The sequence below is a fragment of the Triticum aestivum genome, chromosome 5A (genome assembly GCF_018294505.1).
Source record: "Triticum aestivum cultivar Chinese Spring chromosome 5A, IWGSC CS RefSeq v2.1, whole genome shotgun sequence".
Taxonomy (NCBI): Eukaryota; Viridiplantae; Streptophyta; class Magnoliopsida; order Poales; family Poaceae; genus Triticum; species Triticum aestivum.
Window position 1 is genome coordinate 511,098,767 of NC_057806.1, and position 72,089 is coordinate 511,170,855.

Sequence of the window (72,089 nt, forward strand, 5' to 3'; positions counted from 1 at the left end):
CACATCATCCGCTACACCACCTCCAACTTCCGCAAACCGTTCCAATATTCCAACCCACACCACCACTTACCGCTACCTACTCCGACGATTTTGGTCGCCTTTGGTTTTGAGAATTTGAGTTGCGGTACCGTATCCTTTTGTGTTTCGGCTATCTAGGTACGGTCCGACATTGACATCACCGCCGCTCATCTTTGCCACGGACGCGTCATCAACAACGACCACCTCGACTACGACTTGGTATTCGTGCCTCCATTTTGACACTATACCGGAAACAAGACCGGTAACCTCATCTTGGTATTGGACATATCACTCTTGCCATTACATTGATAGCCATCATCGCCTTATTCCTTTGCGTTGCTTACCCATCTAGACTAGCCATTGAGTATTGCCGGCAACGAGACTTGTGCACTTTAGTGATCATACTTCCCATAGCGTAAATACATACATCATTGTTGCCTATATTGGTATCATCTCTTGTGTCACAAAGTTGTCATCGCATACTCACTTGCTATCTTGGTTCGTCAAGCATTGCATGAGAAAAGAGCTCAAACATCAAAGAGCCAACCAACCTTTTAAGCAAAGAGGAAAGATAAGCAAAGAGCTTTTAAGCAAGAACCATAGCATCATACAACATTAAGATTGTCATACTCGATCATCTTGGATCATATCATAGCAACACCTTGCCTCAAACATATTTGGGATAGAAGTCGTTGCATTTTTGCTAAGTAGGTTGTGCACAAGTTCTTGTATCCGCCTATCGTGCAATCGTGCTAGCGTCTCTCTAGTGTTGTGCAACAAGAGCATTTTTGTGGATACCACATTTTGGCTCATCCTTGGTTGCACAACCCCACTTATCTTTTTGCGCGTGTGTTTCCGTGTACCGTATATGCTTGGTCTACTTGTTACATTGCATCTTGCGAATCTTCTCCAACTTTATTGAATCTTGCTTACATTCACATTAAAAATTGTGCCACCATCCTAACCAAGCTCCAGCATAAGCTTTTACTTGTGTAGGTGTGAGAAACCGACAAGAATTCGTACCAATTGGGCTATTTCCTTGTCCTACATTGGAGTGATCATCGATTCACATTCAACTCCGGTCATGGTACATTTGGTATTCGTTCTTCTCTTTCTACCACTCACACTTGTCTTGGAATGATGGATAGGCCAAGTACTTCTACCAACCCACTCTTCATGGAGCAAGATGACATGAACTCCTTCGTCACCAAGAGTCACCTCTTTGGTGCACAACGTGCTTTGCATCAAGAGCAACAAGCTATGAGTGAACGCATCGACAACCTTGCCGCCGACTTGCGACTTTCCGAGCAACGTACAAGGGACTACTTCGACCACAAGCTCGACGATCACAAGCAAGAGAATGACACAAGTATGGACGAGATTCGCGCTTTGTTGCTCAACCGATCTTCTTCCACTTCAAGAAGGAGCCATTCAAGTCGCCATTCCGACTCAAGTACACCGACATCGAACACTCTTCGTCGAGCCGCGCGCACCGACCATCAAGAAAACCTCAATCCGCTTCGGGATACCAACTCTCAAGAGCACCGACGACGTCAAGCCGAAGAAGCCTTTGCGCTAGCTCAGGAACGACAACAACAGCGCCAACATGAAGAGGAAGAACGTGTGCGTCTACACCAAAATGCACAAGATGCCGAGGCTCAGCGTCAAGAACAACAATTCCGTGACGCTCAAGCACTTGAGGCACAACAAGCTCTACGCGATGCGAGTCGAGCCGTTGCCAACCGAGGCCGACAAGCACGTGAACAAGAGGAAGCACTTCGCGAAGAACTTCATGAACGACGATTTCAAGCTCTCCTGCATCGTCTAGTTCCCCCTCGAGCTCGACGCGTTCCTCCACAAGCTCGCCAAGACCATCAAGTTCATCAAGAGCATGAAAACAATGGGAATCCTCCGCGGGAAGAGAAACACAAGGTTGACAACCCTCCGCGTCAAGAGCACCACGAGTTGGACAATCATCTACAACATGGGCGTCATCATCCCTGACCCCAACACAATGAAGAGAAACACTACGGCAAGCTCAAGTTCACCATGCCCAAGTTCAACAGAAGCAACGATCCCGAAGAATACCTTTCATGGGCATTGAAAGTTGACAAGATCTTCCGTTTGCACAATTATGAAGAAGAGAAGAAGATCGCGATGGCATCCCTTGAGTTCCAAGACTATGTCCTCATTTGGTGGGAACAAGTCATTGAGTGCCGCGAGGCAAGAGGTGATCCACCCATCACAACTTGGGCACAAATGAAGGATGTCATGAGAGCACGCTTCGTGCCTACCTACTACAACCGCGACCTCTTCAAGAAACTCCAACAACTCAAGCAAGGAACCAAGAGCGTTGAAGAATACTACAAGGAGATGGAGATTGCAATGATAAGAGCCAATGTCACGGAAGACGATGAACAAACAATGGCACTCTTCTTGAATGGCCTCAACCATCCGATCAAGAAGATCGCCGACTTCCAACCATACTCAAACCTCATCGAGCTAGTGCACCAAGCCACCAAAGCGGAACGACAAGTGCAAGATGATTTCAAGTATGCCAAGTTCTCGTCCAAGACCTACGGCTCCTCTTATCAAGCTCCCGCGACTTCGGCAACTCCTACCTCAACTAGAGAATCACCAAGTACCGGCGACAAGTCAAGTTCCAAGAAAGCTTCGTCAACTACAAGCCATCCTCCTATGAGAAACTTCAAGTCGAGAGCTTCATCATCATCTACCCCGACCGATGAGACCGTCAAGACGAGTTCCTTCGAGTGTTTCACTTGCGGATGCCGAGGCCACAAGTCCTACGAGTGCACCAACAAGAGAACCATGGTCTTCAACGACGATGGCACTTATGACTCCATGAGCGAAGGTGCAATGGAAGCCCTCGAGCAAGTCGCCACGCACCGCCAAGTGAACAATAAAGAAGAACAAGTCTTTTTTGATGAAGACTCAAGTCCCGCACTTGTTGTCTCCAAAGTCTTGACCCTCCAACATCACCAAGAAGAAGACCAAAGATGCAATATATTCCACACCAAGTCCGGCATCAATGGACGATCCGTCAAGGTCATCATTGATGGAGGAAGTTGTCATAATCTCGCAAGTGAAGAACTTTTCTCCAAGCTCCAAGCTCCAATTGCCAAAGACGAAGCATCCACATCCATACAAAGTGCAATGGCTTAGCGACTCCGGCACTATCCAAGTTGAGCACCGAGTACAAGTCTCCTTCAAGATCGGCGCCTACGAAGACACCTTGGAGTGCGACATCGTTCCAATGACCGTTTGTCATCTTCTCCTCGGACGGCCATGGCAATTCGATAGAGGAGTCGTACACAATGGCCTAACGAACCACTAAATCTTTAAAATGAAGGGCAAGGAGTATGTCCTCCGTCCAATGTCACCAAGTCAAGTGATCGCTGACAAGCACGCCACCCATCCTGGAGATCATAGTGAGAGAGCGAGCCACCAAAAAGAGAGTGAGCGCCACAAGCCAAAATCGAGTGCCTCCACGATGAGCGAAAACAAGAACCTAGTTCTATTAGCCACCAAACGTGAGATGAGAGAAGTGTGTGAGAACCCATCTAGTGTCCTACACTACGTCCTCGTGTGCAAGGACAATGCACCACAAACTAACACTTCTTACACTCTTCCTCTAGTGTTGTCTTCTCTTTTGCAGGAATTTCAAGATGTTTTCCCCGATGAGCTACCTCCGGTACTACCTCCACTACGAGGCATTGAGCACCGCATCGACCTCATTCCCGGAGCACCACTTCCGAAAAAAGCTCCCTACCGCGTCAACCCCGAAGAAACCAAAGAAATCCAAAGGGAAATATTGCGTCTCCATGGTGTGCCAAAGACAATTGTCTTGGACCGCGACGTCAAGTTCCTTAGCTACTTTTGGAAGACCCTATGCGCCAAGCTCAGAGTCAAGCTACTCTTCTCCATGGCGTACCATCCTCAAACCGACGGCCAAACGGAGGTGACAAACCACACACACTCTGCTCTACTTCGAGTACTCATCAAGAAGAACATCAAGGAGTGGGAGGAGTGCCTACCTATCACTGAGTTCGCCTACAACCGCGCAAGACACTCAACAACCGGCAAGTCGCCTTTCGAGGTCGTTTACGGATTCAACCCATTGTCACCATTGGACATTCTTCCTCTACCACTCCAAGAGTGCATCAATTTGTACGCAAGTGCGCGTGTGACACGTCTCAAGAAGATGCATGAAGATACAAGAAACACCATCGAGCGCCAAGTTCAACGCCTTGTGACCAAGCTCAACTTTCAACAAGCAACATGTGGTCTTCAACATTGGTGATCGAGTGTGGCTACACCTTCACAAGGACCGCTTCCCACAAGAACGCAAATCCAAGATTCGACCACGAGCGGATGGACCCTTCAAGGTGCTTGCACGCTACAACGACAACGCTTACAAGATCAACCTCCCGCGCGACAAGTACAACGTGAGCGACATCTTCAATGTCAAAGATCTCTCTCCCTTCCATGGTGATGAAGATTTTGATCCGAGGACGGATCTTCCCTAAGGGAGGGGAGATGATGCGGAGCATCCCAAGGTCATCCCCATGGACCTACCATCGTCTCATCAAGTGCCTACCGGACCCATGACTCGATCACGTGCAGGAGCCCTTGAAACCGAGGTGACAGCTCTCCTCTCACAATTCCACTTCGATGCACATGAAGCATGGCTACTACCTCATACGGATACTTTGTGCATACTTAGGTACAATGGAGAAGCTAAGGAGCAAGGACAAGAAGAAGAGGAAGAGCAAGATGGATGAGAAGACGGAGAAGAAGAAGGGCTGCTAGAAAAGTCCCAGCCACCGGACGACCAGCCAGGACCGGACATCCGGCGCCTGAAGCATCAGCCGAGTCCCAGCCAGCGGACGTCCGGTCCAGGCCGGACGACCGGTGCCCCGACACCCGAAGCAAACGAGCGGACGTCCGGTCCGGACCGGACGACCGGTGCACCTGCACCCGAACCAAAGTCAGCGGAAGACCGACGCCTCCGGACGTCCGGCACCCCCATCACAGAGCGGAACCAGCGGATGACCGGAGGACACCAAACGTCCGGCAGCTCCTGAGACAACGGACGACCGGTCCCCAGCGGACGTCCGGTACCTGTCTGCGCACAGTGTTCGGGCCCGAGGCCCATGTACCCCTTCACTTCGCCCCCATTTGCACTTAGACTATAAATAGACCCCCCCCATTCATCCTAGCTAGGGTTAGCGTTGGTTTAGCTCATACTCAGAGATAGAGCTTCGCTCATCCACATCGGATCTACACCTCGTGAGAGACCGCGGCCTCTTCGGAGAAGATCCACCTTGGATTCAAGACCCCTTTTCAAGGGAAGATCCCCTTGTGGATTCAAGACCTCCTCATGGAGAAGAACCGGTTACCGTGTATCGTCCCTAGTTGTCCGTGGATTCGTGTATCGTTCTATGTACTCGAGGATCTAGCCCATGTGTGACTTATTCGTGTCGGTTTAGTGATTTCCTCTTGTGTTTCCCTTCCGTTCATCCTCGTGTTCTTCGTGTTTTCCCCGGGATCCGCTCCTTTCGTGAAAGATCAGCCGATTAGGGTCTCTACCCTACATCACGTGAGTTCAATGCAGGTGATTATGTATTGCTATACAACTCTCGTTTAAGATTTTTTGCAGGAAAACTTCTCTCTAAATGGGAAGGTCCTTACGTTATCGAGGAGGTCTATCGTTCCGGTGCCATAAAAATCAACAACTTCAAAGGCACAAATCCAAAGGTGATGAACGGTCAAAGAATCAAACATTATATCTCAGGTAATACCATAAATGTTGAAACCAATATTATTGAAACCGTAACCCAGGAGGAATACATAAGGGACACTTTCCGGAACGTTTCAGACTCCAAAAAGGAATAGGTGCGTAGTATGGTAAGTAAACCGACTCCAAAACAGTTCTAATGACAATATTTCTTCGTTTTGGAATATTTAATAAAATAGGAAAATAAGAAGCAGACCGGAAATGTAACATCCCAAATTTTCAATTTGGAATGTTATACATTAGATCATCAATGCATATCATATTTCTTTTGCATTCTGGTTGATCCTACAAATTCTACGCAACTCAATGACCCACGGAGAGAGTTGGCGATTTCGATATTTTCATATTTGAGTTCTCTCAAATTTTGAGAATAGGATCATTTGATTTTATTTATTTTATCATCAATTATTTCTATTACAAAAATATGAGAGAGAGAATAAAATGACTTTCCCAAAATAAAGAAATATTGAGGATTTAATAATAAAATTAAATAAGTTTTTATTTCGGAGTTTTTCGGTGTTTTATTTGAATTTAGGAAAAAAGTGCATTTTTTAGAATTGCATTTAGGTCCCAAATAAATGTTCACCTTGTGAGGCTTGATTTTAGAAGCCCGTGAAAATTTATTTCAGAATTGTTGGAGTCCGTTTAGTATTTGTTTTTATTCTTTTCTTCCGAGCGGATTATAAAAAAACCCGCGCCCGACTGGGCCAAGGGCCCAGCCGAGCTAGGCCGGCCCAGCCGCCGCTGCCTCCCGCTCGAGTAGCCGCCGGACTCGGGAGGAGTCCGAGCCGGAGCCGCCTCGCCGCCGCCCGACCCCCTCCCCAAGTCAACCCCCCTCCCTCTCTTAAATAGCCGCCCCACCGCCGCCCTCTCCTCACCCCGCCGCCCCGCACCGCAGCCCGCCCCCGCCGCCTGCGCTGCTGCCGCTGCCGCCACGCGCCGCACGTCGCCTACCGCCACCGCCGCCGCTGCTGCGTCGCCCCGCCGCCCCGCATAGCCACCGCTGCCGCCCGGAGCCCCGCCGGAGTTTCACCGGAGCCCGAGCCGAGGTAGCCGCCCCGCCGCCGATTTTCTGAGAGAGACCGCTTCGGTTTTTTTAGAAAACTCTAGTTTTCGTTTTTTAGATCGTTTTTTCGGTTTTTTTATTTAGCGAGCGTTCGCTCGTTCGTTCGTTTTAACGAACGCGTTCATCATTTAGTTTCAGATAACGAACGTTTGTTCGTTAATCTGTTCTTCGTTTTTCTTTTTTCTCGGATCCGATTTTCGTTTTAGTTTAACTTTTCGCTTGTTTATCGGAATCAGGCGATTCAAGCGCCTAGGGATTCGTCTCGAAACCCTCTATCCGTTTAACCAACTTAAACAAGGTTTTGCTACTGTAAAATTTGCCCTAGATCCAGATTGCTAGAACGAAGTTGTTTTCTTTCACCGTTTGTCTTTCGTTGCTTCGTTTGATTTGATTCTTTTGCCAACCAGAGTTCTTAAGTTGAACCTTCTGGTTAGATCTCTTATTTGAGTTTTACCTGTGCATTAGATGAGTACTTATTGTATGCTAGTTTGTTTGTTTGCGATAGAGTATTCGGAGTGCGCCGCCTGTTACTTCGAATCGCTAGGTTTCCCGGATCATCAGCAAGGCAAGTAACACTTTGATCATACCTTCTCTACTACCCAGTTTTATTGCATTAGATCAATCCTCACACATTGCATGATTAGGATCTAATTAAATTGTGGGATGGGAAGTAGATGAGGTAGTACCTATTACTAGTTTATTTTCAAACCTTTGGGAGTTACTTCTACGTTTGCTTATTATGCCACGCTATGCTAGTAGACGTGGATTGGGTGAGTGAAATCCATGACAGATGTGAGATTGTTAATTAATAGTTTATCTAAGGTGGCAACTTAAACACACATCTGGGTGGATTGAGGCACCTGGGTATTCCAGGAGTTGCATGTTTTCTTTTGGACCGCCACCCAGACTCAAAGGGATCATAAGACTATTCATACTAGAAACTTCCGTGTGCAGCCACAAGCTATTATGGGCTCTAGCATAGTTGACTAAGTCGTGTGAACTCTTACAGTGGTAGACTAGCAGATGTAGGGGATGTAGGTGGTACGGTCTACCCGATCGTAAGGTGCTAGCGCTTCTGAAAGACTATGTCTCGGTCATCCGTCTTCTCAAACACCGTGTAGTGCGAGAAACCAAACGGAGGCGATCGAGTCTTGTGGGGAAAAGTGCGCAAACCTCTGCAGAGTGTAACAAACTAATCATGATTAGCTGTGTCCCTGGTTATGGACATCTTGAGTATCTAGTACCTGAATTTTCATGTGAATCTCAACATGTTACTCTAAATTAATTTTGTTGGGTTATGTTTAATGATGATGCTTAATTGGGATTGAGAATGCTGTCAACCATTCTCAATGTTTAACAACTACCATGATAGTTAAATAAATTTATTCCTTTGAAGTAGGGAAAAATTGGCTTTACGCAAAAACTGTAACCATAGAGCTTTCCACCAGCCAAATATGCATATAGTATAGCTGTTTCATTCCATTACTCTCTATGTGTTACATTGCCAGCATATTCCATGTGCTGACCCGTTTTCGGGCTGCAACGTTAATGTTGCAGACTTTTGAGACGACGATTAAGGAGTTTAGGTCGTGGTTCTATACTTAGTGATGCCGTTGGAGTTGATGGACTCACTTATCTTCCAAGCCGTCCACTGTTATCGTTATTAGATGGCCTTAAGCCATATTTATTGTAATAAGTTCTCTTTTGACACACTCGATGTAATAAGTGTGTGATTTCTACTCTGCTATAAATCCTCCGAGTACTATGTGGTGTCAGCATTACTGATCCAGGGATGACACCGGAGCACAGAGATCAGACTGTTTGAGGTCTGGTCGCTACAGAGATGGTATCAGAGCACACGCTGACTGTAGGACACGACCACTAAGCTAAAAGACCTAGATCACTATTCACTCTCTTCTCTTCTGACTTCTCATCTTTTCTACTCTTTAGGATGGCAGATGCAAGGAACAAGTTCACACAACCGGATGAAGATACACCCTTTGGATGACACTTGAAGGAAGTCACTAGATACCTGAACATAGGAGTACCAAGCTTCACGGGAACCTACAACGCCACTTTACCTGAAGAAGAGCGATGGATGATTCAAGTTCAAGTTCCAGGCAGGACGTTCATGCCAGTCACTAAGCCCATAGAGTTTTCATTTGATGCACCAACTTGGAGTCTAGGAAAGAGCATGGCAGCTCACATCGCCATGGGACGCATTGGAGAAGTCTACCGCAAGGATCTCAAGGATACTATCTACCAGATTTGTGGGCGCCGAGATGAACACTGGGAGATGATCAGCACCAGGAAGGATAGATCAATCGCAGCTTTTATCCAGGAATTAAACCAGCACATTTGACGACAGGAGAACCAGATGTGTGCCGACATGATAGATCTGAAGAAGGCTAAGACTAGAATCAAGGAACTGGAGGAAGAACTCAAGGCTACACGTGAAGATTATGAAGAAGAAATTGAAGTATTGGTGGAGAAGAATGAGGACCTGGTCAAGAAGATTGGATTATTTATGGGAGGCCCTACACCAGTAGATGAAGACGAAGAACCCCAGGAAATTAGCCCGGAAGACTACATCATCATCGACGGCACCGACTCGGAAGCAGATAGTAGCGATGATGACTATGTTGATGAAGCTGGAGCAGATATCATGGAATCTGCAACCGAAGAATATTTCTAGTAGACCACCTCATCAGTAGTAGTAGTCCACCATGTAAATATAGTAGTCTGAGCACTTTTGCGATAGTTAGATCGATTGTATGCCTTTGTTTGATTGATTGAAGTGAATTGTTTGTTTTGCCTCATGTGCATATGGGTAGTGTTTTCTCTTTAGACCCCCTCTATTCTTAGATCTCATCTTTTCTAAACCCACAGATGCCTCCGATACGTGACCCCGGATTTGCTTTCCCACCGGAGCTCACCCAGTTGATCCAGCAGCAGAACACATTGATGCAGTTGCTAGTCCAGAATCAGAATCAGGGGAACAACAACAACAACAACAACAACAACCCACCACCACCACCACCTGTTGACCACTTAGCCCGTTTTCTTAGGCTGAATCCACCGGTGTTTTCCAGTAGCACCGAGCCGATAGTAGGAGATGATTGGCTCCGCAAGATAGCTAGGGAGATGACCACAGCAGGATGCACATATGCGGAGAAGGTGAAGTTTGCCGCACATCAGCTAGAAGGACCAGCAGCATCATGGTGGGAGAATTTCACAGCCACTTTTCCTGTAGACACTGTCACATGGGACCAGTTTCAGCAGGCTTTCTGTATTGCCCATGTTTCAGCAGGAGCTATGGCCATGAAGAAGCGTGAGTTTCGTAACTTGCACCAAGGAGGACGGACAGTTGGCCAGTATGTGGAGGAATTTAGTAAGTTAGCACGTTATGCCCCAGATGACGTTGCTACGGATGCAGCTAAGCAAGAGAAGTTTCTGGAAGGACTGAATGATGAGTTGAGCATGCAGTTGATGGTAGCCACCTTCAACAACTACCAGGAGTTGGTAGATCGTGCTCTTATGATTGAAGGGAAGCAGCAGCAAATTGAAAATCGTAAGAGGACATATGGACAAGGAAAGTACAATTTAAGAGCTCAGCAGAAGCCACGTTTTACCCCTAGACCGGGAGGACACTTTCAGCATACCCATGGAGGAGGTAGCTCGCACAATCACAATGGCACCAAAAATGGTAATGGCAATGGAGGAAGCAACGGCCAGAACCGCACCAATCCCTCAACCCCAGCCAAGAAGGACCTAAGTCAAGTCACTTGTTTTAAGTGTTCGAAGACAGGACATTATGCCAATGAATGTCCTGAAGGCCAAAATGGCAATGGAAGTTCTGGGAAGAAGCCAAACCCTTTCAACAGGGGACAGGTGAACCACATTAGCGTGGAGGAGGTTGAAGCTCAGCCCGATGCAGTAATAGGTAAGTTTTTGGTTAAGTCATTTACTGCACTAGTTCTTTTTGATACTGGTGCATCGCATTCATACATCTCAAGGGGATTTGTGGATAAGTATAACCTACCAACCCAAGCCCTTAGGTCACCCATGTTAGTAACCTCGCCCGGAGCAGAGTATGTGGCTAGTCTATGGTGTGACCGGTTACCATTAAGGATTGGTAACTATGTTTTTCCCTCAGACCTAATAGTATTGGAATCTCAAGGATTGGATGTGATATTAGGCATGGATTGGTTATCAAAGTATGAAGGGAATATTGAATGTGCTAGTAAGTCAATTTTGCTTACTACCCCAGAAGGGAGAAGGATCAAGTATGTATCCCGGCATGTGCCAAAGAGGGCCCAAGTAAATTGCCTAACAGGAGTTGTGCAGGAGGAAGTACCAGTGGTAAGGGATTTCCCTGATGTATTTCCAGAAGAGTTGCCAGGCATGCCACCGGATAGAGATATTGAGTTCTTGATTGAGCTATTGCCAGGCATAGGGCCAATATCAAAGAGACCATATAGGATGCCAGCAAAGGATTTGGTGGAAATTAAGAAGCAAATTAAGGAGTTACTGGATAAGGGATATATTCGCCCAAGTTCTTCACCTTGGGGATCGCCGGTATTTCTAGTGGAGAAGAAGGATGGATCGTTAAGGATGGTTGTTGATTATCGAGGATTGAATGAAGTAACGATCAAGAACAAGTACCCATTACCAATGATCAACGATCTGTTTGATCGATTGCAAGGAGCTAAGGTATTTTCCAAGATCGATCTGCGATCAGGATACCACCAGTTGAAGATTCGAGAACAGGATATTCCGAAGACAGCTTTTACTACCGGATATGGGCTGTATGAGTATACCGTTATGTCATTTGGTCTGACTAATGCACCTGCCTATTTTATGAACATGATGAACAAAGTGTTTATGGAGTTTTTGGATAAGTTCGTCGTAGTGTTCATTGATGATATCCTGGTTTATTCGAAGAATGAAGAGGAACATAAGGAGCATTTGCGTTTGGTACTTGGAAAGCTCAGAGAACATCAATTATATGCCAAGTTCAGCAAATGTGAGTTTTGGTTGAAGGAAGTAGGATTCCTCGGACACGTTATATCTGGAGAAGGTATAGCAGTTGATCCCACTAAAGTTGATACCGTGACCACGTGGGAAGCCCCAACAACAGTTGGAGAGATCTGGAGTTTTCTTGGACTCGCAGGATACTACCGGAGATTTATTGGGAATTTCTCAAAGATTGCGAAGCCTATGACAGAGTTATTAAAGAAGGATACCAAGTTCATATGGACAGAGGAGTGTGAGGCTAGTTTCCATGAGTTGAAGAAACATTTGGTTACCTCACCAGTGTTGATTTTGCCAGACCAGACCAAAGATTATGAGGTGTACTGCGACGCTTCACGTCGAGGACTTGGAGCAGTGCTTATGCAGGAAGGGGGAGTTGTTTCATATGCCTCAAGACAACTGAAGCCTCATGAGTTGAATTATGCTACGCATGATTTGGAGTTAGCAGTCGTAGTGCATGCTTTGAAAACATGGAGACATTTTCTCATTGGAAATCATTGTGAGATGTACACGGATCATAAGAGTTTGAGGTACATTTTCACCCAGAAGGAGTTGAATCTCAGACAAAGGAGATGGTTGGAGCTTATCAAGGATTATGATATGAAATTGCATTATCACCCCGGAAAGGCTAATGTAGTAGCTGACGCATTAAGCCGTAAGAGCCATGTCAATACATTAATGACGGGAGAAATACCCAAGGAGTTAGCGGATAATCTTCGTGAACTATGTGTGGGAATAGTTCCGAGAGGCTATGTAGCAGCATTGGAGATTCAGTCAACTTTGATGGATAGAATCAGAGAAGCTCAGAAAACTGACAAAGAGATTGCCGCTATAAAGGAGAAACTGAGCAAAGGAAAAGCTAAAGGATTTCATGAGGATGAACACGACACCCTATGGTTTGAAGACCGCGTTTACGTGCCCAATGACCCGGAGATCAGGAAGTTGATTTTGCAAGAGGCACACGATTCACCATATTCAGTTCATCCAGGAAATACCAAGATGTATCTGGATTTGAAGGATATTTTTTGGTGGACCGGAATGAAGAAGGATATATCGGAGTATGTAGCCGTTTGTGATGTATGTCAGAGAGTAAAGGCAGAGCATCAGAAGCCAGCAGGATTGTTACAACCATTGCCGATACCCGAATGGAAGTGGGATAAGCTAGGCACGGATTTTATCACGGGATTGCCCAGGACTCATTCAGGCTATGACTCAATTTGGGTTGTAGTTGATCGATTGACGAAAGTAGCTCATTTCATCCCAGTAAAGACCACTTACACCAGTGCTAAGTTGGCAAAGATATACATGACCAGGATCGTATGTCTGCATGGAGTTCCAAGGAGTATCGTATCAGATAGAGGAACCCAGTTTACCTCAAAGTTCTGGAAGCAGTTGCACGAAACTTTGGGTACCAGGCTAGAGTTCAGTACAGCTTTTCATCCATAGACAGATGGACAGACCGAGAGAGTCAATCAGATTTTGGAGGATATGCTGAGAGCTTGTGCGCTAGATTATGGATCTAGTTGGGATGACAAATTTGCCATATGCAGAGTTCTCTTACAACAACAGTTACCAAACCAGTTTAAAGATGGCCCCTTTCGAAGCCTTATACGGAAGGAGGTGTAGGACACCGTTGTCATGGGATGAAGTTGGAGACTGTCAGTTGTTTGGTCCTGACTTGATTAAAGAGTCTGAACAGAAGGTGAAGTTGATTCGCGATAGGCTCAAGGTAGCCCAGTCTAGACAGAAAAGTTATGCAGATTCTAAACGCAAGGAGACAGTTTACGAAGTTGGAGATAGAGCTTATCTTCGAGTATCTCCACTTCGGGGAACAAAGCGTTTTGGAGTTAAAGGGAAGTTAGCACCACGATTTGTAGGACCATATCGAGTTTTGGAACGTATGGGGGAAGTGGCCTACAAGTTGGAATTGCCCGAAGGATTGTCAGGAGTTCATGATGTGTTCCACGTTTCTCAGCTGAAGAAGTGTCACGCGGAGATGGCTGACATACCGTTGAGAGATACAATGCATTTGGAAACTATTCAGTTGGATAACGATTTGACCTACGAGGAGAAGCCAGTCAAGATCCTCGAGTTTGCCAACCGAGTTACTCGCAGCAAGGTTGTCAAGTTTTGCAAAGTTCAGTGGAGCCACCACTCAGAGGATGAAGCCACCTGGGAGCGAGAGGAAGATTTGTTCAAGGACCACCCTCACCTATTTTCTAGCCAACCCAAATCTCGAGGGCGAGATTCATCTTAAGGGGGGTAGGTTTGTAACATCCCAAATTTTCAATTTGGAATGTTATACATTAGATCATCAATGCATATCATATTTCTTTTGCATTCTGGTTTATCCTAGAAATTCTACGCAACTCAATGACCCACGGAGAGAGTTGGGGATTTCGATATTTTCATTTGATTTGATTTATTTTATCATCAATTATTTCTATTACAAAAATATGAGAGAGGGAATAAAATGACTTTCCCAAAATAAAGAAATATTGAGGATTTAATAATAAAATCAAATAAGTTTTTATTTCAGAGTTTTTCGGTGTTTTATTTGAATTTAGGAAAAAAGTGCATTTTTCAAAATTGCATTTAGGTACCAAATAAATGTTCACCTTATGAGGCTTGATTTTAGAAGCCCGTGAAAATTTATTTCGGAATTTTTGGAGTCCGTTTAGTATTTCTTTTTATTCTTTTCTTCCGAGCGGATTATAAAAAAACCGTGCCCGACTGGGCCAAGGGCCCAGCCGCCGCCGCCTCCCGCTCGAGTAGCCGCCGGACTCGGGAGGAGTCCGAGCCGGAGCCGCCTCGCCGCCGCCCGACCCCCTCCCCAAGTCAGCCCCCCCTCCCACTCTTAAATAGCCGCCCCACCGCCGCCATTCTCCTCACCCCGCCGCCCCGCACCGCAGCCCGCCCCCGCCGCCTGCGCTGCTGCCGCCACCGCCGCCGCTGCTGCGTCGCCCCGCCGCCCCGCATAGCCGCCGCCGCCGCCCGGAGCCCCGCCGGAGTTTCGCCGGAGCCCGAGCCGAGGTAGCCGCCCCGCCGCCGATTTTCTGAGAGAAACCGCTTTGGTTTTTTTAGAAAACCCTAGTTTTCATTTTTTTTAGATCGTTTTTTCGTTTTTTTTTATTTAGCGAGCGTTCGCTCGTTCGTTCGTTTTAACGAACGCGTTCATCATTTAGTTTTAGATAACGAACATTCATTCGTTAATCTGTTCTTCGTTTTTCTTTTTTCTTGGATTAAATCCGTGATTTTTCTGATCGTGATTCCTGATCCGATTTTCGTTTTAGTTTAACTTTTAGCTCGTTTATCGGAATCAGGCGATTCAAGCGCCTAGGGATTTGTCTCGAAACCCTCTATCCGTTTAATCAACTTAAACAAGGTTTTGCTACTGTAAAATTTGCCCTAGATCCAGATTTCTAGAATGAAGTTGTTTTCTTTCGCCGTTTGTCTTTCGTTGCTTCGTTCGATTTGATTCTTTTGCCAACCGGAGTTCTTAAGTTGAACCTTCTGGTTAGATCTCTTATTTGAGTTTTACCTGTGCATTAGATGAGTACTTATTATATGCTCGTTTGTTTGTTTGCGATAGAGTATCCGGAGTGCGTCGCCTGTTACTTTGAATCGCTAGCTTTCCCGGATCATCAGCAAGGCAAGTAACACTTTGATCATACCTTCTCTACTACCCAGTTTTATTGCATTAGATCAATCCTCACACATTGCATGATTAGGATCTAATTAAATTGTGGGATGGGAAGTAGAAGAGGTAGTACCTATTACCAGTTTATTTTCAAACCTTTGGGAGTTACTTCTACGTTTGCTTATTATGCCATGATATGCTAGTAGACGTGGATTGGGTGAGTGAAATCCATGACAGATGTGAGATTGTTAATTAATGGTTTATCTAAGGTGGCAACTTAAACACACATCTGGGTGGATTGAGGCACCTGGGTATTCTAGGACTTGCCTGTTTTCTTTTGGACCGCTACTCAGGCTCAAAGGGATCATAAGACTATTCATACTAGAAACTCCTGTGTGCATCCACAAGCTATTATGGGCTCTAGCATAGTTGACTAAGTCGTGCGAACTCTTACAATGGTAGACTAGCAGTTGTAGGGGATGTAGGTGGTACGGTCTACCCGATCGTAAGGTGCTAGCGCTTCTGAAAGACTATGTCTCGGTCATCCGTCTTCTCAAACACCGTGTATTGCGAGAAACCAAACGGAGGCGATCAAGTCTTGTGGGGAAAAGTGCGCAAACCTATGCAGAGTGTAACAAACTAATCATGATTAGCCGTGTCCCCGGTTATGGACATCTTGAGTATCTAGTACCTGGATTTTCATGTGAATCTCAACATGTTACTCTAAATTAATTTTGTTGGGTTATGTTTAATGATGATGCTTAATTGGGATTGAGAATGCTGTCAACCATTCTCAATGTTTAACAACTACCATGATAGTTAAATAAATTTATTCCTTTGAAGTAGGGAAAAATTGGCTTTACACAAAAACTGTAACCATACAGCTTTCCACCAGCCAAATATGCATATAGTATAGCTGTTTCATTCCATTACTCTCTATGTGTTACATTGCCAGCATATTCCATGTGCTGACCCGTTTTCGGGCTGCAACGTTAATGTTGCAGACTTTTCAGACAATGATTAAGGAGTTTAGGTCGTGGTTCTATACTTAGTGATGCCGTTGGAGTTGATGGACTCACTTATCTTCCAAGCCTTCTGCTGTTATCGTTATTAGATGGCCTTAAGCCATATTTATTGTAATAAGTTCTCTTTTGAGACACTCGATGTAATAAGTGTGTGATTGCTACTCTGCTATAAATCCTCCGAGTATTGTGTGGTGTCAGCATTACTGATCCAGGGATGACACCGGAGCACAAAGATCAGACTGTTTGAGGTCTGGTTGCTACAGAGAGGACATGAGGCTTCCACGAGGGTGGAGGGTGCGCCCTACCCCCCTGGGTGCGCCCCCTGCCTCGTGGGCACCTCGTGCGCTTTCCGGACTCCGTTTGCTTGCATGATATTTCTTTTGGTCGGTAAAAATTCATTATATAATCTCCCGAAGGTTTTGACCACCGTATCATGCAAAAATCTCCTGTTCTTGTTTCGAGCTGTTTTCTGCCAGGGTTGTCAAGGCCAAGCATCATGTCATCTCCCTCCTCCTCCAACAATGAGGGCAACGATGCTTGGCTAATGAAGATAGAGTTGAAGAGAGAAGAGCCCAGAGAGATCAACAAGGATGAACGGATCAAGAAGGCCACGGAGGACCAAGTTCCGGCAGCAGAAGACATCCTTCAACTTGATCACAATCTTCTTACCCCAACTGAGATCGAAGCTTTCAAGATGATTGAGTTAGCTCGTATACAAAACAAGTATCTCACACGTGAAAATATTTTGTTGAAGGAGCATATCATCGCACTCAAGGGCATTATTCGTAAGTTGGAAGACCTCCTATGCTTGATGTGCGACAATCCATCATCACCAACACCCTCTTCACCGACAAAGAAGGAGATATAAACACATGGGTATGGGCACTCCCCTTGGCAACTTCCAATCTTGGGGGAGTGCCCCGGTATCGTATCACCATCACTTTTATCTTTACCGTTTTTCTTAGTTCGATCCTTTTGATAATATCTTGATCTAGTAGAATAAAGTTTTAGTATGATCTAGTTGTGAGTTTTGCTTTATGATCCCTCTATGTAATCGAGTCCGTAATCTATATAATAAAGATTTGTGTTGAGTCAAAGGCTTGATGATTTTGCTATGATCTTGAGGGAATTAAATAAAATAAAAGAGAAGAAATAAAAAGAAATAAAGAGATCATATGGATCTTATGGTGAGTAATGACTTCACATATAAAGAGTGTGATGAATAAAAGTTGTTGAGAGTTGACAAACATAGTTTTGGTCATCGTTGCAATGAATAGGAAGTAATAAAGAAAGAGTGGTTCACATATAAATATACTATCTTGGACATCGTTTATGATTGTGGGCACTCATTAAAGTATGAAATGCTAAGAGTTGACGTTGGACAAGGAAGACAATGTAATGGGTTATGTTTTCTTACATCTGAGATAAATTATATTGTCATGGATCATCCAACATGTTGAGCTTGCCTTTCCCTCTCATGCTAGCCAATTTCCTTGCACCAAGTAGAGATACTACTTGTGCTTCCAAATATCCCTAAACCCAGTTTTGCCATGAGAGTCCACCATATCTACCTATGGATTGAGTAATATCCCTCAAGTAAGTTGTCATCGGTGCAAGCAATAAAAATTGCTCTCTAAATATGTATGACTTATTATTGCGGAGAAAATAAGCTTTATATGATCTTGTGATATGGAAGAAATAAAAGTGATGGGTTGCATAATAAAGGTCCATATCACAAGTGGCAATATAAAGTGACGTTCTTTTGCATTAAGATTTTGTGCATCCACCCATAAAAGCACATGACAACCTCTGCTTCCCTCTGCGAAGGGCCTATCTTTTACTTTTATCTTCTACCTTACATAAGATTCATGGTGATCTTCACCTTTCCTTTTTATATTTTATCCTTTGGCAAGCACAATATGTTGGAAAGATCCTGATATATATAGCTAATTGGATGTGAGTCTTCATGAACTATTATTGTTGACATTACCCTTGAGGTAAAACGTTGGGAGGCAAAACTATAAGCCCCTATCTTTCTATGTGTCCGATTAAAACTTCATACCCATAAATATTGCGTGAGTGTCAGCAATTGTGAAAGACTAAAAGATGGTTGAGTATGTGGACTTGCTGAAAAGCTCTTATATCGACTCTTTCCTATGTTATGATAAATTGCATTTGCCTCAATGACTGAGATTAGAGTTCGTTGGTTCTCAATAAAGTTTATGATTCATACTTGAAATTGTGATTGAATTGTTACTTTAGCATAAGAGATCATATGACTATATATATATATATATATATATATATATATATATATATATATATATATATATATATATATATCATATATATATATATGTGGTTGTTCTAAGAATGATCATGATGCCCTCATGTCCGTATTTTATTTTTATCGACACCTCTATCTCTAAACATGTGGACATATTTTTCGATTTCGGCTTTTGCTTGAGGACAAGCGAGGTCTAACTTTGGGGGAGTTGATACGTCCATTTTGCATCATGCTTTTATATCGATATTTATTGTAATATGGGCTGTTATTACACATTATGTCACAATACTTATGCCTATTCTCTCTTATTTTACAAGGTTTACATAAAGAGGGAGAATGCCGGCAGCTGGGATTCAGGGCTGGAAAAGGAGCAAATATTAGAGACCTACTCTGCACAGCTCCAAAAGTCCTGAAACTTCATGGAAGCTATTTCCAGAATATATAAAAAATACTGAGCGCAAGAAGTTCCAGAGGGGGGCCACACCCTGGCCACGAGGGTGGGGGCGCGCCCTACCCCCTGGGTGCGCCCCCTGCCTCGTGGGCCCCCTGGTGGCCCTCCGATGCCCATCTTCTGCTATATGGAGTCCTTCGTTGAGAAAAAAATCATAAGCAAGCTTTCGGGATGAGACTCCGCCGCCATGAGGCGGAACCTTGGCGAAACCAATCTAGGGCTCTGGCGGAGCTGTTCTGCCGAGAAAACTTCCCTCCGGGAGGAGGAAATCATCACCATCGTCATCACCAACGATCCTCTCATCGGGAGGGGGTCAATCTCCATGAATATCTTCACCAGCACCATCTCATCTCAAACCCTAGTTCATCTCTTGTATCCAATCTTTGTATCCAAACCTCAGATTGGTACATGTGGGTTGCTAGTAGTGTTGATTACTCCCTATAGTTGATGCTAGCTGGTTTACTTGGTGAAAGATCATATGTTCAGATCCATTATGCATATTAATACCCCTCTAATTATGAACATGAATATGCTTTGTGAGTAGTTACGTTTGTTCCTGAGGACATGGGAGAAGTCTTGCTATTAGTAGTCATGTGAATTTGGTATTCGTTCGATATTTTGATAAGATGTATGTTGTCATCCCTCTAGTGGTGTCATGTGAACATCGACTACATGAGACTTCACCATTGTTTGGGCCTAGAGGGAGTCATTGGGAAGTAATAAGTAGATGATGGGTTGCTAGAGTGACAGAAGCTTAAACCCTAGTTTATGCGTTGCTTCATATGGGGCTGATTTGGATCCATATGTTTCATGCTATGGTTAGGTTTACCTTAATACTTCTGTTGTAGTTGCGGATGCTTGCAATAGGGGTTAAACATAAGTGGGATGCTTGTCCAAGTAAGGACAGCACCCAAGCACCGGTCCACCCACATATCAAATTATCAAAGTATCGAACGTGAATCATATGATCGTGATGAAAACTAGCTTGACGATAATCCCCATGTGTCCTCGGAAGCGCTTTACTTCATATAAGAGTTTGTCCAGGCTTGTCCTTTGCTACAAAAAGGATTGGGTCATCTTGCTGCACCTTATTTACTTTTATTACTTGCTACTCGTTACCAATTACCTTATCACAAAACTATCTGTTACCGATAATTTCAGTGCTTGCAGAGACTACCTTGCTGAAAACCACTTATCATTTCCTTCTGCTCCTCGTTGGGTTCGACACTCTTACTTATCGAAAGGACTACGATAGATCCCCTATATTTGTGGGTCATCAGGGTTTCGGGGGTTCAGTTTGTGAGACGTGGGTGTGCACAGAGACCATGGATCACGACAAGAGTCTGTGACCGCACGGTCAAGCCCTCTGCGGAACACGTAGGATGCCTCTTACAGATTACCTGCGCATTATCGAGTGATGAAGCAAGCACTAGTAATCAATATATATATAGAGAGAGAGAGAGATGAACATAGTTCACCTTGTAACACACCCCGCACTCGCCGGAATATACTCCGAATCCCATCACCATTTTCTTGAAGGGCGCGGTAAGCATAGTTTCCCCGAAGACACATATGGCCAAGTCTTCAATTCATGCGCAAATCAACAAACAGAGACGTGGATGTGGCGATGAGTACACTATGAAGGTGTTTGTTTTGAGGAGTGGTAATGTAAACGTAAAGGTAATTACCTTTACCGTTACGTTTACAGACTGTATGGTAATGTAAGTAGTTCTCGGCGGCTGGGTTGGCGTGGATGGATCGAGAGGCTGCTGTGCTGGAACAGGAGGAAAGGATCGAGGGGAGGCGGCGGCATTGCACTCAAAGAGGGTCGACGAGGAGTGGCGGCGCTGCACTCAGAGGGCATCATGAGGAGGTGACGACGCTGCCCTCGGAGGGGGTCGAGGGGAGGCGCAGTGCTGGACAGATTGAGCAGAGGAGTCAACTCTGAAGAGGAGTATGGGTTTTAGCCTGGTTTTCCATAAATTAACCAGGCAATTCTTACTCTCTTCTTAATTAAGTCTTTTGCCTTGTTTCAAAAAAACTCTAGAGAGGATGGAGTCGTGGGGGGAGGCCGGATGGGCTCCTGGGTGGTAACGTACGTTATCGGTGCGGGGTTGGCTGTATCGATTGAGAAACAATTCCTTACTTAACACTATTTTAAATTTCATTTTCTTATTTGACACTGAAAAACTTTTTCTTTCTTATGTAACAACGAGTCTAAGTTTTATGCCTTTTATAACACTTTCGTCTATTTTGAGCCTAAATGACAACTGAAAAGATCCTTTTGTCCCTTATGTGATATGTGTGTGTGCGGGGCAATAACACATGCACGCAACATCAGCGCGAGGGCAGTAGCACACACAACACACACAGCAGCACGCACACACGCAGCACACACACACACGCAACACACTCACAGGTAGCAGCAGACACGCACGCATCAACAACACACACACGCAGCAACACACACAGCGAAGTAATATACATCCAGTATTGTAGTAAGTTCTTTCAAAATTATATCATACATGATTTTCTCCTTCATAAACTCCGCCACACCAGAAAAATATTCCTGCCTCCGCCACTGCACGCACCACGCATGCACACAACAGCATGCACGTACACACGCAGTAGCAAACTCACACACAGCAGCACACGCGCGCGTGCACACACACACACACATATGCAGCAGTAGCACATACATACGCGCACACAAACAGACGCAACATCACAGGCAAGCGCACACAAACATACCACATGAGGGCAAAATGGTCATTTCAGGTGTTATTTAGGTTTAAAATGGACATAAGTGTTATAAAAGGTATAAAATTTAGACTCCTTGTTAGATAGGGAACAAATTATTTGTCAATGTCAAATAGAGCATAAATTTTAGACACAGTGTTAAATAAGGAATTCTCTCATCTATTGATAGCTAGCCTGTATCTGTATACGGAGGAATGCGATTACAGAGGCAAGGCAACAAACACTTGTAACGTTTTCTGTTTACGCCGTAAACAGGTGACGAGCAAGAATTGGCTAAAAACACCTCTTATAGGGGACGCGGCATGTAATCCAACAGAGATGTGGACTAGGAGTAGCTACTACGAGGGCGGATCAATGTAGGTCTGAATGGGTGTGGCAGCACGAGACCAATACGTGAAATACATTGTACTCCTTTCGTTTCATAATAGATGATCCAATTTTACACTAACTTTAATACAATGCATGTTTCTATTTTTTTGGGGACAACCTCACGAAGCTTTTTATTAATTCGTCACAATGTTTATAGGGACGGATGGTAGATTTCCCGGATGGCCTAACCATACATGACGGCTAACACCAAGAGATAAAGCATGCTTCACTAAGTTGTGAGCTTCATAATTTGAACTCTTACTTTCATGACTAAAAACACCGTATTCACACCTCTCTCGCAAATCATCTGCACCCACACACAGCCCAGCTCAGCCTGGGAGAGCGCACAGCAGCCCAACAATGGCCCAACAGGCAACCACACATGGCAAAGTAAGCAACTTTAAAGATTCTTCATCTATCCAGCTTTCAGCAATCGGAAATCCAAATTGGTTGCAGTTAATTTTGTAGCTCTACTTTGTCGAGATTCTAGGGTCATGCTTTTTTATTCTTCCTCAGCTATTTAGTACTCCCTCCGTCCCATAATATAAGAACATCAAAAACGTTCTTATATTTTGGGACGGATGGAGTAGTTGATAGTAGTTAAGAAAGCAACGAAATCAACTAAAATGTAAATATTTTGGTGAATGTTAGGAAAAGTTTTTCCAAAGAAAAGCACCATACAGTCTTAGTTGCAAGGTTAGAAACGGAAGATGGATATACATTGGTCCTAAAATTCTAGGAAGAAAGTGTAGCTCTCTTGAGAAATCCTAGCCACCAATTTTGCCTCTACATTTCAGATGTGATTTACTTTTTTCAATGAATCATCTCTTGAGAGATCCTAGCCACCAGCATATAGTACGTGACGCGCTACCAACAGTACGTATTGATCTCTTTTTTTTTAACATCAGTACAGACACAAGCGCTTATATACACGCGCATACACTCACCTCTATGAACGCACACACGCGCATCCTATCCCTATGAGCACCTCCGAAAGACTGAGACGGCATATCATCTTGAAATTTACGAAGTCACCGTAGGCGCCTCGTCGTCGACGGGAACGTCTCCTCCCATTGAATGTGCATCGCCGGAAACCCTGAAATAACTCCAGGAATAAATGCAAGCATCAGGATTTGAACCCTGGTGGGCTGGGGATACCACAGTCCCTCTAATCATCCAACCACATGTTGGTATGTGTTCATCTCTAGTGGTACGGTGACGATGTATATGGGAGTATATGATGATGGAACTCACAGTCGTAACGGGCGCTGTCCGGTGGCCCCAACCAGGTGGCAGTGCCTGTCTACACCGCCGGCACAGCACCCTGTGAGGCACCAGCGAGCAGGACGAAAAGCATGAGGAGGAGCTGGAGCCTGCCGGCGTGGCTCAACGCCGCCCCCGCCGAGGTGATGATGGCCCCAGGCCGCGTGCAATGGGTGCACGAAACAAGCAAGGTGAACGTGGGAGGAGCGGAGAAATCAACCGAACAAGATTACACCACCAACCGTCAAGCTAATCATAGTTTGCATGCTTGGACTCGAGTCGATGGAACATATTAATTGATGTGTCCGCCCGTATGTGGACACATCCCCCCCCCCCCCCCCCGCGCGCGCACACACACACACATGTCGGTCCTGTGACGGCACGGGCGGAATCCTAGCCCACCGCCGTTGTCGCCCCTCCTTGGACTCCCCTGGCCATCGCCGAAGGGTGCTGGCTGGAGGCGACAGTGGCGGGGGGGGGGGGGGGAGCTTGCTCGCGCGTCCTAATGTTTACCATGGTGGGGGAGGCTCCACTCCTGATCTGCGCACTGCTCTGCTCCGCGTCGGCGACTTCTATCACACGGTGTGACGACTCCTTGGGCTCGGTCTGGCAGACACCAAGTTGCGTGCTCCAGTGGAGGTGGCTCTAGGAACTTCTGGCTACGTCACCGCCCATGTCCCGGTCCCACCGGATCTGCCCGGGTTAGCATGGCGGGGTGGCGGCCTGGTTTCCTGCTGGCTGGAACGTGCCCTTCTAGGGCAATCGATCCACTTTCCCATAGCCCTAAGGCTGTGTCTCAATCTCCTACGCGAAAACGATAAGATACTGGAGACGGGGTCGCATGGCATGGGTCTTCGACTCTTGGTCTAATTCCACGACGGAGAGTCGGCATGGTGTAAAGTGAAGATTGGAGGAATAGAGCGAAATCCCCGTCTGGGGTATTCCAAAGGTGTAACCTACGCAACGAAAAAGGCAGGGGAGATGGCTGACGGGCTTGGCGATACTATCACGGGAGGATGCTGGATCTGATTAGGCGGCTGGATCTGGGTTGTTGGTTTTAGTTGGTGGTGAGAAGATGGTTTATCTTGCATGTGTCGGTGCATTGGCTTCGTGGGAGGCGGGCGGTCTAGCGGAGCTGCGGTGCGCGCAGGTGTTGGGTTGGGCGGTGCGCCAGACTAAACCTTGTCGGGCTATTGCCGGCGGTCGGTGTCCATGCACTTTGTTTCACTTTCTTTGAGGTGTCGGCGTGGAATCCATCCCTTGCACATCCCCAGATCCAGTTCTTTGGGTGAAAAGCTAATGCCCAGTCAGGTCGGGTGACGGCGTCGACATTGTCGCTTCCTCCTTTGGGGTGTCATATTGAAGACTTAGGATCTCATTCGAACTCTCTATGTGCTAGATGCTCATGGCAGTGCAGTCGGCAGACGCACGACCGACAATGTGGTGGTGTATGTCTAGTTTGGCAATGATGATGATGGCCACCAGTATAGGGTTGTGACAATGCTTTGATTGTCGGATTTTCTCGATGTACTCGACATGTCACTTTTGGGTCTCGCTGTGTCGTTGCTTTGTAGGAGCTGCCCTTGAGGTGCCTAGGTGGTGACCATGATTGGTGGCTAGTGGTCTTCGAGGAGGTGTTGGTTGGCGCAAACTCTGCCCATTTCTCCTGTGTTTCGGTTGTCTTCATAGTCGGAGTTGTCTAGGCGCCTGACTTTTACCGGCGGGCGACTGTTTGGCATGGACCGACATGGATTCTGACATTTGCAGCGATGAGGACTTTATTAGTGGAAGTCGATGGCAAAGACAGAGCCGCTAGCTCATGGAGGAGTGCTGACGATGACGCTTGGTGACGACCTCACCTTTGTTTTTCTTCTCTCCAGGGTTGTTGTGTCTTTATGTGGATGGCCAGATTGACCATTGTTGCTCTATGTGGACTGTTGTAACGGGTTTTTTTCGGTCTTCTATTAATTAATCAAACAACCCTCTTCTTTCCTAATGTCAAAATTCTAAGGGGCCGACATCAAAAAACCGCTACATAGCTATGCACGTGGAATGAGACCCATACTTTCTTGAAAGTCTCTCCGAAGTTTAGCGCTTTTGTTCGTTGTGTGTGTGTACATATATCAGGGCTAGTACTATTTTTAAAGGGAATACCTGTACAAAGGGCATTTGGATTTTCTTGGAGGCAAAAAAACAAATGTAATGGTTTACCCAACTTATCGCAATCAACCAATATCTACATTGATGTATGTACTAAATGACACAATTTTTCTTGCAAAAAGAAAAACTTCTTGTGACTGGGGGCTGGCTGCGAAAACTAAAAATTCTCCTTGTGGAACTCAAATTTGTTGCTCGTCTTCCTCGAGAAATCTTGCACAAGCTGCCACAGCTCCTTGATCAGCACCAACGCGCCGCCAGGTGTGCTTGAGGGTTGATGTCCTTGTAGACGTTGCGCCAGTTCGGACGGGTGAAGTGGGTCTTCATGCGGGCGCCGGAGACGACGTCGATGGCGTGCTTGGAGTGGTTGAGGGACTGAAGAATGGCGACGAGTGCCGACCGGGCGCCCCCTTCCTTGTAGACGCTAGTGTAGTAGTTATGGAGCTCGATGATGCCCTTCTTATCACTCTCGGCCACCTCGTCCATGACGTCGCGGAACTAGTTGAAGGAGCCTTCCTCCCTCGTCACCTAGTAGAAGTAGGTTGTGCCTCGCCTGAAGCACCGTGCCCCTCTGACCAGCCTGGACCCGTGCCTTCGCCGCCGCACGAGGGTAGAAGGAAGCCCCGCCACCACCGACACGGGCCAGGTTGCGCCCGACAGCGCCTTTTGGCGGTGGCGAGGAGGAGGGAGTAGGGATGGGAGCTCGCTAGCCGCTACTCGCGGGAGCGGCGGGCGCAAGATGATAAGGTTTGTCTGCCCTGCTCCTAACTCCTGAGCGGCAACAACCGAATTATGCCACTAAGTACTTGAACTGACAAGACATCTTACATTAGTGAATAGAGGTCGATGTGGTACTTCCCTAAGCACCATGCATTGTACGAGGACTAGGTTGACTCGTAAGTATATGATTTTTTATGAAGAGCATTCGGTTGTGGTGACATACACACCATAATAAGTCTCTATGAAGTTTAGCATTTTTTTCTTTTTGAGACCGACTATACATTTGATATTTTGGGGGGTAATTCAATTTTCCGACCATTAGATTAAGATTTAGCGGTCATCCTTCTTTCTTCTTCCTCTAGCTTTTCTTTGGCCTCCAACCGATTCCTCCTCTCACAAGATCAACTTATTCGAATTGCAAATTCAGTCAACTTACATATAACTATTGTGTTTTTGTTAGTTGTATGTGTACATACACCTGAAGTGCTGATTGTATTTTTCTTTAGAAGGGAATATCTGTACAAGGGGGCATTGGATATTATTCTTCTATAGGCAAAAAAATCGATGAAACTCTTGACCCAGCTTGTCAAAATCAACCAACACCTACTTCGATCTATAGAACTGGGTATGTACTGAATTAACAGAGTTTTTCCTCACGAAAAGAGAAACTTGTTTCTTTTCTTAAAAAAAAAGGAGGAACTTCTTGTGACTGGGCTGGCTGCAAAGTTAGAAATTCTCCTTGTGGAACTCGAATTTGGTGCTCGTCTTCCTCGAGAAATCCTGCGCAAGCTGGCGCAGCTCCTTGATCAGCACCGGCGCGCCGCAGTAGAACACTCCGACACGCTGCCCGGCGTGCTTGAGGGCGATGTCCTTGTAGACTTTGCGCCAGTTGGGCCGGGCGAAGTGGGTCTTGACGCGGGTGCCGGAGACGACGTCGACGCCGTGCTTGGCGTGGTTGAGGGACTGGAGCATGGCGATGAGCGCCGACCGGGCGTCCCCCTCCTCGTAGACGCTGGTGCAGTAGTTATGGAGCTCGATGATGCCCTTCTTGTCGCTCTCGGCCACCTCGTCCATGACGCCGCGGAACCAGTCGAAGGAGCCTTCCTCCCGCGTCACCCAGTAGAAGTAGGCGCGCCGCGTCCGGAACGACGCCGCCGACACGCTCCTGTCGCTGGGGCTGCCGGACTCGATGTCGCCGTCGAGCCGCTTCATGTTGTTGATGATGTCCTTGATGATGGAGATCATGGGCGTGGCCCCGATGCCCAGCCCCACCAGCAGCACCACGTCGTACTGCTTGTAGTCCTGCGCCGGCGCGCCGTACGGCCCGTCGATCAGCACCGTGGGGAAGCTGCTCGGGCTGGGCATGGCGGCGCCGCCGTCACCGGCGTACTCTGCCCGGAGCAGCCCGCTCTTGCCGTCCGTCGGCGGCCGGCAAACCTTCTCGAAGACGCTCTTGAGCTCCCGGGTCCAGTCGCCGAGCGTCCTGATGTGGACGCTGATGTAGTCGTCGTGCGGCGCCGACGTGATGGAGAAGGGGTGCCACTGGAACGGCGAGACGGCGGCGCAGTTGACGAAGATGTACTGCCCGCTCTTGCACCTGAATCCCTGCGGCTTGGAGAAGCGCAGCGACAGCACGTTGCCGGGGTACACGGCCACCTTGAGTATCTTCACCGGCCGCACGCTGGACCGGAGCGCCCGCGCCAGCCGCTCGCACGCGTACAGGACCATCGGCGCCGCCAGGTACATCCACGTCGACTTCTTCTGCCACTTCTTGGTGAGGTAGAGGAAGTGGCCGTGGACGATGAGCAGCGCGTAGACGATGATGAAGAGGTGGTGCGTGTACCAGAAGGCGTTGAACCCGGTGAGCCGGCTGAGCGGCCCCGGGAGGCGGACCCTGCCGCGGCGGAACCACGGCGTGGCGAGCGTGAAGGCGACGGCCATGAGCGCCAGCATCACCAGCCCCGTCCACCCCTCCGTGCCCTTGACGAACCACCAGTAGTTGGGCGGCTTGACGTCGCCGAAGAAGGGCTTCATCGGCTCGTACTCCTCCTCGGTGGCGTGCAGCAGCCGCGGGAAGTCGCACGCCAAATGGGAGATGATGTGCATCCCGGCGCCGACGGTGATCCCCGCGGCGATCACCTTGTGGAAGTTGAGGTTGTCGTCGAACGGCACGACCCGCCCCGCGGCGGTGCGGTTGCGGAGCCACGTGATGGTGTTGCGGCACACGGGGAGGAGCACGAGCGCCATGTTGAACTTGAGCGTCTCGGCGCCGCCCTTGGCGACGCACACGCAGTAGCCCATCACCTCGAACACGGCGCGCCGCCGGTACTGCACGAACTTCCAGGCGAAGAGGCCGGCGCAGATGGAGAACCACAGGATGATCACCCAGCAACGGCGCCAGTTGTCCTCCAGGAAGTAGCTGGCGCGGCGGTACCACCGGCGGAGCGGGTTGGGCTCCGTCGTCGGCTTGAGGTGCTGGCTCAGCATCTGGCTGAGGTTACGGCTGCTGGTCGTCCCGCTCCCGCCCCGCGTCGGCTGGGTCGGCGGCGCCTGCAGCAGCAGCGTCTCCAGGTTGGACAGCTCGATGTAGCCGAGGTTGTCGGGGTCGAGCTCCTCCATGATGAGCCGGGCGTACTCTTCTGTGCGCTCCGTGATCTTCTTGAGGTCGTTGGCGGCGGCGCTGAGCCCGATGATCTGCCCGACCTCCGCCTCGGTGATCCTGCCGTCGGCGTCCTTGTCCACCATGTCGAAGAAGGTCTGCAGGCGGCTGTCGAAGCTGGTGTCGGAGATCTGGTCCCAGAACTCGAGCAGCTCCGCCTTGCTGATGCTGTCCCCGGAGATGTCCCGGCGCCGGGCCAGCGCGTCGAACAGCTCGCCGGCGAAGGCGAGCTCCTTCATCCCGATGCACTTGCCGAACTTGGAGCGGTGGAGGAGTCCGCCGTTCTCGGCGAGCTCGTCGAAGCGCTTCTCGACGGCGGGCCAGCCGTCGGGCTTGCTGATGAACTTGAGCCCCTTGAGCGCGTGCGCGGCGGCGGACTTGGACCGGTCGATGCGGCTGGGGCGGCGCTTGACGGACGCGATTTTTCGGAGCTCCTGCGACACCTGCTTGATCCTTGTCGACGCGTTCCGGAGCACGCCGCCGCCATGGGTGCCCCTGCCGGCGTACGAGGAGGAGCGCGTCTCCAGCGCCCGCGCCAGCAGCGTGACGTCCGGGTCCTCCTCGCCGCCGGCCGCCGGCTTGACGCTGTGCACCGCCACCGAGTCGTCCCGCACGTCGAGGGTGACCTCCACGTAGTCGTTGTCGTCGTCGTCGCCCTGGTGGTGGTTCCCGCGGCCGCCAGCGCGCAGCGGCGCGGACACGGAGTCCGCGAACCGCGCGCTCTTCCGCGTGGCGGAGCGCTTCCCCACCAGCGGCCCGCTGTGCGGCACGACCCTCTCGCCGCCCGCCTGCACGATGTCCCCCGCCCCGCCGCCCCCGTGGTTATGCATGACCGGCGGCCGGCTCTCGCTACCCCGCCCCCAGCAAAGTCAACCGGCGAACAGAAACCTCCAAGATGCGCAGCCAGGAATGAGCGCGCCGCGGAGGCTGGATATAATGGACGTACTCGCGGCCGGAGACCTCGTCGTGATTAGACTCACGTAGTAGGTGTGGAGGAGGAGATGGCAATGAGACCACGCACCGGAGCGCCAAGTAAGCAGTTCAATCGCAGCTAGCCGGGAGGGAGAGAGGGACTGTTTCAGCGCGGCGCAAAGTCTCGCGAAATTTATGTCGAAAAATTGAAGTCTGGTGAAATTCTCCGGCGACCCTTTCAGCCGGGCAACTCACCTACTCCGACCTACGCTACGCAGGCGGCGCGGCGTGCCCTCTTGGTCAGAACAAACAAAAGGTCGCTTGACCGCGACCGCGCCGCGCTTGCTCCAACGGCCGCATGCAGATGCACGCACGCACGCGGTTTACGTACACGCACCAGGGGCTGGAGGTTGGAACAGGTCTCTACTCGCTGCTTAGCATTTATTGAGCATGAAACGACGCCGTAGCCTCTCGGTCGATGCATAGATGCGACGAGAATGGTTCCCTTTTTGGCGCTGAAACTCTTGTCTTGCTCGAAATGAAAGAAATCGGTGCACGCAACCGTGAAACTTTTAGTTTGCAGAAGATAATTAACGCGCAGTAGGTGTAGCAAAAAGAAAACAATGGTTCAAGTTGTTAGAAACATTAGAAACACACCCAGAAAAAAAGGTGTTAGTAAAGTTTTGAATTCCGAAAGAAAAGAAAAGAAAAGAAGAGCTCGTGGAGCACTGAAATTTCAGCTGCCGGAGTAATCAGAAAATACCCGGAGGTTACCAAGCGATTTCTTGTTTGAATGAACTTTTGACTCGCGCAAAATTCACTTAAGATCCAAAAATATCAACAACGGAAAGTTGCCTCGTAATGCGGTTTCTCGTGAGGTATCAAAGATTCGTGGTTACCGGGCGATAACCGAATTTTCCGCCCGGTAACCAAATCACTCGTTAGGCAATCTCCAACGCCTACCGTCAAACCACCTGCAACCGTCGGAACCGCTCGGTTTGAACGTGGTGTGTCCTCTAACGTGAGCCTGTATACGTCCGATGAGTGGTCCGGACGCATTTTTCCTCGTAAAATGGAGACAAACTAGGTGGGGTTTCATTGGAGTCCGGACATTAGCCACGCAGGACTCCGACACCCCCGGCCCACTGAATCCTCCCTCCTGGTCCTATTTTTCCCAATCTGCCCCTTCTCCCCCCCCCCTTGCTCTGCACCCCCACCCTCCTCCGCCGCCGCCGCCGTTGTACCTCTTCCGTCGGCACAGAGGCATTACCGGACCTCCGCAACCAGCATCGACATGCCCACTCGCCTTTTACGACGGCGTTGTCCACCCAGAACTTGTCCGTAGGCAGGAACAACCCCCCCCCCCCCCACCACCACCACCACCCCCGGTCGAATTCGGCCATGGCAATCACCACGCCCGGTAGGTGTTCGGTCAAATGGCGTTGAGCTTATTTTGAATGACATGTCGTTTTTTAGAGTACGAAGGATGACGGGATACGCGACTATGGAGGATGAGTTGTTGTGCAATGGGCGGTTCGGCGTATCCACAGGTTTCATAGACAAGAGAAAGGGAGGACCTTTTGGCAGCAAGTGCATGAATCATTTCACGCGCGAAAGCACATTGTGCCCTACGACATGCACATCATCCAGCAACGCAATGTGAGGTCATTGTCGTATCGATGGTATGCCATCCAAACCTCTGTCACCAAGTTTTGTGGCGCGGTTGATAAGTTGAAGGCAAGGTGGTCATTGCGCGCGACAGAGGAGGAGATCGTAAGTTCTGCTTCTTCTTCCTCAACTTGTTGATTGATTGGTTCGTTCATTCATTCAATGTTGCTCTACACATTGTGTAACCCGCATGCACTGTCGCCACCCGTGATATAACACATGATGGAGGGACGGCCATTTTATGCATATGCACTGTTGGGTGAAGTTGAAGGGGTAGTAAGTGTGGGACATCAGGATCCATTAATCTCGCTGAATTTGACATATTGTTATACTAGACTTATTTACATGCTATGTATGAATGATTTGTGCTATTTTCTATCCAAACTTTGATAAAAATTCGCCTTGTTTGCATGAATCTCGCCTGATTAGTTGAAACCCGGCTTGAAATGTATGCGGGCAGCATTGGATGGTCGCCTTCCTCATCAGTATTTACGGGTCAGTATTGGAGATGCCCTAGGGCGTTTTCAACGGCGACCCGTAAATTTCCTCCAGCATCCGTCTGCGGACAGGGGGGCCAGTCCGCGGAGACGGATGCGGGAGACCGCCATTCAACGCTGTCCGCATACATTTCAACCCGCATTTAAACTAATCGGACGACATTCATGCAAATCGATCGATATTCATTAATGTTTGGATAGAAAATAGCACAAATCATTCATACATAGCATGCAAATTAATTCTAGTACAACAATGTCTTAAATTCGACTAGATTAGCCGAATGTGTAACAAGTTTTTCATCAACAGATCATGGTCTCCCACACATACTTCCCCTTCAGCTTCATTCAACATTGTGTGTACGTAAATGGCCGTCCATCTGTCATGTGATATATCAAGGCGGCGTGTGCATGCTACATAATGTCTAGACCAACATTGTGTGAACGAATCAATTAACAAGTTGAGCAAGAGAAAGCAAACTTATGATCTCGTGCTCTGCCGCGTGCAATGGTCACCTTGCCTCAAGCTGACGAACCACATTACAAAACTTGGTGACGCTAGTCTGAAAAGCGTACAAGCGATACGATAATGACCTCACATTGCGTTCTTGAATGATGTATATGTCGTAGGGTGTAATGTGCTTTCATGCGTGAAATGATTCACGCACTTGCTGCCAGAAGGTCCCCCTTCTGCTCTTGCATACAAAATTCACGGATACGGCCAACCACGCATCGCACAACAACTCATCTTTCATGATTGAGTAGATCACCATTTTTCGTACTCTAGAAAACGACATAGCATTTGAAAATAAGCTCAATGGCAGTTGACCGAACAACTGACGAGTGTGGTGTCCGCCATGGAGGTTGTCGACAGGGGGCGAAGTGTACCTGGGTACAAACGATCCAGGGCGAATATCGCCGTCATCGAGGCGAGCGGGCGCGTCAGTGCTGGTTGTGGACGTCCGACGATGCCTCTGTGGGGGCCTGAGACGTGCAGCAACGGCGGCAAAGATGAAGAGTGCGGATGCAAAGTAAGGGGGAAGGAGCGGAGTGTAAGGAAATTTTGCCGGGAGTGGGATTGGGTAGGCCGGCGGTCGGAGTCCTACGTGTCTGCTGTTCGGACTCCCGCAAAGCCCCCGTCCCCTCCCATCACATTTTGTCTCCAATTTACGGGAAAAAAACACATATGAACAGCTCGGCGAAACGATACAGATCCACGTTGAATGACTTCCACGGTCCAGACGTATGCAGGCGGTTTAAGAACCGCGTCGAAGATGCCCTCAATGCCCTTACTGATGAGGCGAGATGGACGTAGCTCGTGAAAGAAAGAAAAAACGACGACACGTGCATGTTGTCAAAGTGTCAAGCTCCCGTGCGGCTTCCAGGCGCGTGCAACATGGGCCTCCAGCCGTCTGCGCGAGCAGGAGGAGGAGGGCAGCGCGCGCACGTGGAACATGCGTGGACTAATCTTGGCTCCGCCGGCCGGCCGGCGAGCCGAACGACGGCACGCACGCGCGTCAAGTTGCGGCTACACCAACTCCAGGCGAACCGTGCACGTCGCAGCACCGGTCACCCGTTTGAGCCGGCTTCTCCGCGCGCGGCAGCCATGGGATCAACGGGGCCATGCAAGTATGCAACCGGCCGGCCACGTTCCACGTAGTGCATGTCCAGCAAAAGGGGCTACTCATCCATCAAAGTCCATCGGCAGCTTCGTCCGTGCGTGCGTGCATGCATGTACGTATCCGGCAAGCACCGGCTGACGTCGCCGCGTGCGAGTCCACCGCGCGGCCGGACTCCATCGACACCGACGGACCCACGGGCGACGAAGCCCACGCGGCGCACGTAAGCCAGCAGGGACGCCGTCGATCCCCGGCCGTATCGGCAATGGCATCGGCATCGGCATCGGCATGGTCACCATCCACGCGGCCGCACGCACAAGCCGTCGACCCGCCCAACGTCAGTGTTAAATGTCACATCAACTTTATACGGAGTACTATATTAACTAAACGAAAATGGTGGTTTCCATCACCCTTTTTTTAACTATAAAATAATACAGTAGTCAGATATGCATGCGGTCAAGAAGGCTCAACGTGTGCTCATGGAAAACCTGGGGCCGGCCGCGCCTGATGAGCAGATCACGTCTCACAACCTGCTTAGATATGCGGCCGAAGAGGAACATTCATCAGAGGTTACTAAACTTGTTCTAGAACCCAGTGCTTTAAAATACCTAAAATACAGTCATTGAACTCGCTAAGGCTTCGTTCGGTTGATGCGGTTTCCATCCACACGGGGAACCAACCCCTGCAGGGATTGGGTGAATCCCCTCATGTCACCCACCCCCCGCCAACACCCTGACCACAAATCCCTTTGTCTTAAATTCTGTTGGGTCACTCCCTCCCTCCTTTGGCAAAAATTTAGCAGTCAGCTCATTCAATTAGACATGCTAAGGACGTCAAAGATAGCATCACAGGTACCACATCAACAAACTCAAAAGCACAGCTGCTTTTGCATCATCAGAGGGAGTCAAAAATCACCCCGTATCACCAATTCCTCAAATCAAAGTCCATGAACCCTAGGAATTAAGGGTGTGAGAGGTAAGGTAACGCCGGCAATGGGTTTCTCTGGTCTCCATAGCTCGCGCCGCGGCTGCTCCGGGTCGCCTCCGAGCTCATGCCGCTGCGACTAGATGCGGTGGCGCCGCTTGGGCACGCCGCCGCGGTCTCCTCCAGTAGCGCTGCTGCTGACCCTCCTTCTCCGAAGTCGTCGCCATCGCAGTCTCCCTGCGAAATTGAGATTCGAGAAACGGAGCGAGGGGTCGGGGCGAGAGAGAGAGAGCGTCGTTTCGCTCGCGAGAGAGACGGGGTTTGGTTCCATGGGGTGAGACGCGTGGGCCATTTTCCGGCTGTTTCCACGGGGTTTGGAAGGGATTTGGGAGGGACTTAATCCAGGCCGGGTCTAACCGAAGGCTGCTATAGGCCAAACCGGGATCTGATCCCGGCCGGGACGAAACCCACGGGGATCGACGGGTTTTGTCTCCGATCCCGGCGAGGGTGGGGATAACCGAACATAGCCTAAAGGGGTTTACATACAGCCTCTAACATGTTTTTGTGTACATATTTTGTTTAGCTGGCATACAGTTGACCGGTCCAACCACCATGTGAACGACAACCGTAAGGACAACGTGGCGAGGCGATGTGACATTTTGCAATAAAGCACTGATGGCCCCACCTGTTAGCTGGGGGTCAAAATTTTGCAATAAAGCCTTGATGGTCCCACCTGTAAGTTGGGGGTGAATTTTTTGCAATAAATCCCTGATGGCCCCACCTGTCAGTTGGGGGTGAAATTTTTGCAATAAAACCATGATGGCTCCACTTGTCAGTCTATTAGTTGAGGGAAGAAATATTATGGAAACTAAAACAAACAAGCATGTCCGACAATTTTGCTACTCTACATAAAAGCTCGTTCTCTCCAGCTATCGCCCTTACCTTTCGTGAAATTGTTCATTGGTCAATGGGTGTGAGCCCTTGTATATAACCCCAACATATAACCTCGTCTCCCCTCTGTGCACCACCTCCTAAGGCCTTCCAAACTTATTACCCATCTCCGCACTAGATCCACCACCACCCACCATTCAAATTAAACCCTATTCTCGCCAAAAATTTGTAGGAGTAATCATCTTCGGAAAACAAAAATTGGGACTAGGAGAACACGAAGAGGTCACCGAAGGACGACATCCACCGCCAAGTGAGGACACAAACAGATTGTCATCCCCGGAGGCCAAAATACGCCGAGTGAGAGGACATCCCAGGTACTTGTTCATCAGGTATGTTTTCCTTCGCTTTTTGATTTCATAGTCACCTTTAGGCCGCGCTTGGCAACCATCTAACTTAATACAGAAGTATTAAATTTACAAGTGTATTTTACCAGACATAGTGATTTCCGGCCGGAAACAAAACCAACAGGCAGAAATCTGTATTTTTTTTATGGATGTATTTAAAAGACAAACAATAATCCAAAGAGAGCCTTAACCCACAATAAAAACATTTCTAATGGAAAATGGGGTTTACAGAAAGTCGAACGAACTATGATTAGATTAGTACGTCGACCTAGGTGAGACCATTCACGCTCTGCCAAGCACGCTGGCATGGCATCAGAGCCTTGCCAATCTTTACCAGCAGAGAAAAAGCATGGGGTTTGTACCAGCGAAGCAAGTAAACCAAACAAAACATGATCAGACCCAAAATTTGCAGATGCATCACCTCTCAGGCGTGAGAAACCAGGCAGATCTCAGGACCCAAAATGGTAAGAAATACTCCCTCTGTTCCTAAATATTTGTCTTTTTGGAGATTTCAACAAGTGACTACATACGGAGCAAAATGAGTGAATCTACACTATAAAATATGTCTATATACATCTGTATATGGTAGTCCATTTGTGAAATCTCTAAAAAGACAAATATTTAGGAACGGAGGGAGTATATTCAGTTACAGTTTTCACCAACCAAACCTTGCAACATCAATGACTGCGAACACTGCCACAGATGGCAGGCAATCATGCGTGATGATGACTGGCCAAACAGGAAATATGGCTCCTGCATGGATAGCATTTCTATCACAGCACACAAATCACAACCAGCCATATATTACAGTACAGTACGACGGCATCTATTGCCCATCTGGAAAACAATGTGACATACTGCAGGTTCAAAAATTTCCTAACAATCATGATATGTTTGTACAATGGTTGGTGTATGCGGAGCTCGGCACTGTGTGAAGTATAACAGAGAAGAACGGCAAAAAACATTTGGTGGCATTGAGCTGTTGACAGAAGTATGCAAAAAAGCTACTCAGTTGCTAGCAAGATGAATCAACGAGAACTGTGAAGGTTGGAGTCTAGAAAGGTATTCCCTGTTGGAAATCGACTACGAACGGCAGTTAAGCTATGCATCATTCTTGGCGGTGGATCTCATCCCTGTCATTTTTAGCAATCACTGCACGTGGAAGAAGTAAAGCATGTCAGTTGTATTGATTTTTAAACACACAAAAATGAAGGAGCAAAAGGCAGCCAAAATATAACTGCAGGGCCCTCTTAACACATAATGCTTGTGCACAATCTGTCAATCAGCTTATGCACGATCATGGCAATTTTTTACACTAGTGTAGTGTCAAAAATGCTCTTATATTACGGGGCGGAGGGAGTATCAGGTTGTGCTATGGTATTGATGATTAACAGCTCTTTCACTAATCAGTAATCACTATCAGGTTGTGGTATTGAGTACCAAATTCAACAGCAGTGACCACTACTGTGCTAACCTTTGGGACAAGCCTTGATGACCGTCTGGGTACTGTAGAGGGCTTGGTCTGCTTAGCAGCAGCACTTCTTAACCTACATAGTATATTTCTTGTAGCCACACCCTGCAACTCCTCAGGATCACACGGTTTTTCTTTGTCTGCAGATTCATGACTGTTACCTGTCCTGCAAAATATAAGGTTTATGTAAGTAAGGAACTACTTCAAAAACAGAGGTGCTAACTATGTTTACACAGAACATACTTTGCACCATGATTCGTGGCCACGGGAGTAACAGCATTGTCCTGCACAAGAGGATAAAATAAAATAAATCAACTGAAAAAACGACAAATGAAAGCAAGCAATGAAGCAGCTTCCAGATACACAGGCACACAGAGATATAACTAATAACTTTGTATACTAAACACACAAATGGAAATGGAATTTCAAAAGAAACATAGTAAACGAAAATGATTTTACAACACATTATACTATTTCTTTTAAGTGATCATTTCGCTAATCCCTGTAGAAAAAGAAAACACTAGATTCACCAAGCCATGCTATATGAAGGCACTGGTAGTGAATACCAAAGATGCCAGTTAATGAGGTTACCCAAATATCAATTACCAAATAGATAGGTTTGCAGTTGCAGAGCTAAGATTTGGGCATGTGGAGTTGGCCACAGTTAGGCCAGAATGATACAGGCAAGCTTTCCTTCTTTCTTCCCTTTTACTACAAAGTATAAACCAGTAAAATAAGTCAGCCATGCATCTACTAGTTTAGTGAGAGTTGACACTATGACTAGTTGAAACCGTTGCATGGATGACTACAAATAGAAGACGCCATCTTGAAAGTTGTTTGAAAAGGGGATGTAGGCACCAATTCATTGTAACAAATGAATAGGAAAATTTGTGCAGGGAAGATGTATCACTAGTAGGCCTTAGATGATACAGCTCAACCACAGAAACACGACACCTTAACAAAGTGCTTACTTGGCCATATAGAAAACCCAAGAAAAAAGAAAGAACAATCTTCGCTACAATAACAGGTCATTCCTAGTATAGAAGGTCATTAATATTGGTATTCTACCTAGAAAGTTTCCTTGGTCAAATTAGAAAGTTATTTATGATTGGCACAAGAATGTCAATATTATGTTACTATTTTCTAGTCCTATTGGATATTTTTGCATCAATACTTCATTTTGTATCGAGAAAATATTAAACTATTTTGAATGTCATGAACTGACAAATCAAGAGTTCACATGTCAGATACAAACCCTACAAAAGGCAGTTGGAGCCATGCAAGTTTGCATGAAACTTGTCTAAAGTACCAATAAGGGACGGCATTTGATGGTCATGGAGATTGAGAAGGTTAAGATGACAGCAAGAACCCTGTAAGTGGGTTCATAAACATGTTGGTCCACTAGGCCCATGACGGATGTGGCGAACTAGCAATTCATTATTCCCAGCTCACATGATGTGCCTAAGCGATGGCGCTTTTGCATCCACCCTCTACTATGAGGAATTTGACAAGGTTCTTGTCATAAAATTAATCCACAGTATGTCAAAGTTGAGGACCACCTTCAAGATTGGAATGGCATGGCAAAAAGTTGATACGACCTTTCAATTAGAAAATGAACAGTGTTTAGAGTTCTTGAGTTCTTTTAGAGCAAAGAGAACATTGATGCAGGCAGGGAAAACATAATATGTATATGCTTCTTGATTTCCATGCCAGTCATCTGCATGCGCATGTGGGGATATTACCAACATGTTGGGTCAAAAGGGCCAACGTTGATGTGAACGATGTGGACAGTGTGGTCTAGCAACAATTACAGTTATCGAAGCTGCAGGGAGGAAGGTTAATACTACCTTTCAGCTAGAAAATGAAAAGAGAGTTCTTGAGTTCTGTGGCCCAAACAAAATGATGCAGGAAAAACATGATTTTAATTCAACAGGACACAGCAATTCAATGAAGTGCTTGCTTGCCCAGCCATATAGGCAAATTCTGTGTTTGTACACAAAGGAAAGTTAAACATAAAAGATAGAGAAAAAAGATCCAAGCCAAGAGAAGACAGGGACAATGTTTCATGCACATCAGAAGGTCATTAAATACGGATTTCCTAGTTTGTAAATATTTCTTCCTGAAAATAAACATTACCAAAGTGCTTTTGGGACCACTCATTTTGGAAAAACAATTGACTGAAAACAGTAGTAGAGGCTCCTACTAAAATAAATCAGTTAAAAAAAGATTTATGTACATCATATGTAGGGTGAGAAGGACCTTTAGATCCTCATTTTGGGAAGTTCGAGATCATGAGGTCATATATCTTGTAAGATTAAACTTTTTATTAATTAAATTATCAAAAAATTCAAGATTCCAGAAAACCTAGAATGTAAAATTAAGCAATAAGATAGGACATGAGTAATTAAGATGCAGATATCACAATCATCATCATGCATATTTCTATATTTGGTATTAGGCACAGTTAATTTTCTAGCTAGCATTGAAGTACAATGAAATTACCGAAGCAACAGATGATCGTGTTGGGTCTGTGAGGTCGAAGTTTCCAGCAACGCCGCGATCTGCAGAACTAGCATCTGACTGGGCATTTGCGGCAGGTAGTGCAATTACCGCCTGATTGGCTAGTTGACGAACTGACAAGCTGCCACCATGACCATTATCTTCTTCCATAGCCACTGCTGCTGTTGGTACATTTTCCATTAGGAGTCCATTTGTATCACTGTTGCGGGTACGCTGATCCCCTGAAGTAACATCTAACATTTCCTGTTTGCCCACAGATGGTGGACGAGAGTTTTTGTCAGTGTCACTTATAACCACATGCCCTGGGGAAGATGACACGGCTTTGTCAGTATGAGCATCCAAAACATTCTGAGTGCAGCCATTCTTGACACAAGCTTTGGTTTTACCAGGACTAAATGTGCTTTCATTAGTTGGTTGTATGGAATCATCGGTCAGGGGTGCATGGCTTCTTCCAGGCAACATGGAGACATCAGCAGATTCTTGAGGAAGCACATTGCTACCCAAAGCACCAGCCACCATATCAAGTGACACGTTGTTCTGAACATCAGATGTTAAACATGAAGAATGTACCACTGGAGGTCCCTCCTGAGATACAGAAATTTCAACAGCAGTACCAGGCAATGTGGATGCAGATGACCTCAAGTTTACAGCAGTGGTATCACGTGGATTGGATTTGGAGCGATAATTCTCACCATCAGTTGAACCTAGTGATGAATTGGTGCAAGCAGCAATGCTCTCAGGTCCCTTATCTTGTATATCTATAATGATATTATCTGGTGGCAACATTGTGTTCTGATCATTCTTATTCCTAAGGCTGCTAATAGAATTGGTGAACATATCACTTTCAGAGTTATGTGTGCTTGGAGGGAGGTTCACTCCACCCTTGAAGCTGCCAACCCAATCTCCTGGAGTGGAATTAAGATCAACAAATAGATCAATTCCATCTTCATCCATCAGAAAAAGTTTAAAAGGAGATTTTACATTTGCCGAGTTCTCATTAGACAAGCCACTGCCCTTATCTATGCCATTTGTACCAGCTTTCATATGGCTGGGAGGCTTTGATGCCACACCATTAGGACCAGGATGACTTGCTACGAAAGAAATTGTGTCATTCACAGGAGCAACTGAAACATGATTTCCATTAAGCTTTGGGGCTGTTGAGCACGTTGCAATACCATCAGCAGTTTGTTTCACATTATGAGCAATCCCTTGTCCAGAACATGAATTAAAGCAGTCTCCTTTGCCATTGTTACTAGAAATCGGAGGAAGATTCGTTCTGGTACCAGAGTCCTGGTTCAAGATACAGAAACAAATGAAGAAATGATACGCACTGTATACAAACAGAAACTTTGACAGGCATTATGAGTACACAGATCACAGAGAAACACCATCTTAAACGTAAGACAAAAATCAACTAACAAAAACGATGATGATAATTGGTAAATCCAAAAGAGTATCCTATTTTTTGAAAAAGCATGCTGCAGAAGATAGGTTTCATATAAAAATATTATGGTCCTAGATTTGCAGGTTACTGGACAAAACACCACTACAGCTATTTGTAGTAACAATCCATTACTTGAATTCAAATCCAAGCACAATTCAGCGACAAATCGTTATCTATGTAGTATGTACACGTGTAAATTTTACAGCTGCTAATATCCACCTTGTTCATTTCAAAGAATAATCGTAGTTTTTACTCCCTCCATTCCAAAATAAGTGTTGGGGCTAGGCAGTAAGAAACAAGTGAAACTATATTTCACATTTTCATGAGTGAGAAGATTCATCCTATCTTTTATAGGAATGGGCCAACTAGCACGAAATGTCCAAGGAATTCAAATCTTGGATGACTCTGGCAAATTATAGAAGTTGGGTGGAACCTCCTTTCACCCTAGTGCAGTGCATGTCAAGAGTATTGTACTATCAAGACGAAATAAAATAATATATTTCTGATTCAAGGCCAATCTCATCTAAGGCACAGAAATAGTTTCAGGTATCAAGTGAAGAGGACTGGGAAATATATGACTCTATTCGTTACACAAGAAAACTAAATAATCTAACCCGCACATTTCTCTTGGCCATGAAACCGGACAAGCTGATAGCCTGATACCGAAAAATTGAATAGTATGATTTGACTAGATAAAATTCAGTTTACGGAACACATGCCAAGAAATGCCTAGATTACCCAATATGTTGAATTTGAACAAATGAAATTGATTTATACTAAAGTATGAAATTGCCTGGATTACAAAATTTTAAAAAGCATGCATCCAGTACTCAGTTAGACAATCGGAATCCTAGTTGTATTGCATTGCATTGCAAGGATAAACATTAGGTTGAATCAGAGAAAATGATGTATTGTAACAACATAAAATTGACAGAGGTAACAATTACTTACACTTTTCAATTTTCTATCTGCTTGTTTTCTAGACACTTTTTTATGCTTTAATGGTGGCCTAACATCATCATCATCTCTGTCACTATATGGGCCTCTTTTGTGGTTATCTTGCTCACCTGCAATCAATTAGGTTTTGTCAGATATATACTAACATCCACATGTCCCTGAGTGTGTCCGCCAGTAAACATTGGCATCTGCCAAACTAATAAAGAAGTTTCTACACATACATTTGGATGCTTCTTTGGTATTTGGTAACATGGCAGGAGAGGTAGCAGGAGAAGCCTGTGTAGAAGTAGGACCAGTCAAATTTTCCTTTTCAGGTCCTGAATTATTTTTTTCATTCTGGAAAAAGAAAGATGGTGCACATCAGTAGTCAATTTATTTCACCCTTGCAAAGCAAGAAAACAACTGACAATAACACTAGGTAACATCTTCGCCTTAAAATACATACATGTACTCAAAGTTGAAGCAGATGGTGTATACTGAAACTCACCTCGAGATAAATGGCCAGCAAGCGAGCTAGCTGAGGGTGGGTCTTGTTTGCAGGAAGGTTATACTCCTTGCACAAAGATTGGAGGCTTTGGAGACTAAGGCTGAGGAGGTGTTTCTCGTTTTTCTCCCACCCCATCAGGTGGACTGTAGCAGCACAGGGAAGACACAACAGCATTAGGTACACTTTGACATGAGGCAACGATCACGAGTTACACAAACAGTACTCAATATTCATCGGAATTTGGAAGCATCGGTATGCCCAAGCACGACAACAACACGCAAGCGAGTAGAGCACACGACTCAATCTGAGAGCACCAATTGCCCAGCTTTACATAGGGCTGAAACACGCGAGCACTTGGGAGCTCGTTGCGCCTGAAATTCGAGCGCGCATTGCGTTCCCCTAAAGGAAGGTGAACATCTCAGAACCACGAAACACATGACTCCACCGTCCCTTCCGCCGCGAACCCCACGCCACCCTCGCCACGCGGACGGAGGGGGCGCGGAAATGGAAATTCCCGAGCGGATCCGAGCGGAGCCAGATCCAGGCGAGCGGAGAGGCCACCGGGGACGGGGCGCGGCCCACCGAACCCAGCCCGCCAGCCCCAAGCGAAAAACCCGCCCAACTAGGCAACAACAGCGCACGCGCGGGAGAGATGAGAGGGCACCGGCGGAGCGGCCCCTCCTACCGCCGCGCCCCACGACGAGCGGCGACGCGGACGGCGAGCCCCGGGCGAGCGAGCAAGCCAGGGAGCAGGGCGTGGCGACGTCGAATCGGCGCTAGGGAGCGCGGAGGCGCGGAGATTTACCTGGAGCGGCGGGCGGGGCGGGTCGGGGCGGCGGGAGGCGGAGGAGGAGGAGCTCCGGGCGGGCGGGCGGGAGGGGAGGGGAGCTCCGGGCGGGCGGGCGGCTGTCTGGTGTGGGGTTCGGTCAGGGGAGCGTGGCGGATTTGGGGAGGAAGGGGTACGGTGGCGTCGGGGCGGAGCTGCGCGTGACCGTGACGGCGGGGGAGGGTTGGCACGGGAGGGAGGGGGCCGACCTGCGGGCCCCGCGGATCGATTACTGGGTCGGGGCCGTTGCTGGTTCAGCGCGGCACGTGCCTGCCTCTGGGGTCGGGTCGGGTCAGGTCCGGCCGGTCTGGCCGGACCGGATTGGTTCCAGCGGGGCCGTGGGTTCCAGGAGCGGCGCGGCGGAGCAGGTACTACGAAATTTGAATTTTGGTTTTGGGGGCTTTTAAAAAGGGCAGGAGTTCACTCCGATTCGTCATCCCCCACCTGCGTACACAATGGAGAAACAGTATGCCACCACAAAAGGCACGCACTAATGCTTGGTGTGCGTTTGGAAAGAAACGGTGCACGATGCCTCGAAGCACTCGTAGTTTGGCTTTTCTTTTTCTTTTCTTCTTTTTGGATGGATGTAGCTTGTCATTCATGATTCATTTTCTTTAGTAGCGCATGTCTGCTGGCTTGTTGAAGATTAGGAAGATGGAAACTATCTGAACAGAACGGTAAGAGCAAACTACCTTACCAGCTACTCCCTCCGTTTCAAAATAGATGACTCAACTTTGTACTAACTTTAATACAAAGTTAGTATAAAGTTGGGTCATCTATTTTAGAATGGAGGGAGTACAAATGAATACTCGATGATGCTAATATATTGGATTGTCAACCACGAAAAAATAAAGCAACGATACAATAGCTAGTCAAGAAGATTTGTTTTGGTGGGAGGAGGGAGGAAGCTAGATAATAAGTTGGAGCACAACGTATCTTCAAAGAACAGAAGAGAGGGAATTTACTCCTTTGTTTATAATAGAAAAGGGAACTATCTCTATTTTCTAGTTAAGCTATGCTACTACACAATCAAATATACAAACTATTATTGTGATACTTTCAGCATATGGCGGCGTTGAGCTTGCATGCCCATGTTCTTCCACAGAGGCTGACTTTTAAGGCTAGCATTTGGCTCGACCTCTATGACTGGCAATGATCAGGATCTGGCAACATATCATCACAACCTACGTCTTATTTCATCACCACTTCTTCTACTAGTTCATTTTCCTAACGGCTCCATGCTTGTCACAACTAAGAGTATGTTGACTCCATTTAGGAACATGCAACTTTTCACCGCGTGTTATTTTTTCTTTGATTGCTCTTTGTCACTAATCATTGTCCATTGGCGCTTTATGTGTGTTGTTGGCATGAATCGGTTGAGGTCATCCACAATTTCAATTATTCATTTGAAGGTTGCACGTGATATTTATCAAAGTTGATATGAATAAGTGAAACTTTGAAGGATGTGATATCCACTACAAATTTTAGGCGGCTAGAACCAGCTAGTCATCATAACTTTGAACCAAACTCCTAGAGAAATCTAATTGCGCTGGTACCTTGTCTAGCTACTTTACCTTCCAAAGGTTGACTCATCATTTTGTTGTTGTATGTGGTGTGGATTTCTGTCAAGATTGTTATTTGGAAATTTCATGACAGTGCAGTTGCACCTCAATTTTGTGAAGCGAGTGCACACAAATTAGTGACAAAAATATAGAACACTTATAGTATTCATTCTCGTTGTGATTGCCCCAAGTTTAATACCTAATTATTAGGCCAATTCCGGGTATAATAGGTCATTAGGTATTTTTGTTTCCCATTTTATAAAAGGTCATTAGGTAATTTTGCTAGCACAAAACCATGTGAACAACCGAGGTGTTTTTATAGGAGCTATGCATACATGAGTAAATACTAGTGTGACTTAAGTAGTTTCATAAAGATGTAATATCTAGTTGTCTCTTAAAATATGCGGGCTTCAACCTTTAATGTACTCAAGATTGTAGTTTGAATCTTCAACCCCTCTACATGTGACCTATTCCATGTTTTCAACCAAAGCAAAGGATGAAAAATACCAACTCTCGAGTCTTCGACTAAAACAAAGGATGAAGGGGCTGTTTGGATTGTGACTATCTTTGCCATATATTGCCACATGATTTTTGCCACACTTGCCTTAGTTGAGTTGCTCAAATTGTTAGCCACTCTTTGGCTTGCCTAAGGGAATCTTGCCACACTTTTTGTGTCTATGACATGTGGGGTTCACTGCTCATAAAATAATCCTTGCCTTAGGTGTGGCTAGAACCAAACACCTACCTAACTTGGTCAAACTTGCCTAAGGTTAGGCGTGGCAAAGTGTGGCTGGAAACCAAACAGCCCCGAAATATACAAACTCTTAAGTAAATATACAAATGATGAGTTTGTAATGTGTTGCATTGTGCACATTCTTGCCAACAATGTGCTCAACGAATTACTTTATAACTATTTGATTTTGTTTCCCTTTGTTTTGAATACTTCTTATAAAAACTCTTGAGTTGGACTCCACTTATGTGCATATGATGGGCTGCATTTTCCCAAAATTACAGCACCTATTTTGAATGGTTGATTATATTTTATAATTAAATGATTGCAGTTTTGTCTTGATAGGCTTTGCATCCCTTTTATCAACAATGAATCATCCCATATATTATACTATCTATCCAAAGACGTTCTTCCAATCATTATGGGAGCCCCGCCATTTCTCTTGAAGTGGAAGCACATCCTCTAGCTTTTTCCATGTAGTGGAACCTTGCAGTCCTTTTATCGAGCATTGGTGGTTTGGATTAAGATGGAGCTTAGTGATTTTAGTTTCTTGTATGGTTTTTCAAGCTTTTGATTTTACTTTAGGTTTAGCTACAAGGGGCCATAACACGGAAATGTAGAGGATGTGCTTGCACTTTGAGAAGAGCAATGACAGGCCTCCCACAGTGGTGGACAAGAACATCTTTGGAGAGAATGGAGTAAAATGTATAGTGTTGCTCACGATTAACAAAAAATATTGGAAATCCTAGCAAGGAAAAAATGAATGCAATCACTATAATAAATAATCGTAGTCCAAAAGGGTGCCATAAAGTTACGGAAATACAACTCACTCACATGCACACAAGTGGAGTTATTAATGGCAACATGTGCACAATGCAGTATAATTAAAACTCATAGAGCATAAATCATTGTATTGTTCACACACCAAGCCATCAAATAGTTAAGATTTGGTATTTTTCATGCTTTTGTATTGTTGAAGACCCAAGAGTTGTTTTTTTCATCCTTTTCTTTGGTCGGAGATCTGAAATTGGTCAGATGTAGATCGATTTGCAAATTTGAACTGCATTCTTGGGTGCCTAAGACTGAAGTCGAGATATTTGAAGATAGCACAAGCTTTTCCAGAGCTTCAAGAACCTGACGAAGGTCACACTACTATCGACTGATGTATGTTGTCCCACTTCCTATAAAAATACTTTTGTTATTCACTTGGTTTGTTTTTGGCCAAAATGAATGACCCCTTGCAAAAGGAAAAAACAACACCTAACGATCACATATGAAACTTAGGCCAATGGCAGCAACAACTAAATACTATAAGTGATGTTGTGTTTGTCATTAATTTGTGTGCACTCATATAAAGTTGACATAACAACTACAACACCATGGAAAGTCCAAAATAGAGTTTTTGACATAAATATACGACATACGCGAAAACAATGCGAGTAGTCAACCTTCTAGAATGGTAAAATAGCTAGTCAAGGTACCATCACCAATATGTTTTTATGGAAGTTTGGTTAAAGTTTGTAATGGTTGTAGTGGTTCAAGGCGTTTGTCAATTTCTAGATGGGAACACATATCATCCAGAGTTCAATATCAAACTAAGAACACCACACCATACCTTTAATCCTCTCTATTCCCAACAGTGAGTCGGAGCCGACATGGAGGAGAAGGGTAAATTGACGTGTCTATATGACCGCGGATTCTAGGATTTAGACACATGAAAAAGTGAGTCATTGGATCATAGTTAGTCTTATATGTGTCATACGGTAAGGTGTGGTTGTCGGAGACACTACACGTAGCGATGAGTGTTTGAGTGAGAACTTCATCGAGGTATTAAGGCATGGAGATGAATAAGCATAGGAGAAATGCTCTCAATTGAGATGGAGAGTCAAGTGAAGATTATAGGGATTGAACGAGGGGATGGGGATAATGGGAGGAATGGAAGTTGTTGGTTGATAGTGTTGGCGATTTTTATAGGAAGAAGATAGTGGGAAAGCGTATTATTTTGCTAGAGGAACGAAGGAACTCGTGTTCTAATTCCTGTTCCTTCTTCTTTATGCCACCTTAAATATATAGCAATATTTTGTCAAGACTAACTTGGAAGGTATGCATTGATGGGATTATGTGGCTGCACATGTGGTTGGTTGAGAGAGATAGAGGAGTGCATGGTGGTTGGTGGAGTCAGACATCTAGAACTATAATGGAACACATGAAGCGGTGTGATGGGTGGCTATATATAGAGGCAAAATGGGAAGGGCGTGATGGGGCAAGACCGATCTGCCATCCATTTCTCGCCCCTTCGATGACTCCCTACTATCCATCATCGTTCCTAGAGTAGACAAATATTCAAGGTAGGAAAAGACAGTTTGGTGTCTATTTTGGATGCAATGTTATGATGTTTTGCTTCACCTTGCTTTCTTCAGGATAATTAGTTCTCTCTTCCTCCACCGTTCTAGTTGTAGTTATGGATGGATCTTTGGCTCCCTCTCGGTCTCCGACACAACGAGACTCGCCAATTTAATGGTTTGACTCCTTTCAAAATTAGTATGTTTTCCCCTGAAATAAGTACGGTGGCGTGGTCCTCATCCGAATTGTGTGTGTGATGGCGAAGTTCACACGGTTGGAGGGGGGGGGGCCTGACCTGTCAAATCAGGCTGATGTTGATTCGGCTTGAGCATGTGCCTACTGTCGGGCCAGTTCACATCTAGTCGGCCCTGATGAGTTGCACGAATCTACTGGGAAGATGAGCAGCATGACAACCTTAGTTCGACATTTGAATATTGGGCAGTTCTTAAAGCAAGAATTTACTCCAATTCATGGTCGCCACCTTGTGGTGTACATGTGTACAACTAATTGTGTACAAATGGGGAAATGGTACTCTCTTCATGCCACCTCCTAACTAATGCTTTGTGTCTGCAAGGAAGATACGGTAGACTCCACCTCGATGCATTAAGTTAGGGAATTTTGTTGCAACAAATTAATTTGGAGAACGATATCTTCACTTTTATAGTTGGTATGTATAAGATATAAGATTTCAGTGCATACATAAATAAGAAGAAACATAGTGTACGCCACCTCACACCACATTAGTTCAAAGATGAACACCTTGATTCGTATATGTAACATCCCAATTTTTAATTTAGATGCTAATCATTAGGTCATCATATGCATTCATGCTCTTTGCATTTTTGTTTAATTTTATTTGAACATTTTGATCCTAAAGACCTTAAGCAACTCAAAGACCATTTGAGAGAGTTGGAGGTTTTATGAAAATTCCATTTTGATTTTTATTTAAAATGGTAAATTTGGATCAACGTGATTTTTTTTGAAATTATTTTTCCAAAATTATTTCCAAATAAATAAATAATGAGAAAGATATTCTTCAAAACAGAGAAAATAATGTAAATTTAGTTTTAAATAAAATATCTATTTTATTTAAAATTTTATCGAGATTTTATTTGATTGAATTAGGGAAAATTGCATTTTTCAAAATTGCATTTTTAGCCCAAAAAATATTCATATTGTCCTAAATATTAGGAGAGGACCGTGAAAAATTATTTATTCAATTTTAGAATTTTTATTTTTAGATTTTTTTCTTCTGTTCGACGAATTATTTTAAAAAAAGTTCCTAGTCCGGCCCAGCTGAGCCGGGCCTTGGCCCAGCAGGCCGCCGCCGCCTTCCTGTGCGGGAGACCGCCCCGCCGCCGCCTGCAGAGTCCGAGCTGGACTCCGCCTCCGCGTCGTGCCCCTTCCCCAAGTCGCCGCCCCCCTCTTAAATAGCCCCCCGCCCCCCTCCTCCTCATCCCGCCACCCGCCGCCGCCGCCTGCAGCCGCCCGCGCGCTGCCGCCTCGCACCCGCTGCCGCGCCGCCACCCCCCGCCTCGCCACCGATGCCCGACGCCGGAGCCGCCTGATGACCCACAAGTATAGGGGATTGTAACATCCCCACTATCACACTACAATGATCTCTCTCTAACAGTGGCCATGTTACCATGATCACTCAGTCAATCTGCCACTTGTCCAAACTCAAATTCAAATTCAAATTCAAATTGCATGTCAAATTATTTTCTTCAAAAAATTAAAAGACAAAATGTTTGTTGGGTTGAAAATATTAACTACCTAATTATCATGTAGAAATCAACACCAATTGGTTCACCATTTAATTCCTAGGAAAATATAAAGTGGTCCAACAACATATTAGTTAACCTATTCAATTTCTAAAAATGATTGAACAATTCCATTGGCTCTAAAACTTTTTATGCAACACTGCAATATTGTTCTTGAATTGTGTGCCAGATTTAAAGTTAGACTAAATTCATTTTGTCACTCAAATTAATATGAAACAATAGCGAACTTAAATACATAAAAGGGAAAATAGAAAATGGCCTAGCTAACTGATGTGCAACTGGGCCTTTGATGACCACAGTGCTTTCGGCCGAGCCCAATCGCGTCTTCTTCCTCGGGCAGACGAGATTGCCGCCTTCAATACGTCATCTCCGGTGCTCCATCGAGCCCGCTAGCCTGCCCTGCTGCTTCGCTGTGAGCCTCGTCTCCTCGTCAACCTGCCCTTGTTCCTTACCGTGCCCCGTAGGCTAGCTTCCGTAGAGCACCGCCGCTACCGCCGCTTAGCCGTCGTCAGTAGTCGCCGTTGACGCCGATGCCGACCTCGTCTGCACGCGCCCGTAGCGCCCTTAGCTGCTCCCGCTGCGCTCTCCTGTGCGCCCCCTGGCTGCTTTGTCCGCGCGCCGCCTCTGCCGCTCGTGCGCTGCGCCCCCTGGCTAGCGCTGTGACCGCCGGCGCGCCCGTGTGCGTGCGTGCTGTGTGTGTGGTGTGTGCGTGCGTGCAGTGTGTGTGCATTGAGTGGGTGGTTGAGCCCGCCTCTGCCTGGCCACGCCCACCTCCAGCATCGCCACGCCGCTGCACTGCTGCTGCTTCTCTGCCCGCTGCTGCTCCTCTGCTACAGTACCGTTCAGTTACTGTAGCAGTAGCCAGCTTTGCATCTATTACGCCGACTGGCCCTCTAAACAACCTCAAAACAGCAACTAAACAAAGCTTGACATAGCTAAAATAAATATGTGCGGATAGTACACTTGACAGGGTTCAATTCTTTCCATTGGACCAAATCCAAAAGTTGGCTGAATTAATTCCTATGAAAATCACAAAATGCTAAGTTCTGTTAAGCGAAGAACTGAAAAACAACTTTATTTTTATAGCGACTTTAGAGCTGTTGATAATCAAGCTAATGAACTCTAATATGGATAAAAGTGATACTAACATGTAGATCGTAGAAAAATGCTCATAATTGATGTAAGACACGAGATCATAGAATATACAGATCAACAACTATAGCCTCCGAAAAACAGCTAACTGATGTTTTTAAAAACTGATGCAATCCTCACACTTAGACAATTTTCAGGAATTCCAAAATATGTCTAAAACCTTTGAAAATTCATAGAAAATAAACCGTAACTCGGATGAAAATGTTTTCTACATGAAAGTTGTTCAGAAAAACGAGACGAATCCGAATACGGGGTCCGTTTACCTGTCAGATGCCTCTAACTATCTGAACACGGAATATTCCCCCGCCGGTCATCTGTCTAACACAGGTCCGGAACCGGGAATACCTTCCTAGTTGAATTCCCTCTTCACCTATAATGTCTAGCACTGCTTAGTTCATCTCTAACACCGCCTATTACCATGTTATGCTTTATGATGCTTTGTTTGCTGTATATTTATTGGTTCTTCCCCCTCTTCTCTCCGGTAGACCCCGAGACCGATGTTGCCCCTGTGATCGACTACGTCTCTGACGACCCTTCTTCCTTTACAGCAGAGCTTCCAGGCAAGCCCTCCCTTTGATCATCCCTATATCACCCATTCCATTCTCTCATGCTTGCATTAGATTTTGCTACTGTTATTGTTTGCTCCTATTCTGATGCATAGCCTGCTTTTGTAACTTGCTCATTGTACCTTACCTGCTTATCCTAAACTGCTTAGTATAGGTTGGTTAGTGATCCATCAGTGACCCCCACCTTGTCCTAGTTGCCCCGCTTTATGTTCGATGACTCGATCAACATGATCGACGTCCAGGCCCCGACACCGCACATCACCCCCCTTAGTTGTACGACTCTGCAAAGTTACTATCAAGTGCCAAGGGTGATACCTCATCAGCACTTCTGATGTTAATCATGTAGTGTAGCTATTTGTTCATGGTCATCGAGGGTGATTCCTCCTTAACCACTTCTGATACGACTCTGTCGTGCAACCCCTCAAGTGTGAACCTCAAGGGTGGTTCCTCCTACGTTCACCTTGATGATTACATCGAGTGGAATCCACCGAGGGCGGTTCCTCGGGGTTTCCCCCTGGTGTTTGGACACACAGATACTTGGACTTTACAACTGTTACTTGGAAAGACGGGTCGACCCTGAGGGGTACCCGCGATTGATGTGGAGACAGGTTGACCTAGAGGGTACCCAAGAGTTGAATACGAGGCGTGGCCGGGCATTCTTAGCCCTTGTCGCAAGTCCTCGAGACGGGGCGACGGGGTCACATTTTTCATGAGTCTCTGCTCGTGACCGCACTACCAACACACTAACGGTTTGGATATGTGATCCGAGAAGGCCTCTGGCCTGATAGCACTAATCATCACGTGGGCATAGTATGTGAAGGAAATATGCCCTAGAGGCAATAATAAAGTTATTATTTATTTCCTTATATCATGATAAATGTTTATTATTCATGCTAGAATTGTATTAACCGAAAACATAATACATGTGTGAATACATAGACAAACAGAGTGTCACTAGTATGCCTCTACTTGACTAGCTCGTTGATCAAAGATGGTTATGTTTCCTAACCATAGACATGAGTTGTCATTGGATTAACGGGATCACATCATTAGGAGAATGATGTGATTGACTTGACCCATTCTATTAGCTTAGCACTTGATCGTTTAGTTTGTTGCTATTGCTTTCTTCATAACTTATACATGTTCCTATGACTATGAGATTATGCAACTCCCGTTTACCGGAGGAACACTTTGTGTGCTACCAAACGTCACAACGTAACTGGGTGATTATAAAGGTGCTCCACAGGTGTCTCCGAAGGTACTTGTTGGGTTGGCGTATTTCGAGATTAGGATTTGTCACTCCGATTGTCGGAGAGGTATCTCTGGGCCCTCTCGGTAATACACATCACTCAAGCCTTGCCAGCATTGCAACTAATAAGTTAGTTGCGGGATGATGTATTACAGAACGAGTAAAGAGACTTGCCGGTAACGAGATTGAACTAGGTATTGAGATACCGACGATCGAATCTCGGGCAAGTAACATACCGATGACAAAGGGAACAACATATGTTGTTATGCGGTCTGACCGATAAAGATCTTCGTAGAATATGTAGGAGCCAATATGAGCATCCAGGTTCCGCTATTGGTTAATGACCGGAGACGTGTCTCGGTCATGTCTACATAGTTCTCGAACCCGTAGGGTCCGCACGCTTAAAGTTCAATGACGATCGTTGAGGGAGTCCTGGATTAGGGGGTGTCCGGATGGCCGGACTATACCTTTAGCCGGACTCCTGGACTATGAAGATACAAGATTGAAGACTTCGTCCCGTGTCCGGAAGGGACTTTCCTTGGCGTGGAAGGCAAGCTTGGCAATACGGATATGTAGATCTCCTACCATTGTAACCGACTCTATGTAACTCTAACCCTATCCGGTGTCTATATAAACCGGAGGATTTTAGTCCGTAGGACATCATATTCAAACACAATCATACCATAGGCTAGCTTCTAGGGTTTAGCCTCTTTTATCTCGTGGTAGATCTACTCTTGTACTACCCATATCATCAATATTAATCAAGCATGACGTAGGGTTTTACCTCCATCGAGAGGGCCCGAACCTGGGTAAAACTTCGTGTCCCTTGCCTCCTGTTACCATCCGGCCTAGACGCACAGTTCAGGACCCCCTACCCGAGATCCGCCAGTTTTGACACCGACATTGGTGCTTTCATTGAGAGTTCTTCTGTGTCATCGCCGTCAGGCTTGATGGCTCCTACAATCATCAATAGCGATGCAGTCCAGGGTGAGACCTTCCTTCCCGGACAGATCTTCGTCTTCGGCGGCTTCGCACTGCGGGCCAATTCACTTGGCCATGTGGAGCAGATCGAAAGCTACGCCCCTGGCCGTCAGGTCAGATTTGGAAGTTTAAACTACATGGCTAATATCCGCGGGGACTTGAACTTCGACGGATTCGAGCCACTGCCGAGCGCGCCACACTGTCACGACGAGCATGATCTAGCTCTGTCGCCGAACAGTGCCCTGGAGGCCGCACCCGCATCGGCTTTGACCCTTAATTCAGAGCCTACTGCGCCGATCGAGGATGAGCGGTTGGATGCCGCCTTGGGGGCTGCGATCCCAACGACGATCGAGCCGAACACCAGCCCCGCACTCCGCGAGACTCGTGACTCCAAGAAGCCGGACTCCTCTTCGGACTCCGAACCCTCCGCGCCCCTGCCGATCGAATCCGATTGGGCACCGATCATGGAGTTTACTACCGCGGACATCTTTCAGCACTCGCCTTTCGGCGATATTCTGAAGACGATGAAGTCTCTCTCTTTATCAAGAGAGCCCTGGCCGGACTACGGTCAGCAAGGTTGGGGTACGGACGATGAGGAAATTCAAAGCCCACCCACCACCCACTTTGTAGCCACTGTCGATGATTTAACCGACATGCTCGACTTCAACTCCAAAGACATCGACGGTATGGACGCCGATGAAGGAGACGATGAAGAACCAGCGCCTATTAGGCCCTAGAAAGCCACCTCGTCATATGACATATACATGGTGGACACCCCAAAAGATGGAGATGGCGATGGAATAGCGGAGGATGACCCCTCCAAGAAACAGCCTAAGCGCCAGCGTCAGCGGCGCCGATCAAAATCCCGCCAAAACAAATACGGCGATTCCAGCACGGGAGATAATAATACTCCGGAAAGTGCCAAAGAAAACCTCCTCCAGCAAGATTTAGCACAGGAGGATGGAGAAACCAGCCCTGATGAGACAACGGCAGATAGAGAGGTCAAGGACGATAATTATATGCCTCCCTCCGAAGACGAGGCAAGCCTCGACGACGACGAATTCGTCATGCCAGAGGATCCCGTCGAGCAAGAGCGTTTTCAACACAGGCTTATGGCCACGGCAAGAAGCCTCAAGAAAAAACAGCAACAACTTAGAGCTGATCAAGATTTGCTAGTCGACAGATGGACTGAAGTCCTTGCGGCCGAAGAGCATAAACTCGAACGCCCCTCCAAGAGCTACCCAAAGCGCAGGTTGCTACCCCGATTAGAGGAGGAAGCACTTGATGCGGCCGACCGGCCACCTCGTGGCCGCGACAGAGAGGCCTCTCGGCCCTCCACTCAAGTCGCACCCCGTACCAAGGCACGGGAATATGCGCCGGACTTACGAGATATGTTGGAGGACAAGGCAAGGCAAACAAGATCGATCTACGGATTGCGTGGGCCCCCCACGGCTCGAGACGGTAACCGTCACGCCGGCCACAAATTCGGCAGGGCCGAACACAGTAGACAAAGCTCATCGGAGCTACGTCGTGATATGGCCCAGTACAGAGGCGCCACACACCCACTATGCTTCACGGACGAAATAATGGATCATCAAAACCCCGAAGGTTTCAAACCCGTAAATATCGAATCATATGATGGCACAACAGACCCTGCGGTATGGATCGAGGATTATCTCCTTCATATCCACATGGCCCGTGGCGATGATTTCCACGCCATCAAATACCTCCCACTCAAGCTTAAAGGACCAGCTCGGCATTGGCTTAACAGCTTGCCAACAGGATCAATCAGTTGTTGGGAGGACCTGGAAGCCGCATTCCTCGATAATTTCCAGGGCACTTATGTGTGACCCCCAGACACCGATGACGTAAGTCACGTAATTCAGCAGCCAGAGGAATTGGCCAGGCAATTCTGGACACGGTTCCTAACAAAGAAAAATAAAATAGTCGACTGTCCGGACGCTGAGGCCCTAGCAGCCTTCAAGCACAATATCCGTGACGAGTGGCTTGCCCGGCACCTGGGACAGGAAAAGCCGAAGTCTATGGCAGCACTCACGACACTCATAACCCACTTTTGCGCGGGAGAAGACAGCTGGCTTGCTCATAGCAACAATATGACCAAGAACCCGGGTAATTTGGATACTAGGGACAATAGTGGCAGGTCGCGTCGCAACAAGCAGAAGCGCCGCATTAACGGCGACAATGCTAAGGATACGGCAGTTAATGCCTGATTCAGAGGCTCTAAATCCGGTCAGCGGAAAAAGCCATTCAAAAGGAATCCTAGGGGGGCGTCCAGTTTGGACCGAATACTCGACCGCTTGTGCCAGATACATGGCACCCCCGAAAAGCCGGCCAATCACACCAACAGGGATTGTTGGGTGTTCAAGCAGGCAGACAAGTTAAATGCCGAAAACAAAGACAAGGGGCTGCATAGCGATGACGACGAAGAGCCCCGGCCGCTGAATAACAGTGGACAGAAGGGTTTTCCCCCACAAGTGCGGATGGTGAACATGATATACGCAACCCACGTCCCCAAGAGGGAGCGGAAGCGCGCGTTAAGGGACGTATACACGGTAGAGCCAGTCGCCCCAAAGTTCAACCCATGGTCCTCCTGCCCGATCACCTTTGATCGAAGGGACCACCCCACTAGCATCCGTCATGGCGGATTCGCCGCATTGGTTCTAGACCCAATTATTGACGGATTTCATCTCACTAGAGTCCTTATGGACGGCGGCAGTAGCCTGAACCTGCTTTACCAGGATACAGTGCGGAAAATGGGCATAGATACCTTGAGGATTAAGCCCACCAAAACGACCTTTAAAGGCGTAATACCAGGTGTAGAGGCCAACTGTACAGGCTCAGTGACACTTGAAGTGGTCTTCGGATCTCCGGATAATTTCCGAAGCGAGGAGTTAATCTTCGACATAGTCCCATTCCACAGTGGCTATCACGCACTGCTCGGGTGAACCACATTCGCCAAGTTCAACGCGGTACCGCACTACGCATACCTTAAGCTCAAGATGTCAGGCCCTCGAGGAGTAATTACGGTCAATGGAAACACCGAACGCTCCCTCCGAACGGAGGAGCACACGGCGACCCTTGCAGCGGAAGTACAAAGCAGCCTCTCCAGGCAGTTCTCTAGTCCGGCCATTAAACGACCAGACACCGTCAAGCGCGCCCGGAGTAACCTACAACAAGACCGCCTGGCATGATCCGAGTAGGCGTAGCAATGCGGCCCCAACCCCAGCCCTCGCAAAAATGCGACACCAGTACTTCGCGTATATAACTACGCTCTAGAAATACCATGGGTATAGGGGGAGGGGCACCATCACGGCACGCCCGAAACACGGCTTAAACCGTACCAGGGGCTGCCAATTTTTTAATTTTCTCTTACTTTCAGGATTCCACTCTTCGGAAGGCCTGTTTGGCAGTTCAATTGCCGCACAAACGATGCAAGAACCAGGGAAGCAGACAAGCCACGCCGCATTACGGAACTCCCAGGTGGTCTCTATCACGAGCAGTATACCTATTTCGCATACTATTCGGCAGCTTGCCCCTGGAACGGACATGTTACATAGTCCAACCTTTTGCTTATCGCATTAACTGTATCGTTCTGCTTTGATCGCAACCCTCTTTAATAAACAATGCATAGTTTCTGTCTATTTTTGCATTACTCTTTTTTAATATATGTTCCTTAATGACATATTGCACCCGTACACTTTGGTACGGCCTAAATACGCCAGGGGCTTTAGTACCCCTCAATATGGTGTGAGAAATCTGAACACTTTAACAAGTGCGGCACCCCGAACTTATAGCATTATATGCATCGGCTCCAAATCATGTCTTGGGTCAATAGTTGGGTTTGCCCGGTTCCTATGTTTTGGTGCCTTACATTCCGCTATATTGGCTAAGGTAGCACTAGGAGAACCACTGCGATTGTGCCCCAGTTGAGCTGGGTCGAGCACCTCAGTGTAGAAAGCTAAAACTGACTGTCATGATGAAGCGAGAGCTGGTCGCTGTTCGAAAGGTTTTTTGAGTCGTTAACGACTTATGCCGCTTAGAGCGAGGAGCCGACTCTGTCCGGCCAAGGCGTGGATAGCGCCCCGAACTCGGTCTTCCGAATACCAGGGGCTTCGCCAAAATTTAAAATTATAGAATTCTATGGCTAAGTGAGAGTGTTCACGCATTATAGTCAGATTGCCTTGTTCGTTGGGCTGAGCGCCTCCCTCGAAGGACCCAAACATGGGAAAAAGAGCGCTCAGGTTTATCCCCGAACACCCCAGCACTAGCGGCACGGGGGCAGAAGCCGACAACTTACCATCTCTCAGAATTGATAAACAGCCGCACAGAAGGTAATATTTTAAATTCAAACAGCATTGCTTAGCGCATATGAACAAGTTTTCAGCGCACAGGACAAAACGAGCGAGTTTTACTCCAAAATTACATCTCTGGAACATTCATCCGCCACAAGGCAGGCACCCTTCAGAACATCCTTATAATAATTTTCGGGCTTGCGATGCTCTTTCCCCGCCGGTGGCCCGTCCTTCACAAGCTTCTCAGCATCCAGCTTGCCCCAGTGCACCTTAGCACGGGCAAGGGCCCTACGGGCACCTTCAATGCACACAGAGCGCTTGATGACTTTGAGCCTTGGACAGGCCTCCACCAGCCGCCGCACCAGCCCAAAATAGCTCCCAGACGGAGCCCCTCTAGGCCACAGGCGAACTATGAGGCCCTTCATGGCCTGTTCGGCCGCCTTGTGGAGCTCGACCAGTTGCTTCAGCTGGTCGCTTAGGGGCACGGGGTGTCCGGCCTCAGCATACTGAGACCAGAGCACCTTCTCTATCGAGCTGCCCTCCTCAGCTTGATAGAATGCGGCGGCATCGGACACACTCCGGGGAAGATCTGCGAACGCTCCTGGAGAGCTCCGGATTCGGGTAAGTAACAAGTAACTCACGTTTATGTGTTTGCTTTGCATAAAGAATGCCTTACCCACCGCTATCTTCTTCACCTCATCCAACTCCTGGAGGGTCTTCTGGGATTCGACCTTGGCAGACTTGGCATTTTCAATAGCCACCGCGAGCTCAGACGCTCGCGTCTTTGAGTCAAGCTCCAAACTCTCATGTTTTCCATGAGAGCCTGGAGCTCTTGCCGCACCTTGCCAACCTCGGCCTCATACTTCTCCTGCTCGGTGCGCTCCGTGGCCGCCGTCTTCTCGGCTTCGAGCAGCGCCTGCTTAAGGGTCGCCACCTCAGACGTGGCCCCTACAATAGCCATGATATTCCTGTCATTTTTTGCAATTGCACCTTTTCATATATATTTAAACAAGGTATTTCTTACCTTCATTGTCCTCGAGCTGCTTCTTGGCATGCCCGAGCTCTTGCTCGGACCGCTCGAGGTTCTGCTTTAGCGTGTCCACTTCCCAGTCAGTGCGGCGGACACAAGCAGAGAAGCCTGCATACGCATATTGACTCCTTTTTTGTTAGACTCCTATGAATTTTATTTGATCCTCTATTCGACTTTTCTTCCTGAACGCCAAATAGAGCATCAGGGGCTACTGTCTATGCGGTAATATTATTTACACATTCTTTACTTACCTCAAAGCCTGTTAAAAGGCTAGTACAAGCTTCACTCAGCTTGCTCTTGGCGGACTGAACCTTCTGGACCACCGCACTCATAATGGTGCGGTGCCCCTCGTCGATGGAGGCGCCTTGGAGCGCCTCCAGCAGATTGTCCGGCGCCTCCGGTTGTAAGGGGGTCACCGGCACGGTGGGTTTGCTCCTCTTGGAAGGAGGTCCCCCGCCGGACTCTGGAACCTTTGAAGATTTCGGAGCAGTGTCCGGCCTAGAGCCGGACTTGGAGCCCTGGGGGGTTTCATCCCCTTTACTCCTGGAGTCCGGGAGGTCGCCTTGCGGCACCTCCAGGACCACCTCCTCCTGGCTTGGAACCTCTTGGGACAACACTTCGGTGTCGTCCGTAGGGCGGGGGGAGGAAGCCGTCGGAAGCGAGTTCACATCCGACGAGTCCAGTGAGCCGCTCGACGATGCGTCAGGCCGGTCTTTGGGTGGGCTGCATAAACATATTCGACATAAGGGAAAGCTGTGCAATAAACGAATACTATGAACTACTCTGGTATCCGGATACTTACGATTTCGCCAGGGGCTTGGCCCTGGTCGGCCACTCTTCTCCACCGTCGTCGGCGTCGGTGGAGTAGTCCGAAGGAAGGGTTCTCCCCTTCTTGGACCCTCCGGCCTCCCCAGAGAGGGCGACCTTCCTTTTCTTCCCTTCCCCCGCTGGAGGGGGAGAGGTCTCTTCTTCCTCCTCATCTTCATGGGAGGAGTGCGCCTCGGAACCGTCGGATGATGGATCCGACACCTCCTGGCGCCGGGCACTCTTTCGAGTCCCCGTGGCCTTTTTCGCGGCCTTCTTCTCCGGCACCACATAGGGTGCCGGAACCAGCAGCTTCGCCAAGCGAGCGTCCGCTGGGCCTTCGGGCAAAGGAGCCGGATAGTTGATCTGTCCGGACGTCACCTGCCAATCCTGTCAAATGTAAGGGAGCTTAGATCCCGCATGGAGTCAAACTATGAAAAACTGATACCCTGTAAAAGGAAAAAACAACTTACCACAAGAGCGTGATGCTGTGTACTAAATCCGCGATCCTCGGTAGCGGATGCGGGGGCCTCGGCGCCCTTGAAAAGCACCTTCCAGGCATCTTCGTACGTCGTGTCGAAGAGCCTGCTCAGAGTCTGGTGCCACGCTGGGTCGAACTCCCACAGGTTGAAAGCCCGTTGTTGGCACGGGAGGATCAGGCGGATGAGCATAACCTGGACTACGTTGACAAGTTTGAGCTTCTTGTTCACCAGGGTTTGGACGCATGATTGGAGTCCGGTCAGCTCTCCTTTTTTACCGCACGACAGGCCCGTCTCCTTCTAGGAGGTGAGCCGCGTAGGGGGTCCGGATCGAAACTCGGGGGCTGTGACCCATTCGGGGTCGCGCGGCTCGGTGATGTAAAACCACCCCGATTGCCACCCCTTTAGGGTCTCCACAAAGGAGCCCTCGAGCCATAAGACGTTGGCCATCTTGCCCACCATGGCGCCTCCGCACTCCGCCTGGTTGCCGCGCACCACCTTCGGCTTGACATTGAAAGTCTTGAGTCATAGGCCAAAATGGGGGCGGATGCGGAGGAAAGCCTCGCACACGACGATAAACGCCGAGATGTTGAGGACAAAGTTCGGGGCCAGATCGTGGAAATCCAGGCCATAGTAGAACATGAGCCCCCGGACAAATGGGTGAAGAGGGAAGCCCAGTCTGCGGAGGAAATGGGGGAGGAACACCACCCTCTCATGGGGCCTAGGGGTGGGGATGAGCTGCCCCTTTTCAGGAAGCCGGTACGCGATGTCGTTAGACAAGTATCCGGCCTTCCTCAGTTTTTTGATGTGTCCCTCCGTGACGGAGGAGACCATCCACTTGCCTCCCGCTCCGGACATGGCTGGAGAAGGTTGAGGTGGGGAGTGCGGACTTGGGTGCTGGAGCTCGAGTGCGCGAAAATGGATAGGCAAAGGAGGAAGAAGGCGTAGGTGAAAAGATGGATCCTTATCCCCTTATATGGGTGGACGCGACTATGCGTCCCCACCAGCCTGGTAAAACTCGCTTATCTCCCAAGCGCCGTAATCAATGGCGCGGTTGGGTTACCCACGCCCGTATTGATGAGAATCCCGGAATAAGGGGACACGATCTCTGCTTTAACAAGACGTGCCAAGGAAACCGCCTCGCATAACACGTTGAGATGGGACAGTAAAACGGTTCGAATAAAAGCTTGGCTGTGGTGTGATGTCACACTACGGAATACGTCAGCAGATTAGATTTGTGCAAATATCAGAACCGGACACTATCTTTGTGTTCAAAATCTTCTATGAAGTACTTGGAGGAGGAACCCGCCTTGCAATGCCGAAGACAATATGCGCGCCGGACTCGTCGTCATTGAAGCCTGGTTCAGGGGCTACTGAGGGAGTCCTGGATTAGGGGGTGTTCGGATGGCCGGACTATACCTTCAGCCGGACTCCTGGACTATGACGATACAAGATTGAAGACTTTGTCCCGTGTCCGGAAGGGACTTTCCTTGGCGTGGAAGGCAAGCTTGGCGATACAGATATGTAGATCTCCTACCATTGTAACTGACTCTATGTAACCCTAACCCTATCCGGTGTCTATATAAACCGGAGGGTTTTAGTCCGTAGGACATCATATTCAAACACAATCATACCATAGGCTAGCTTCTAGGGTTTAGCCTCTCTGATCTCGTGGTAAATCTACTCTTGTCCTACCCATATCATCAATATTAATCAAGCAGGACGTAGGGTTTTACCTCCATCGAGAGGGCCCGAACCTGAGTAAAACTTTGTGTCCCTTGCCTCCTGTTACCATCCGGCCTAGATGCATAGTTCGGGACCCCCTACCCGAGATCCACCGGTTTTGACACCGACAATCGTAATTAGGGATTTTGTCTTTTGATGTACCGAAGGTTGTTCGGAGTCCCGGATGTGATCATGGACATGACGAGGAGTCTCGAAATGGTCGAGACATAAAGATTGATATATTGGAAGCCTATATTTGGATATCGGAATCATTCCGGGTGAAATCAGGATTTTACCGGAGTACCGGGGGGTTACCGGAACCCCCCCGGGGGTTAATGGGCCTACATGGGCCCTAAGGGAGAAGAGGAGGGCCGGCCAGGACAGGACGCGCACCCCTCCCCCCTAGTCTGAATAGGACAAGGAAGGGGGGGGCGCCCCCCTTTCCTCTTTCCCCCTTCCCCTTTCCTTCTCCAACAAGGCAAGAGGGGGGAGTCCTACTCCCGGTGGGAGTAGGACTCCTCCAGGCGCACCCCTAGGGGCCAGCCGCACCTTCCCCCTCCCTCCTTTATATACGGGGGCAGGGGGCACCCCATGACACACAAGTTGATCTTCGTGATCGTTCCTTAGCCGTGTGCGGTGCCCCCTTCCACCATATTCCACCTCGGTCATATCGTAGCGGTGCCTAGGCGAAGCCCTGCGTCGGTAGAACATCATCACCGTCATCACGCCGTCATGCTGACGAAACTCTCCCTCAACACTTGGCTGGATCGGAGCTCGAGGGACATCACCGAGTTGAACGTGTGCAGAACTCGGAGGTGCCGTACGTTCGGTACTTGGATCGGTCGGATCGGGAAGACATACGACTACTTCCCCTATGTTGTGTCAACGCTTCCGTTGCCGGTCTACGAGGGTACATAGACAACACTCTCCCCTCTCGTTGCTATGCATCACCATGATCTTGCATGTGCATAGGAATTTTTTTTAAATTACTACGTTCCCCAACAGTGGCATCCGAGCCAGGTTTTATGCGTTGATGTTATATGCACGAGTAGAACACAAGTGAGTTGTGGGCGATATAAGTCATACTGCTTACCAGCATGTCATACTTTGGTTCGGCGGTATTGTTGGATGAAGCGGCCCGGACCGACATTACGCGTACGCTTACGCGAGACTGGTTCTACCGACATGCTTTGCACACAGGTGGCTGGCGGGTGTCAGTTTCTCCAACTTTAGTTGAATCGAGTATGGCTACGCCCGGTCCTAGCGAAGGTTAAAACATCACCAACTTGACAAACTATCATTGTGGTTTTGATGCGTAGGTAAGAACGGTTCTTGCTAAGCCTGTAGCAGCCATGTAAAACTTGCAACAACAAAGTAGAGGACGTCTAACTTGTTTTTGCAGGGCATGTTGTGATGTGATATGGTCAAGACATGATGCTAAATTTTACTGTATGAGATGATCATGTTTTGTAATCGAGTTATCGGCAACTGGCAGGAGCCATATGGTTGTCGCTTTATTGTATGCAATGCAATCGTGCTATAATGCTTTACTTTATCACTAAGCGGTAGCGATAGTCGTGGAAGCATAAGATTGGTGAGACGACAATGATGCTACGATGGAGATCAAGGTGTCGCGCCGGTGACGATGGTGATCATGACGGTACTTCGGAGATGGAGATCACAAGCACAAGATGATGATGGCCATATCATATCACTTATATTGATTGCATGTGATGTTTATCTTTTATGCATCTTATCTTGCTTTGATTGACGGTAGCATTATAAGATGATCTCTCACTAAATTTTAAGATAAAAGTGTTCTCCCTGAGTATGCACCATTGCCAAAGTGCGTCGTGCCCAGACACCACGTGATGATCGGGTGTCATAAGCTCTACGTCCATCTACAACGGGTGCAAGCCAGTTTTGCACACGCAGAATACTCAAGTTAAACTTGACGAGCCTAGCATATGCAGATATGGCCTCGGAACACTGAGACCGAAAGGTCGAGCGTGAATCATATAGTAGATATGATCAACATATTGATGTTCACCATTGAAAGCTACTCCATTTCACGTGATGATCGGTTATGGTTTAGTTGATTTGGATCACGTGATCACTTAGAAGATTAGAGGGATGTCTTTCTAAGTGGGTGTTCTTAAGTAATATGATTAATTGAACTTAAATTTATCATGAACTTAGTACCTGATAGTATCTTGCTTGTCTATGTTTGATTGTAGATAGATGGCCCGTGTTGTTGTTCCATTGAATTTTAATGCGTTCCTTGAGAAAGCAAAGTTGAAAGATGATGGTAGCAATTACACGGACTGGGTCCGTAACTTGAGGATTATCCTCATTGCTGCACAAAAGAATTACGTCCTGGAAGCACCGCTGGGTGCTAGGCCTGCTGCTGGAGCAACACCAGATGTTATGAAAGTCTGGCAGAGCAAAGCTGATGACTACTCGATAGTTCAGTGTGCCATGCTTTATGGCTTAGACTCGGGATTTCAACGACGTTTTGAACGTCATGGAGCATATGAGATGTTCCAGGAGTTGAAGTTAATATTTCAAGCAAATGCCCGGATTGAGAGATATGAAGTCTCCAATAAGTTCTATAGCTGCAAGATGGAGGAGAATAGTTCTGTCAGTGAACATATACTCAAAATGTCTGGGTATCATAATCACTGGACTCAACTGGGAGTAAATCTTCCTGTTGATAGTGTCATTGACAGAGTTCTTCAATCACTGCCACCAAGCTACAAGAGCTTCATGATGAACTATAACATGCAAGGGATGGATAAGACGATTCCCGAGCTCTTCGCAATGCTAAAGGCTGCGGAGGTAGAAATCAAGAAGGAGCATCAAGTGTTGATGGTCAACAAGACCGCCAGTTTCAAGAAAAAAGGCAAAGGGAAGAAGAAGGGGAACTTCAAGAAGAACATCAAGCAAGTTGCTTCTTAGGAGAAGAAACCCAAATCTGGACCTAAGCCTGAAACTGAGTGCTTCTACTACAAGCAGACTGGACACTGGAAGCGGAACTGCCCCAAGTATTTGGCGGATAAGAAGGATGGCAAGGTGAACAAAGGTATATGTGATATATATGTTATTGATGTGTACCTTACTAGAGCTCGCAGTAGCACCTGGGTATTTGATACCGGTTCTGTTGCTAATATTTGCAACTCGAAACAGGGACTACGGATTAAGCGAACACTGGCGAAGGATGAGGTGACGATGCGCGTGGGAAATGGTTCCAAAGTCGATGTGATCACAGTCGGCACACTACCTCTACATCTACCTTTAGGATTAGTATTAGACCTAAATAATTGTTATTTGGTGCCAGCGTTGAGCATGAACATTATATCTGGATCTTGTTTGATGCGAGACAATTATTCGTTTAAATCAGAGAATAATGCTTGTTCTATTTATATGAGTAATATCTTTTATGGTCATGCACCCTTGAAGAGTGGTCTATTTTTGATGAATCTCGATAGTAGTGATACACATATTCATAATGTTGAAGCCAAAAGATGCAGAGTTGATAATGATAGTGCAACTTATTTGTGGCACTGTCGTTTAGGTCATATCGGTGTAAAGCGCACGAAGAAACTCCATACTGATGGACTTTTGGAATCACTTGATTATGAATCACTTGGTACTTGCGAACCGTGTCTCATGGGCAAGATGACTAAAACGTCGTTCTCCGGTACTATGGAGAGAGCAACAGATTTGTTAGAAGTCATACATAGAGATGTATGTGGTCCGATGAATGTTGAGGCTCATGGCGGATATCGTTATTTTCTCACCTTCACAGATGATTTAAGCAGATATGGGTATATCTACTCAATGAAAACATAAGTCTGAAACATTTGAAAAGTTCAAAGAATTTCAGAGTGAAGTTGAAAATCATCGTAACAAGAAAATAAAGTTTCTACGATCTGATCGTGGAGGAGAATATTTGAGTTACGAGTTTGGTCTACATTTGAAACAATGCGGAATAGTTTTGCAACTAACGCCACTCGGAACACCACAGCGTAATGGTGTGTCCGAATGTCGTAATCGTACTTTATTAGATATGGTGCGATCTATAATGTCTCTTACTGATTTACCGCTATCGTTTTGGGGTTATGCTTTAGAGACGGTTGCATTCACGTTAAATAGGGCATCATCGAAATCCGTTGAGACGACGCCTTATGAACTGTGGTTTGGCAAGAATCCAAAGTTGTCGTTTCTGAAAGTTTGGGGCTGCGATGCTTTTGTGAAAAAGCTTCAACCTGATAAGCTCGAACCCAAATCAGAGAAATGTGTCTTCATAGGATACCCAAAGGAGACTGTTGGGTACACCTTCTATCACATATCCGAAGGCAAGACATTCGTTGCTAAGAATGGATCCTTTCTAGAGAAGGAGTTTCTCTTGAAAGAAGTGAGTGGGAGGAAAGTAGAACTTGATGAGGTAATTGTACCTTCTCCCTTATTGGAAAGTAGTACATCACAGAAACCGGTTTCTGTGACACCTACACCAATTAGTGAGGAAGCTAATGATAATGATCATGAAACTTCAGCCATAGGCTCTATCATGTATGCAATGCTGTGTACCAGACCTGATGTGTGCCTTGCTATAAGTCTAGCAGGGAGGTACCAAAGTAATCCAGGAGTGGATCACTGGACAGCGGTCAAGAACATCCTGAAGTACCTGAAAAGGACTAAGGATACGTTTCTCGTATATGGAGGTGACAAAGAGCTCATCGTAAATGGTTACGTAGATGCAAGCTTTGACACTGATCCAGACGATTCTAAATCGCAAACCGAATACGTGTTTACATTGAACGATGGAGCTGTCAGTTGGTGCAGTTCTAAACAAAGCGTCGTGGCGGGATCTACATGTGAAGCGGAGTACATAGCTGCTTCGGAAGCAGCAAATGAAGGAGTCTGGATGAAGGAGTTCATATCCGATCTAGGTGTCATACCTAGTGCATCGGGTCCAATGAAAATCTTTTGTGACAATACTGGTGCAATTGCCTTGGCGAAGGAATCAAGATTTCACAAGAGAATCAAGCACATCAAGAGACGCTTCAATTACATTCGGGATTTAGTCCAAGTGGGAGACACAGAAATTTGCAAGATACATACAGATCTGAATGTTGCAGACCCGCTGACTAAGCCTCTTCCATGAGTAAAACATGATCAGCACCAAGGCTCCACGGGTGTTAGAATCATTATTGTGTAATCTAGATTATTGACTCTAGTGCAAGTGGGAGACTGAAGGAAATATGACCTAGAGGCAATAATAAAGTTATTATTTATTTCCTTATATCATGATAAATGTTTATTATTCATGCTAGAATTGTATTAACCGGAAACATAATACATGTGTGAATACATAGACAAACAGAGTGTCACTAGTATGCCTCTACTTGACTAGCTCGTTGATCAAAGATGGTTATGTTTCCTAACCATAGACATGAGTTGTCATTTGATTAATGGGATCACATCATTAGGAGAATGATGTGATTAACTTGACCCATTCCGTTAGCTTAGCACTTGATCGTTTAGTTTGTTGCTATTGCTTTCTTCATAACTTATACATGTTCCTATAACTATGAGATTATGCAACTCCCGTTTACCGGAGGAACACTTTGTGTGCTACCAAACGTCACAACATAACTGGGTGATTATAAAGGTGCTCTACAGGTGTCTCCGAAGGTACTTGTTGGGTTGGTGTATTTCGAGATTAGGATTTGTCACTCCGGTTGTCGGAGAGGTATCTCTGGGCCCTCTCGGTAATACACATCACTCAAGCCTTGCAAGCATTGCAACTAATAAGTTAGTTGTGGGATGATGTGTTGGGGATCGTAGCAGAAATTTAAAATTTTCTACGCATCACCACGATTAATCTATGGAGTAATCTAGCAATGAGGGGAAGGGGAGTGCATCTACATACCCTTGTAGATCGCTAAGCGGAAGCGTTGCAAGAATGCAGATGAAGGAGTCGTACTCGTAGCGATTCAGATCGCGGTTGATTCCGATCTAAGCGCCGAACCACGGCGCCTCCGCGTTCAACACACGTGCAGCCCGGTGACGTCTCCCACGCCTTGATCCAGCAAGGGGATAAGGAGAGGTTGGAAAGACTCCGTCCAGCAGCAGCACGACGGCGTGGTGGTGGTGGAGGAGCGCGGGACTCTAGCAGGGCTTCGCCAAGCACTACGAGAGACGAGGAGGGAGAGGGGTAGGGCTGTGCCAACAGGGAGATCAAATCATGTGTTGGGCTGCCCCTTTGCCTCCACTATATATAGGGGGAGAGGGAGGGCTGCGCCCCCACCTAGGGTTTCCACCCCAAGGGGTGCGGCAGCCCTAGATCCCATCTAGGATGGCGGCCACAAGGGGGAGAGGGGGAGGCGCACCTGGGGTGGGCCTTAGGGCCCATCTGCCCTAGGGTTTGCCCCCCTCCCCTCTTGGAGGAGCCTTGGGCCTTGGTGGGAGGCGCCCCGGCCCACCTAGGGACTGGTCCCTTCCCACTATTGGCCCATGTAGGCCTCCGGGGCTGGTGGCCCCACCTGGTGGACCCCCGGACCCCTCCGGTGGTCCCGGTACACTACCGGTGATGCCCGGAACACTTCCGGTGGCCAAAACCATACTTCCTATATATCAATCTTTACCTCCGGACCATTCCGGAACTCCTCGTGACGTCCGGGATCTCATCCGGGACTCCGAACAACATTCGGTAAACGCGTACATACTTTCCCTATAACCCTAGCGTCATCGAACCTTAAGTGTGTAGACCCTACGGGCTCGGGAGTCATGCAGACATGGCCGAGACAACTCTCCGGTCAATAACCAACAACGGGATCTGGATACCCATGTTGGTTCCCACATGCTCCACGATGATCTCATCGGATGAACCACGATGTCAAGGATTCAATCAATCCCGTATACAATTCCCTTTGTCTATCGGTACGATACTTGCCCGAGATTCGATCGTCGGTATCCCGATACCTTGTTCAATCTCGTTACCGGCAAGTCTCTTTACTCGTTCCGTAACACATCATCCCGTGATCAACTCCTTGGTCACATTGTGCACATTATGATGATGTCCTACCGAGTGGGCCCAGAGATACCTCTCCGTTACACGGAGTGACAAATCCCAGTCTCGATTCGTGCCAACCCAACAGACACTTTCGGAGATACCCGTAGTGTACCTTTATAGCCACCCAGTTACGTTGTGACGTTTGGCACACCCAAAGCACTCCTATGGTATCCGGGAGTTGCACAATCTCATGGTCTAAGGAAATGATACTTGACATTAGAAAAGCTTTAGCATACGAACTACACGATCTTGTGCTAGGCTTAGGATTGGGTCTTGTCCATCACATCATTCTCCTAATGATGTGATCCCGTTATCAACGACATCCAATGTCCATGGTCAGGAAACCGTAACCATCTATTGATCAACGAGCTAGTCAACTAGAGGCTTACTAGGGACATGGTGTTGTCTATGTATCCACACATGTATCTGAGTTTCCTATCAATACAATTCTAGCATGGATAATAAACGATTATCATGAACAAGGAAATATAATAATAACCAATTTATTATTGCCTCTAGGGCATATTTCCAACAGTCTCCCACTTGCACTAGAGTCAATAATCTAGTTCACATCGCCATGTGATTAACACTCACAGGTCACATCGCCATGTGACCAACATCCAAGAGTCTACTAGACTCAATGATCTAGTTCACATCACTATGTGATAAACACTCAAAGAGTTCTGGGTTTGATCATGTTATGCTTGTGAGAGAGGTTGTAGTCAACGGGTCTTGCCATATTCAGATCCCTATGTATTTCGCAAAACTTTATGTCATATCGTAGATGCTGCTACCACGTTCCACTTGGAGCTATTCCAAATTGTTGCTCCATTATACGTATCCGGTATCTCTACTCAGAGCTATCCGGATAGGTGTTAAGCTTGCATCGACGTAACTCTTTATGTCGAACTCTTTATCACCTCCATAACCGAGAAACATTTCCTTATTCCTCTAAGGATAATTTTGACCGCTATCTGGTGATCCAGTCCTAGATCACCTTTGTACCCTCTTGCCAGACATGTGGCAAGGCACACATCAGGTGCGGTACTCAGCATGGCATACCGTATAGAGCCTATGACAAAGCATAGGGGACGACCTTCGTCCTTCCTCTTTCTTCTGCCGTGGTCAATCTTTGAGTCTTACTCAACTTCACACCTTACAACTCAGGTAAGAACCCCTTCTTTGACTGATCTATTTTGAACTCCTTCAAAAACATGTCAAGGTGTGCGTTCTTTGAAAGTATCATCAGGCGTCTTGATCTATCTCTATAGATCTTGATGCCCAACATGTAAGCAGCTTTATCCAGGTCTTCCTTTGAAAAACACTCTTCAAACAACCGTTTATGCTTTCCAGAAATTCTACATTATTTCGGATCAACAATATGTCATCCACATATACTTATCAGAAATGTTGTAGTGCTCCCACTCACTTTCTTGTAAATACAAGTTTCTAGCAAACATTGTATAAACCTAAAAGCTTTGATCACTCTATCAAAGCATGTATTCTGAATCCGAGATGCTTGCTCTAGTCCCCTTTTAGCATCCTTAGGGTCGACAAAACCTTTTATTGTATCACATACAGCTTTTCTTACGAAAACTGGTAAGAAAACTTGTTTTGACATCCATCTGTAAGATTTCACAATCGAAAAATACAGCTAATGCTAACATGATTCCGACGGACTTAAGCATCGCTACGGGTGAGAAATTCTCATCGTAGTCAACTCCTTGAACTTGTGAAAAGACTCTTTCCCACAAGTCGAGCTTCATAGACGGTAACATTACCGCCCACGTCCGTCTTCTTCTTAAAGATCCATTTATCTCAATGGCTTGCCGATCATCGGGCAAGTCCACCAAAGTCCATACTTTGTTCTGATACATGGATCCTATCTCGGATTTCATGGCTTCTAACCATTTGTCGGAATACGGGCCCACCATCGCTTCTCCATAGCTCGTAGGTTCATTGTTGTCTAACAACATGATATCTAAGACAGGATTACCGTACCACTCAGGAGTAGTACATATCCTTGTCGACCTACGAGGTTCGATAGCAACTTGATCCGAAGCTTCATGATCACTATCATTAACTTCCTATTCAACAGACGTAGGTGCCACAGAAAACATCTTTCTGTGTTGCATCATTCTCTAGTTGAAATAAAGGTTCGACAACCTCATCAAGTTCTATCTTCCTCCCACTCAATTCTTTCGAGAGAAACTCCTTCTCGAGAAAGGACCCGTTCTTAGCGACAAACAATTTGCCCTCGGATCTGAGATAGAAGGTATACCCAACTGTCACCTTTGGGTATCCTATGAAGATGTGTTTGTCCGCTTTTGGGTTCGAGCTTCTCCGGCTGAAGCCTTAAGCATCGCAGCCCCAAACATTAAGAAACGACAACTTTGGTTTCTTGCCAAACCA

At 47.0% G+C, this 72,089-nt stretch overlaps 2 protein-coding genes across 2 annotated transcripts; both read right to left on the reverse strand.

Annotated features, from left to right (window-relative positions):
* Positions 1 to 27,194: 27,194 nt before the first annotated feature.
* On the reverse strand, positions 27,195 to 30,465 carry LOC123104411 (respiratory burst oxidase homolog protein B). The gene has a single exon (XM_044526254.1). The coding sequence runs from the start codon at positions 30,095 to 30,097 to the stop codon at positions 27,335 to 27,337; it is 2,763 nt and encodes a 920-aa protein (XP_044382189.1). The 5' UTR covers positions 30,098 to 30,465; the 3' UTR covers positions 27,195 to 27,334.
* Positions 30,466 to 36,964: 6,499 nt separating this feature from the next.
* LOC123104412 (uncharacterized) lies at positions 36,965 to 43,970 on the reverse strand. Its single transcript, XM_044526255.1, has 8 exons — positions 43,864 to 43,970; positions 43,059 to 43,201; positions 42,793 to 42,907; positions 42,566 to 42,681; positions 40,153 to 41,460; positions 37,894 to 37,934; positions 37,654 to 37,816; positions 36,965 to 37,331 (listed from the first exon to the last, which is right to left on the reverse strand). Exons 2-8 carry the CDS (start codon positions 43,191 to 43,193, stop codon positions 37,329 to 37,331), a joined length of 1,881 nt encoding a protein of 626 aa, XP_044382190.1. The 5' UTR covers positions 43,194 to 43,201; positions 43,864 to 43,970; the 3' UTR covers positions 36,965 to 37,328.
* Positions 43,971 to 72,089: the final 28,119 nt, after the last annotated feature.

Excerpts from the sequence above, each read along its gene's own strand:
- LOC123104411 (XM_044526254.1), bottom strand. The coding sequence starts at position 30,097 with ATGCATAACCACGGGGGCGGCGGGGCGGGGGACATCGTGCAGGCGGGC.
- LOC123104412 (XM_044526255.1), bottom strand. The coding sequence starts at position 43,193 with ATGGGGTGGGAGAAAAACGAGAAACACCTCCTCAGCCTTAGTCTCCAA. Across the intron at positions 42,682-42,792 it reads TACCAAAGAAGCATCCAAAT|GTGAGCAAGATAACCACAAA; the intron begins GTATGTGTAGAA and ends AATTGATTGCAG. Across the intron at positions 37,817-37,893 it reads GCCACGAATCATGGTGCAAA|GACAGGTAACAGTCATGAAT; the intron begins GTATGTTCTGTG and ends TATATTTTGCAG.